The sequence below is a fragment of the Dipodomys merriami genome, unplaced genomic scaffold (genome assembly GCF_024711535.1).
Source record: "Dipodomys merriami isolate MVZ:Mamm:240054 unplaced genomic scaffold, mDipMer1.0.p SCAF_45, whole genome shotgun sequence".
Classification (NCBI taxonomy): domain Eukaryota; kingdom Metazoa; phylum Chordata; class Mammalia; order Rodentia; family Heteromyidae; genus Dipodomys; species Dipodomys merriami.
The window spans coordinates 1,253,539-1,318,100 of record NW_027206013.1 but is presented as its reverse complement, the minus strand read 5'-3'; the positions used below and the strand labels follow the sequence as shown (position 1 = coordinate 1,318,100).

Genomic DNA, 64,562 nt, shown 5'->3' with positions numbered 1-64,562 from the left:
TTTGTGCCCGAATTGTTATTAATACTTAAAAGAGTTGAAAGCTAGCCGGGCGCTGGTGGCTTACACCTGTGATCCTAGCTACTCAGGAGGCTGAGATCTAAGGATCGTGGCTCAAAAAACAGCCCTGACAGGAAAGTCCATGAGACTCTTATCCTCAGTAAACCACTAGAAAACAGAAGTGGGGCTGTGGCTCAAGTGGTAGAGCGCTTGCCTCCCTGAGCTCTTCAGTTCAGGCCCAGAGTTCAAGCCCCACAACCAAAAAAAAAAGGAAAGCTACAGATGTGTGTGCACAGTGAAAAGAATGATGTGTTACATATATCTGGAGGATGAATATACTTCCTTTTTTGTTAGCTAACTAAAAACAATACTGACTGGATTAAGGTGGCATAATTCTGTAAGTTTTGTTAATGCAAAATTCTGTAAATTTTGTTAGTGCTTTTTTTTTAAGTCAAAGCCATTAATAAGGTTCTTCTCCTTTGATTTAGAACTATGTTGGATTCATGGATAAATTCAAGTATATCTGTTATTTTCTAGCTCTTTTTTGAAAAAGAGATTTTGGATAGTTTTAGCATCACTTCCAGTTTTCTGGTGGTTAATTGGAGATAAAGAGTCTCATGGCCTTTTCTGCCTGGGCTGGCTTTGAACCGTGATCCTCAGATCTTGGCCTCCTGAGTAGCTAGGATCACAGGTGTGAGCCACCAGCGCCCAGCTCTTCTTTTGATTTCATAGGCTCACAGCTGGAGAGGAGTTTAGATAGGAATGTAATCATACCTTGGGATGAACCCAATCTGATTCAGATGAAATTTTGGATTTTTTGGGAGAAGTTGATATCAGACTAAGATATATGAAATTATTGGGATGGAATGAATGTATTTTGTATTGAAGGCATGGGCCAGGAGTGGGAAGCTATGGTTTGAATGTGTTTCACAAATTCATGTGTTAGAACATTTATCCCCATTGGGTAGCTAAATAGAAGGTAGCTGGGCCCATGAAGATGGAGCTCTCTTAAGCAATTGCTATTATGGGAATGGACTAGTTCTCAAGCTGGGGTTGGAGCAGCCTATTCTCATACCTGGCCTCTCCCACTATCTTTTTCTTTCTGTTTTATCTTTCATCATATTATGACAAAGCTAATGTACCAGATGCTGGTTTATTCTCTTTGGACTTCCAGTCCTTCAAGCACTGTGAGCCCAGTAAACTTTTTGACTTATTCGTTGCCAGGTATTTTGTTCTAGCAATAGTGAGTGCATACATTTTCAATTGCTATTTACAAAACACTTGAGGCTGGGTAACTTATAAAGAAGAGAGGTTTAGTTAGCTTACAGTTTTAGAGACTGAATGCCTGAAAGTATGGGATTGGCTTTGGTAAACATCTTTCTCTCTATCATGTCCTATCATGGTGGGTGGCGATATGGCAGGGGCACATGCAAAAGGGAGATATCATATATTGAGACAAGAAGTCAGATAGTAAGGAAAGCCAGTCTTGCTGTTTTCGTTTGTGTGCCAGTTCTGAGACTTGTACCCAGGGGCTGAGTGTTGTCCCTGAACTTTATTTTGCTCAAGGCTAGCACTCTACAACTTGATCCATAGCTCTATTTCAGCTTTCTGGTGGTTAATTGGAGATAAGAGCTTTGCAGACTTTCCTACCCAGGGCAGTTTTGAACCATGATCCTCAGATCTCAGCATTCTGAGTAGTGAGGATTGTAAGTATGAGCCACTGATGTCTGGTAGTGTTGCTGTTTTTAAACAACTCATTTTTGCTGAGGGTAGTGGCTCATGCTGTAATTCCAGCTACTCCCAGGTGAAGCTTGGGAAGATTGCAGTGTGGAGCTGACTTCATGTCAGCCAATAGCTGACATGATGGCATACATATGTCATCCAAGCTATGCAGAAGACATAAATAGGAGGATTGTGGTCCAGGCTAATTCAATCAAAAAAAATGTGAGATCTAACTGAAAAGCAACTAGAGAAAAAAAGGCATGGATTATGATTTGTGTGGTAGACTTCCTGTCTAGCATGTTCCAACCCTCAGTACTTCCCTTCTACAAAGTATAATGAGGTTTACAAGTAAACCTCATTTACAGATATTAGATATTAATATCTAAAAGGAAAGAACTAATAAATTCACAGTGAAAGATTTTTTTTGGTGTTTGTGCCCATCCTGGGGATTGAATTCAAGGTCTGGGATCTGTCTCTTAGCACTTTCAACTCACGGCTGGCATTCTACCCCTTGAGCCACATCCCTACTTTAGTTGTTTGGTGGTCTATTAAAATATGAGTCTTATGAAATTTTTTCTAGAGCTGGCTTCAAACCTTGATATTCAGATATCAGGCTCTTGAGTAGCTAGGAGTACAGGCATGAGCCACCATTTGCTTGTCTGAGAAATAACAAAACTTAAGGACAGAAATGACAATAAAGATGAGCCTTGGTTAATTATGGTTTTAAATATGGAAACTTTTTTTGATGTTACTGGGATTTGAACCTAGGGCTGTACCACTCTACTACTGAGCCACGCCCCCAGCTCTGTGTGTGTGTGTGTGTGTGTGTGTGTGTGTGTGTGTGTGTGTGTGTGAGAGAGAGAGAGAGAGAGAGAGAGAGAGAGAGAGAGAGAGAGAGAGAGAGAGAGAGTGTGATTTTATAATTTTGTCTTTGTGTGTGTGTTGGTTATTTTTAAAGATAGGGTTTAATTTATGCCAGACTGGCCTGGATTGTGATCATCCTATTTGTGCTTCCCAACATTGCTGGTATGATTGGGTATACCACAGTACAGAACCTAGCCATTGTTTGAAATGGAGTCTAGTGAACATTTTTTTTTGCCCCATGCTGGATCTGAACCCTGATACTCCCATCTTTACTCCCAAGTATTTAGGCTTGCACTGCCACTCCCAGCTTGCTTTGTTTTGTGATGGAGCCTTACTCTTTTTTTTGGCGGGGGGGGGGGGTGGTCTGGTCGTGGGGCCTGAACTCTGGGCCTGGGTGCTGTCCCTCAGCTCTTCAGCTCAAGGCTAGCACTCTACCACTTGAGCCACTTCCGGCTTTTTCTTTTTGTTTATGTTGTGCTGAGGAATCGAACCCAGGGCCTCAGGCATGCAAGGCAAGCACCATACCACTGAGCCACCTTCCCAGCACTTGTGATGGAGTCTTGATATGTTGCTTGAACTCATGGATTCAAGTGATCCTTCCACCTTAGCCTCTTCAGCTAGGACTAGGAATGTACCAGTATGTCCTAATGATGAAGAAAATAGTTTGAATAAATGTTAAATAAAAATATACTGAGAAGCCGGGCACTGGTGGCTCCCGCCTGTAATCCTAGCTACTCAGGAGGCTGAGATCTGAAGATTGCAGTTCAAAGCCAGCCCTGGCAGGAAAGACCATGAGACTCCTATCTCCAATAAAACAAAACAAACAAACAAAAAAAACCACCAGAAAACCGGAAGTAGCTCAAGTGGTAGAGCACTCGCCTTGAGCTGAAGAGCTGAGGGATAGCGCCCAGGCCTGAAGTTCAAGTCCCACGACCAACAAAAACAAACCCTCCCCCCCCCAAAAAAAAACAAAAAACTGAGAACAGTAAGTTCAAGCCCAAACTGTATTTTATTTATCTAGGAGCCATATAAAAACAGGTATATAGCTGGGTGCTGGTGGCTCATGCTTGTACTTCTAGCTATTCAGGAGGCTGGGATCTGAGGATCTTGGTTCAAAGCTGCTGCAGTCCAGCTGCAGCACAAGCAGGGCTCCGAGGGACAAGGGGATGAAGAAGGAGATGGAAAGATGGCTGATGGCACAACTCTCTTTATTCCAGCAAAAGCCTTAGCTATATACACTTTCTACATTTGTCAAATGCTTGCATTTGACATACTGTTCTAGGACCCACTGTACCAACAAGTGCAAACACCAGCCATCCTTCCCCATTCTATTTTAATCAATCCTTGTCCACCATACTCCTTTCAGTTAAAGGACATAAGCCCCCAGGCCCAGAAGCTAAAAGGAACATTTCCTCAAAACAAAAAAGGGCTAGCACGTGCAGCCCTGAGTGTTGGAGTGTGGAGCCTTTGCTCACACCTTGCCAGCTCCTGGCACCCCTGGGTTTGTATCTTCCCCTATTTTATTTTTTAATTGAGCAAGTGTGTATCAGCCTGGACCTGGACAAAGGAGCAGATTATACATCTCAGGAGAAAAGGCAGAGAAAGGAACACCAAAATGATGAACAGCAGAATGCCTGAGAAATACCAAAAGGAGTGTTGTAACATGTTTCCTGTATTCAATCCCTGCAGGTAATGGAGAACTAACATAGCTAAGTCCTTGGGGTCTGCTACCTTCAGGGTGGAGTGGCCAATATCATAGATCTACTCCTGAAGCTGTACGATGTCAAAGCTCAAATTATCATGGGACCAGATTTCTTGGATATGCCGCTGGATATTGGTCCAAGTCACATTTCCATCATATTTAAGAGGGGTCACACAAAGGTACTGATAATTAGCATGGCATATGGTTGTGGGGCTTAAACTCTGGGCCTGCGCACTGTCCCTGAGCTCTTCAGCTCAAGGTGAGCACTCTACCACTCTACCATTTGAGCCACTTCTGGTTTTCTGGTGGTTAATTGGAGATAAGAGTCTCATGGACTTTCATGCCCTGGTTGGCTTTGAACCGCCATCCTCATATCTCAGCCTCTTAATAAGTAGGATTACAGGTGTGAGCCACAGGTGCCCGGCTGGCACGTCAATTTTAACTAGGTCTTCAGTAGTTCTACCTGACTACTGACATACAGCATGGTTGTTTCCAAAGCCTTCATATATTCCAGAATCTTTTCTTCTACTCGTACCAGTATTAACATGTTGTGCTGTATATATGGTATGGATTAGGGCCATGGCGGAAGCAGTAATACTAGCAATAAGAGTTATGGTAGCAATAATGCTGGCAACCAAAATTCCCAAAAATCTGCAGGAGCAGCTAAGAACCCTCTGGTTCTCAATAACAAACAGAAGCCCAAAGTCACCATACTATGGTTCCATCAACTTAGCAGGCAACATAAGATAAGGGGGTTGTACGGTAACAAACACTGTATGTACTCCAGGATGTCCAGGATTACTTATGCTGTTAGTGAGAACACAATTATTTCTACAAGAGTCATGAAGTGCCTCCCCTTCCTTGACAACTGTACCTGGCCCAACTACCAGCATGTATGGATGCATAGCACAAGCTTGCACAATAGCTGACACAAATCCATGGGATGGGATAGGTTTCTGGAACAGAGATACTGGAAGGTGAGAGGTATTAGTCCAAATAAGCCTCAAGGCAGCAGCCAGTCTCCAGATGTTGGGGTAGCTTATCCATGTGGGCTAAGATGGTGGCTGGCAAGGTACATTAATCACATCACTCCTCTGAGACCAGTCCTGCAGTGCATAGTGGGGAACTTCTACCATCGGAACAGTGGACAAGATGTTGAATCCACAGGCCCTCCACAGTGATTGATTATTAGCAGCCATGGGGACCTTTGGGCATTAATGAAATCTAAGTGGGGTTCATGGCATCTCCTTCCAAAGCAACTCTAGAAGTGTTAATGTATAAGTTCCATCTTTTTCCATCTATACACCTTTCCCAGAGTCAGAGCCATAATCTATCCCTGAATACTTTACAATATGCATACATTCTACCATACTAACACATCAGTGCATGCTGTCTATGGATGTGCAAGTAGGCGGGTTAGTAGACAGCCTGGTCTATTTTATTGGCCTAGAATATGGCTTCAGAAATCCAGTACTCTCTCCCCCAAAGAACCCTGTGGCATTAGTATACACTCTCATAGATGGCTCCTCCCATGACAATGGACGAAGGAGGGGCAGGCAAGTAGGCCCAGTGTACTTCCGCTGAAACTTGGGCACAGGTTATTAAGGCTGGTGTAGCCACAAACAGGGTTTCAGGCATGAGGGTCTTTCCTGCCCCTTCAACTATCTCTTGACCTTTGGTGGTTAGGACCTTTATTTGCCCCCATATCAAGGATGGGACCCTCTGGATGCAGGTCCAAGACACATGCTCCTTCTCCAGAACAACCTATGGAGTTTCAGCATGGTGGATGAGCTGGCGTGGAATCTACCTTGGCACTTCTGCATCCTGTGGAAAAACACAAGCATATCCTTGAGCTAATCGAGTAAGAGGGTATCAGGTAATAGGGATCATTCCAGACTCCCATCAAATGATCTTTCCATCACAGCATTGCCTGAGGAAAGGCCTCTCTCTCCCACTGGTGCCGCACAGCAGTGAAGCCATCCCCTGAGACATTAAAAAAATTTAAAACAAAAATGGATAGAAAGATAATTTCCTCTTTTTATTTTTTGAATTTGATTTTTAAAAGTAGTATGGGCTCCCTCTACAGTGACCTGTCCTATGGATTATGGGGTAAGAGTAATATGTAGTTGTGAGCAAAATGTTTTAAAGGCTTGAGGTTCTGCATGTAAAGCTGCTGTTATCAGGGGCCCTGTGAAAAACCCAAGCCCTGTCTGTTTGGGTTTGCAACAGGCAGGTCAGAGTCTAACCTTCCTTTCCCTTGTGGTCCCAGACCTGACATCCGATCATACCCTTGATTAAGCATTTGTTGAGTAACACCTGGGCTGGGCCTGTAAATATAAGCACCCATCTGAGCTAGCACATCACAGATTTACTGGAAGATTGGGCAAGAGAAAGGGTGAAAGATGCCCAAATGACCATCCTTGGTTAACCACTGCAGCATGGCAGGAATTTTGAGAGTAACTTTTGATATGCTATACCCTGCAGCAGGGTGAGGCTATTCTCTTTTGGCCAAAACGGGGGTGGGAGGGGGGGTTGGGGGGGGAGGTGGGCAGTGTCGGCCAGATAGAACAGAAACATCAGCTCCACTGTCAATTAAGCTTGTAAAAAGCTTCCCGTCTATGTATAGTTCTAACTCTGGTTGTTCTTGTCCAGTTCTCTGAAGCCAAAAGGCCTTATCTGCAGAGTCAAAGTCTCTATTTCCTTGGTTAGGTTAAAGAGACTCATTAGGATGGTGAATGAAAGGAAGTAAAATCAACTAGCAATGGGAGTATGAGCAGGGACAAGCAAAGTTCCTTTCTCCAGCCCAGCCATGATTTTAATCTCTCCTGTGTAATTATTATCAATGACACCCAGGTAGGCAATCAGTCCTTTCATGGTCCAGCTGGACCTGCTCAACACTAACCCTACTGTCCCAGGTGTCAAATGCCCCCCCAGACCCCCGTGGGGACGGCGACTGGAGGAAGATTGCCCTCCAGATAGGTCCTCTTTGCTGTTTTCAAATCTAGACCAGCGCTCCCAACCACCCCCTTCTTGAGCGAGCTGACTCAGCACAGGTTGGCCGTGTTGGCAAGGACTCCCTGTAAGGAAGGGGATACCCCAGGGTTCTCTTGTGGGGGGCCCATGAGGGGCTGGTCCCTCATCCTGTTTCCCTGCAGAGGCTTGCCATCCTGGTCCGTTCTAGAGCGACATTCATTTGCCAAATGTTACCCCCTCTGGCACCAGGGACAGATACCTGGGGGGTTGGCCTTATGGCCTTTTGGCTGCATTTTGAAGGCGTGCCTTTGCAAAGTGCTCTCTTTGGCCACATCGGAAGCACCCCTTTTAGCAGGGCCATTCCCTATTCCCTTTCCAGTCCAGATCTGCTTATGATCCAGATGGTGAGGTGGGACTCCTGCAGTGCCCCATATCGAGCGGTGGAAGTCTTGATTTCTTTCAATTCCTTAAAATTTAAAATATCATACTGCCAGTTGCCTCCTTCTTGTAAGACAGGACAAAGTTGGAAATCCCCAGTATCCTGCCCCTGTTCCTTAGCAGTCAATATAGCCATTTGGACTGCATGCATAAGTGGAGGAGTCTGAATTAAGAGAAGGTGGTAATTGCCTTCCTCCTTTATCACAGGGAAGATGGCTCTCAGAGGGCTGGGCATGGGGCTGGGTAAGGGGGAGGCAGTGGTGCGGGAGGACCTTTGTTTTCTTTAAAGAGAGTGTTGAAAAACTGACACAGACTTTCAGTGCCGACACTCCCACACTTGAATGGACCACCCTCTACCTCCTCATCTGATACATAGAGGAGGGTCTCAGACAGGGATTTATAGAAACAATTTCAATCCAGTGATTGGGATCAAGACTCTCTTGAATCATGTTCCAAACAGAAAATGTTTTTTTTTTGGGGGGGGGAACAGCATGTTTTCCACTCAAGCTTCCTGCTAGAAGGGGATAGGGGAAAGATTTAGAGGAAGGGGCCAGTGCCCACCACCACAAGGGATGATCATTCTAGTAACTTAGAAAAGACCAAACTGCAAAATTCAAAGTATGGCTTCTACTGGATGCATACTGCTTTTGTTATTATGTAAAGTACAAACAACTCCCCAAATCATAAGTTAAATCCTCCTAGGTTTGGGGTGGGGGGTTATATATAGTTAAGTGCAGTTAAGAATTGGAGAAGTATTTGAATTTTCAACACAGCAAGGAACAGTATGTTAACCTCCTGGTCTCTTGTTTGTATATTATGCTTCCTTTGTCAGGAGTGTTAGTTTGCCCAGGATCAGGCATTCAAGCATCTGCACAAACTCCTATAAAGACTTTCTTTTAAATGGAAATATTGACCAGCAGAATAGTGCAGTGGAAGCATGCTGGCCCATAAGCAAAAATATTCATTTTATTAACTTTGAATACAGTAGTACAAAGAGGTTGCGAATAAACATGTCAATTTTTTGTTGGATGCTTGATCAGAAAAACTCCTTTTTTCCCACCTGCATCACCAGTGGCGGCCCTCTCCTGGCCTCTGGCCCTGCCCCAGTCTGAAACCATGCCATTTACTTTCCAGTCAAGGGCAGGGGCTTGTCAGTTTTAGCTCTAACTGTGACCTTTACAAAAGTACTTGTCAGAGTTAGGGATGTAGTTCAGGGATAGAATGCTTGCTTAGTATGTGCAATATACAAACAAAACAACCCTAAACTCAACTAATGTATTTGTTACCTAGCAGGCACTTAGCAAGTTCTTGTAACAACAACAACTAAAAAAAGGATAATGTGACAAACACTAAACTTGCATGCTTCGGAGGTAACTGTGCCTCTGTGTGTGACACACAGAAGACAGGAATACCATATTGCCATGGTTATGTCCCAAGCAGAATCTCCTCTAGCATTGTGTAGGAATGCTGGGAGAAAGCTAGTGGGGCATTATGAAATCCTGGAGCCAGGAATCTAGAGGAGGTGAGCCGGCTATAAGACAGCCCTTGAAAGCAGGAGAGCTCCTAGCCTTGGCAGAGTGACTTCCTGACCATCTTTGCTTTGGGCATGGGTGGGTGCAGAATGCTGAACGACCCAATGAGGACAGGAAATGAAGGGTAATAAGTAGGCTAGCAAGACAGACTGATAATCCATTCCTCTGCACCTTATTTTTGGGAATAGCTGTACAACCCACCTGCTTGGTAAACCTCTTGCATGGAGTGGCCATTACCTGCCTCTCTCTGGTCCTGCAGGTTCATTTCATCTAGACATTTCTGCACAACTACTGCATGATATCTCAGTCACTCATCATTTCTCCTGTCTCTCCCTTGTGCCATCATCTTAATCTACCCATCTGGTGCTAGGGATCTGGACCATGAGCCTCCAACCACATGTTGTGAATCTGCCTCTCAGACCTCTGACTCAGGCTTAGGCCACAGCTTGGCCACTATGCTTGCCCACCTTTATCAGGGATCCTGAATCCATGTATCTTCAACAGAAGCTCATCCCTGATGTCCCCTATCCAGAGACACAGTCTCTGATTGCTTAATCACCCTTGGTCCTTTCTCTGATGATTGCCCTGTTGCAGGGTTCCCCTTAATGTTTGTATGAGCAAGCTGGGATTCCTGTATGCTATGTCTGAGGACATCAGACTCTTGTCACCCACACTCCGTGATGGCCCAGTTAACTGGTGATGTGATTGGTGCCAAGTGCTGGGTGTAGCTTTTTCCAGTGTCCCAGCAGCTCAGATTTTTCTATACACAGGCGATGGCCTACTATTAGGAAATCCAGCTAAAGCTCCACTTCATTCTATCCAGAAGTGAAAGCTAGAAAAGAGAAATGGAGTGAGCGGTCATTCCAGAAGAATGGACCTGAATTCAGGGAGTGCCCAGGGATGGAGGGCAAAGAGTCCGACAGTTTAGTCTCAACAGTCAATACTAGAGCAACTTTGATAACATGTCTGAACTGGAAGAACGCTTGAAAGGGAGACTTTGGGCTGAGGAAGAGGAATGAGGTAGAAAAGAGGAAGAAAACACTGGGAGTTCTGGTGGGAGGTTCTTTTATGTTCCCTGCAAACCACATGCTCCAGACAGGATGGTCTGTGGCCATGGGTGTTTTCAGCTTCCCTCTGTAACTACAATCTCCAGATCCTATTCTTGCCCCCCTCAGTCCAGCTGCACCAGCCTCACAGGCAAGGGTGAGGGCAGTGGGGGGTTCCACTGCATGTCTGCCCGCTGCACAGTCTGTAGTAGCTTCTGCATCTCAGCCTGAACCTGGCACAGCTTGCCTTTGTTGACAGGGCCCCATGAGAGGCCATGGAGGTACACACAGCATTCAATGGGGATAGGGTAGAGAACCCGCTTCAGCTCCATCAGCCCTGCTGTATGCTCGAGCAGGCTCAGAAGGCCGGCTTTAGAAATGGGGTTGTCAGATAGGCCTAGGGAGCTGAGCTGGGAGCAGCAGCACAGGGCTGGAAGAATGGCACTGAGGTGTGTGTCCTTTAGCCGGCAGTGATTCAAGTCCAGGTGCTGCAGGGTGCCTGAGATCTTCCCCAGCAGGGTGTCTAAGGGCCCAGGGACCATGTAGGACAGATTGTTGCCACTCAGATCCAGCTTCTTCAGGGAGGTGGCATGAAGGCTCTGGGACAAGTAGTTGATGTCAGTGTCCAGAAGCGTGCAAGAGCGAATCTCCAGGGCATGCAGCGGGGCCTGTAGGCAGCTGAGAAGAAAAGTTGCACTGATTCAGGGGAAGGCCAGGCCCTTCACTGTGGACATTTGATTTGCCTATGGAGGAATCTAGTCTTAATGCTGCTTTCTCATCTACAGAGACATTTATCAGCAAGTTGATGGCTTATGGCCTAGCTCTGCCTCAACATACCCACTGAGTCCTCTATCAACACCACTGCTGTGATTTGGATCTTAAATGTCTCTCAGAAGCCCATCTATGAGAGACCTGTACCAGTTTGTGGTACTACTGGGAGGTGGTGTAACTATGAGGGGGTGTGGCCTAGTGTCAGGAAGTTTGGTCTTTGGGGATGGCCTCTTAAAGGAGACCTTGGATGCTGGCTCATTCCTCAGTCTCTGCTTCCTGAATGTCATGAAGTAATATTTCTACTCCCACACTACAGTTCTAAAAGCAATAGGCCAACAACCATAGACTGAACCTCTGAAACTGTGAGCTCAAATTAATCTTTCTTCCTTTGATTATCTCAAGTATTTTGTCATAGTGATGGAAAACCTAACATACTCTCCAATTCTATATTTCTCTTTGGTGAATGGGACACCCACATTGTATACATTCAAGATGACTGCTCAGGGGAGCCATTTGGAAAGAACTTGCTTGATAATATGGAATCTATAGGATGAAGCTACTAATACTCAGGCTTGGCTTTGGAGAAGCTGCCATTCAGGCTTGCATTTAATCAGCCTCAATTTCCCAAATGCCCCACCAGGAAGTTTCTAGGAAATAAGACATTGTGTGAGAGGCATGTCTTACGTGTACTCTGCACAGCCTCTTCACTTGCCTGTGTAGAAGCAGGCACTCTAATAGGATAGCTCTGACTTGTCTTTCTCAAGGCCTAGCACAGCATAGAGACATACCTAAAGACAACTGTGCAGTAGGTAAACGTATTCCTGAACAAAACCCACAGGAGGTTATTATTGTTTTGGTTTAAACCCTTGTCCTAGGCTCCAGGTAGGCACAACCAATACAGAATGGAGTTGCTGGTGCTAAGTGCCACATAATTGAGTTGAATTTTGAAATGGGTCAGTTTCTTTTTAATGGATTCACAGCAGTTAATCAGAAGGGACTCAGATTTTCCTGAACATGTGCAATAAAGAAGGCCCCCTCCTCTTCTCCCTTTGTCTGTCTCTTTTGGTCATTCATGGGGCTTCAACTCAGGGCCTGGGCACTGTCCTTGAGATTGTTTTGCTTAGGTCTAGAGCTCTACCACTTTGAGCCATGGCTCTACTTCTGGTTTTCTGGTGGTTAATTGGAGATGAGAGTCTCACAGCCTTTTCTGCTCAAGCTGACTTTAAACCTTAAATCTTGGCCTCCTGGGTAGCTAGGATTAAAGAAGCCCTCTCTTAAGGGGGAAAAAAACCCTAAAGACCAGCAATCTGAATGGATATGGGAGGGCATAACTATAATTCTAACATTCAGGAGGTTGAGGCAAGAGGATAAAGAGCTGGAGGAGGCCAGCCTGCTACATAGTGAGACCTGGTCTCAACAACAGCATCCTCACCAACAACCTCAAATTCCTAATCCTTTTTTGTTTTCTTCTTTCTCCTTTCTTTAGCTTTTTTTTTTTTTTTTTTAATCGGTCATGGGGCCTAAACTCTGGGCCTGGGCACTGTCCCTCAGCTCTTCAGCTCAAGGTTAGTGCTCTACTACTTGAGCCATAGCACCACTTCTGGCCTTTCCTGTTTGTGGTGCTGAGGAATTGAACCCAGGGCCTCATGCATGAGAGGCAAGCACTCTACCATTGAGCCACCTTCCCAGCCCTCTTTAGCACTTTTGTGCTTGTTCAACTTATTGGAAATCTTGTTCTAGTTTACAGATTTCTATTTAAACAATTTGTGAATCAATTACAATTTAAGCTAAATTTTGTTGTATTTTTTTTAACAATATGAATCTTTCCCACCCAGTCACCAGCCGCATCCAACCATATATAGGTTTTCAGGCTGCACCCTGGAAGTCCATGAGAATGGACTCACTTCCTGTTATGCTCCCTGCCCTGACTTGACTTGGGGGCTATCCTGGGAACATGGATATCTAGAGGCTTCTGCCCACCTGAGTACTTGCTGTAAGTTGCCTGAAAGATAGGAATAAGACAAGTGGAGCTTCCGGAGGTGGCTCAGCTTGCTGAGCTGGGAGAGGAAGTAGCTGGAGGAGCCCTCACCATCTGGAGAAAAGGACCAGTGGTAATAGGCCAGCTTGAGGCTGTGCAGGGTGCAGATCCTCCCCAGCTGTGTGGCAAATAGTCTCTGCTCAGATAGTGCCCGGAACCAGTCGAATACCTCCAGCTCCTGGATGAAGTTCAGCTCCAGCGCCTTGAGGATCCCTATCAGGCTGTTGAAAGGCATTTCCTCAATATGCAGCTTCCTACAGCAGAGGCGCAGAAACCCACCACTCTGTTCCACTTTTGTTAGGAGGCTTGAAAGAAATGTGTCTAATTTGAAGGGTCCTCGTAAGAAAAGATCAATGTGTAGTTCCACTGGTTCCCATGGCTGCTTTGGTCCTTTTCTTACATCTTCTCCTGGCTTGCGCCTGGCCATGGCCTGGGGTATCTGTGCCTTGACTGTTGATGGTAACCAAAATGGAAACTTGGCTAAGGCCTCAGAAACCCCTTTTCTCTGGACCTGTTCAAAGTCCAGAGTCAAATCCAGCACCCTCAGTTCCGACCTCCTGTGGTGGGGTGGGGGAAAGGGATGTGATGAGATGCTGACATTTTGGGAAGCCAGCTTAGCCCCTATTCCTCCCTAAACCTGTACCATGATCCTTAGAAGATGAGAAGCCTACTCTTCAATGCCTTTTAGCTGCAACATCAAACACTTAACCCAGAAACTCACAGATTGTGTGTGTGTGTGTGTGTGTGTGTGTGTGTGTGTGTGTGTGCACGCGCGTGTGCGTGCGCGTGTGCGTGCTCGTCCTGGGACTTGAACTCAGGGTCTGAATGCTGTCCTTGAGCTTTTGTGCTCAAGGCTAGAGCTTTACCACTTTGAGTCACAGCTCAATTTCTGGCTTTTTTTGGTAGTTACTTGGAGATAAAGTCACGCAGATTTTCTTGCCTGGGCTGACTTTGAACCACAATCTTCAGATCTCAGCCTCTTGGGTAGCTAGGATTATAGGCGTGAGCCATTTGTGCTTGGCACACACACACACACACACAACACAACACACACACACACACACCCATTAACCCATAGATTTTAACATTCCATTCCCCATAACCAGCTATCACTATCAGTTTACCTTTCTCTAACTCTGTGCCCCTTACCTGAGACAGGTCCTGTGGGTAGGGAAGGCCTCCAGCCCATCCAGCACAGCCTGCACACTTTCTTGGTTGGGCCACTGCACTATCAGAGAGCCTAGCCGGAGAAAGGGGAAGGGCCAGGCTTGTACCAAGGCCGTCAGAGCCTTTTTGTGCCCCTTGGCAAAAGCGGCAGTGAATAGTGGTGGGAAGAGGTCCACTGTGAACTCTTCCAGTGAAGGTATAGCTGAGGCTTCATTGCTTAGTAGGCTGTGGGCTGCAAGCTCCAAAAGCTTGGGTATAGCTTGGTTGCTCATCTCCATGAACCTAGTGTAGAAAGGATACAGAGTCTCAGAAGACCTATTTCTCAGCACCCATCGCAGGCCAGCACAGAAGACACAAGACTTTCATATGCATCACAGGGAAGTGTAGTCCCATCCCATCCCTCTCTCTAGTCGACCCAGGCTGAAGAGCTGGGCTTGGTGTACTGAGGGGGTGTTCTAGATCTGTCCAATGTGGGAGCCACTACCCACATATGGTTATTAAGCACTTGAAATGTGGCTAGGATGACTAAGGGATTAATTTTACATTTTATTTAACTTCAGTTAATTTAAATAGCTGCATGTGGCTAGATGCAGTCTAGAATCTATGGAAGTCTGAAATAAGAAATATTCACATTCTCACAAATGATGTAATCTATTCTTAGGGTGTTATAGCCTTGGCAACTATACTAGGCAAGAACAATACAAGGAATAACAATCATTAGGCCATCTAATTTTCAAGGCTAGATGCCAAATGTCTAAATAGTGAAATACTGGCAAATTAAAGCAATAAATATAATAAAAAGACTAAAAATCTGTGTGTCAGTGGCTCAAGAGGCTACTACTTAGGAGACTGAGATCTGAGGATTGTTGTTTGAAGCTAGCCTGGTGAGCAATGGCCATGAGACTCTTATCTCTAACTACAAAAAGCCAGAAGTGAAGCTGTGGCTCAAGAGATAAGAGTGCTATCCTTGAACACAATAGCTCAGGGACAGTGCCCAGAGTTCAAGCCCTAGGACTGGCAAAAAAAAAAAAAAGTAATTAAATGCAACTGACAACATGAATGCAAGGATGGTTAATTTTAGAATACCTTCTCTGCAGTAGATTTTAAGATCCTCATGTGAAAGATAACTTTTCTATACCTGAGGAAAAGAATACCCTTATTCATGAAGATACAAGATTGTCAAGTAGACCTGAACACACAGTCCTGGCTGTTTCCCTCAGTTCAATACACTTAGTTTATACTCCTCTTTTGTCTTATTGTCTCTCTCAAGATTATCAAACCTCTTCATCAAACCTAGCATAAAAGTATTCAAGTTTAATCACTTCTTTGTATTTTTTTTGGTTATTGTTGATGGGGCTTGTTTCTCTAGACCTGGGCACTGTCCCTGAGCTTTTTCACTCAAGACTAGCACTCTACCCCTTTGAACCACAGCTCCACTTCCAGTTTTCTGGTGGTTAATTGACAACAAGAGTCTCACAGACTTTTCCTGCCGGGGCTGGCTTCAAACAACGATCCTCATATCTCAGCCTCTTGAGTGGCTAAGATTATAGACATGAGCCACAAGCACCTGGCTATTTCTTTGGATTTTTATTTCTTTAAAAGGCTCCTCTTTCAGGAGCTGGGAAGGTGGCTTAGTGGTAGAGTGCTTGCCTTGCATGCATGAGGCCCTGGGTTCGATTCCTCAGCACCACATAAGCAAAAAGAAAAAAGCCGGAAGTGGCACTGTGGCTCAAGTGGTAGAGCGCTAGCCTTGAGCTGAAGAGCTGAGGGACAGCGCCCAGGCCCAGAGTTCAGGCCCCAGGACCGGACCAAATAAATAAATAAATAAATAAAAGGCTCCTCTGTCATGTAATATTTATGTTAATTTTTTGTTAGAGAGGTCTTAATGACTCTAAGATGTTTTTCCCCCTACAACTTAGACTAACATAAATGTTGTTGTTGCTACTGTTCAATAAACTGTCCTGTCTTACAAAAAGAAAGCTCAAGCACTGGATTAGAAAAAAAGATCAAATACTGGAAAAGAAAACAAAACTGCCAACAGGTGCAGATCATATGATACTTTAATAGAAAATGAAAGACAACCATAGAAAATCTTAAAGAAAAATAAGAGTTTATCAAAGTTATTGGATATAAAAGTAATATACACCCACATTCATGATGTTCCTATATTAATGTGACAATAACTTGAAAAAATGTAATTATCATCATCATAAGGTTCCAATCATAAGTACACCCCAAACTTGCTCCATAGTAAGACCCTGCCTCAAAAACCCAAGAAGGGGGAGATGTAGCTAAGTGCAAGAGTGCTTGCCAGCCAGGTACCAGTGGCGCACCCCTGTAATCCTAGCTACTCAAGAGGCTGAGATCTGAGGATTGCTGTTCAAAGCCAGCCTGTGCAGGAAAATCTGTGAGACTCTTATCTCAATTAACCACCAGAAAACCAGAAGTGGCACTGTGGCTCAAAGTGGTAGAATACTAGTTTTGAGTGAAAGAGTTTAGGGAAAGTGAATAGGCCCTGAGTTCAAGCCCTATGACAGACTAAGAGAAAAAAAAGAGTGCTTGCCTATCATGTTCAAGGCCCAGGGTTCAATCCCCAGTACTGCAGAAAAAAAGGGGGCTCTGATATGGCTCAAGCAGAAGAATGCTTGCCTAAAAAGCATGAGCACAAGCCCTAGTACTGTAACAATAAAAAAGAATAGGAGGGTTGAGAGAGAAAAAAAGCTGGGAGAAAATGAGGGAGGAGGTGACTGTTCAAAAAGAAATGTATTCATTATCTGACGTATGTAACTGTAAACCCTCTGTACATCACCTTTATAATAAAAAAGAATATCAAAATTTAAACATAATAGAATAAAATAAAAAGAAACACATCTAAATAGGTTGAAAGGGTGGATATTGAAAAGATACAAATATTACTATAGTCAGGACATTTTGGATAATCTATCTAAACAATTATAGCTTTAGCTATACAATTTAAAAAATTTTTTTAAAAAAAAGAACAACCAAAAGAAGAATACTCAGGAGATATTAATCTTACCAGATACGTTACACAAATTGATATAATTTCCCCTCTCCTCCCCTAAGAGCTCTGCTATGAACTTGCAGCAGCAATTCTTCAGCTCTGTCTCCTCCTGACAAATGTCAGATAGATGGTTATGGGAAAGATGGGTCTGTCAGATGCACCACCTAGGAAAGAAAACAAAACAGAGCAAAGACAAAGACAAAAGATATTGAAAAAGCTGACATCCATGAAGGTAAGGCCCATACTGACTTCTGAGATGTTAACTGCTGACATAGCTATAGACTTACAAGTGAGACTAGTTGGTGCTAAAGGTGGACTATTGTGTTTTAGGCTAGGGGAATGGCTCCAGTTATAGAGTGCCTACCTAGCAAATGGGAGGTCCTGAGTTTAAAACCAAGTACTACCAAAAAGGGAAAGAAAAAGATGATCTTATGGTCAACAGATAAATGCAAAGATGCCTCATAGAACTCTTAGAGAGATACAAATCAAGACCACGAGACACCACTGTGCAACTCATTAGAATTAGTATTATTAAAAAAAATCAGAAGCCTGGCGCTGGTGGCTCATGCCTGTAATCCTAGCTACTCAGGAATCTGAGATCTGAGGATCACGGTTCAAAGCCAGTCTGGGCAGGAAAGTCCGTGACACTCTTACCTCCAAGAAACCACTAGAAAACCGGAAGTGGCGCTGTGGCTCAAGTGGTAGAGCGCTAGCCTTGAGCTGAAGAGTGCAGGGACAGCACCCAATCCCAGAGTTCAAGCCTCACGACAGACAAAAAATAAAAATTAAAAAAATCAGAAAAGGTATTGGTGAAGATATGGAATAACTGGAATTTCTCCACAGGCAAAGTAAAATGATGGTACTGCCATGAAAAATGGTGGGATGTTTTCTCAAAAGATTACAAATAGAGCCAGGTGCTCTAAAAAAGCCACAAGTGGCTCAAATGAGTTCTAGCCTTGAGCAAAAAAAAAAGCTTAGGGACAGTACCCAGGCCCTTAGTTAAAGCCCCACTACTGGTATACACACATACATACAAAAGTAAGTACTACTTCAATAGTTTATGAATAATTGCTGTACCCAGGTGCTGCTGGCTTATAATCATAGCTACTTAGGGGTCTGGGATCTGAGGATGGCGGCTTCAAGCCAACCCAGACTGCAAAGTCTGTGGGACTCTTAGCTCCAAATAACCACTAAAAAGCCAGAAGTGGATTTGTGGCTCAAGTGGTAGAATACTAGCCTTGGGCCATGAGTTCAAGCCTTAAGATCAGCACACACACACACACACACACACACACACACACACACACCACACACACACACACACACACACACACACACACACACACACACAGAGTAATACTAGCTATCATTTAGTGATGAGTTACTATACATCAGACACTGGACTGAGGAAAGAGACATGACTCAGTACATTGAATTTTCAGAGCAGCTCTCTGAGTTTAGTACTTTTCACAAGGGAAAACCAATGTACAGTGTTAACAATTTGGTAACTCTCATTTCTACCTGCATGACTCAGCAAATGATTCCTCACTTGTAAATGGGGCTAAGATACTAAAAATACTACAGACCTTGTAAATTATGTGTGCAAGAAACTGGAGGCATGGTAGCACACCAGCCATGAGCAGAAAAGCAAAGTGAGAAGTGAGGCCCTGAGTGCAAGCCCCAGTACTGGCAACACCAAAAAATGATATGTGAAGATTAAATAAAAGAGCAGCAAACTGATACTGTCTTCAATTCCATTTTTTCTTTTTTTTGTCTTGTCACATTTTCTGTGATCTTCACTGTGTCTGGAAAGCTTCTGACTTGCCTACGTACAATTTTTCAAAAACAAAAACAAAAAAAACAGAAAAGGGGCCCCATGTCTTCCCACAGTCTGTCCAGACCCCTAAGGCCAAATGGAGATATAAACTAGCCAGTTGAAAGGAACCTATGAGCACGAATAAATGTGCTGCTGTATGGTGGATCGTGAAAAGCTCAAAAATGTTTTACAGGCCTCTCTCTTTCCCTCCCTCTCCCTCCCTACACCTCTCTTTCCTTCCCTCCCTTTTCCTCCCTCTCCCTTCCTACTCCCTCCCTCTCCTCTTTCCCTCCCTCCCACCCCCTCTCTCCCCCGTCTCTTTCTCCCTCTCCCTCTCCTTCTCCTCCCCCCTCTCTCTCAGCCACTCTCCCTCCCCCTCTTTTGGTCTTGGGGCTTGAACTCAGAGCCTGGGTGCTGTCCCTGAGCTTTTGTTCTCAGGGCTAGTACTCTACCATTTGAGTCACAGATCCAGTTCTAGTTTTCTGATGATTAATTGGAGATAAGAGTCTCACAGACTTTCCTGCATGTTCTGGCTTGTGATCTTCATAGCTCAGTCTCCTTAGTAACTAGGACTATAGGCATGAACCACCAGTGCCCCTGGCCTCCCAGAGCTTTTTTTTTTTGCTCAAGGCTAACACTCTACCACTTGAGCCACTTCTGTAATTTTTTTTTTGTCAGCTGTGGGGCTTGAACTCTGGCCCTGGGCACTGTCCCTCAGCTCTTCAGCTCAAGGTTAGTGCTCTACCAGTTGAGCCATAGTGCTACTTCCAGTTTTCTGAGTTGTTTATTGGAGATAAGGGTCTCATGGATGTTCCTGCCTGGGCTGACTTTGAACCGTGATCTTCAGATCTCAGCCAACTAGGATTACAGGCATGAGCCACCAGTGCCCATCTGTAATTTTTTTTGTAGTGGTTAATTGCAGATAAGAATTTCATAAGCCAAGCACCGGTGGCTCACGCCTATAATCCTAGCTACTCAGGAGGCTGAGATCTGAGGATCATGGTTCAAAGCCAGACTGGGCAGGAAAGTCTGAGACTCTTATCTCCAATGAACTGCCAGAAAATGGGAAGTGGCACTGTGGCTCAAATGGTAGAACACTCGCCTTGAGCTAAAGAGTATAGGGACAGCGCCCAGGCCCAGAGTTCAAGCCCCATGACCCACCAAAAAAAAAAAATTTCATAGGTGTTCCTGCCCAGGCTGGCTTCAAACAGCAATCCTCAGATCTCAGCTTCCTCAGTAGCTAAGATTACAGGTGTGAACCACTGGAACCCAGTGTTTTACATTTTTGTTTTTACATTTGTTTGGAATGGCACATATTAATACATATGTTATAAGTGTCAGTATTTGGAATCTAGCTTTCAACAGTTGTTGTTTAAAAATTAGGTTCAGTCAATAGACAAAGAATTATTTGGAGAATAAAGGAAAGAGTGACATTGTTCAAAAGGCTCATTACCTGAATCATGTCATGGTAACCCCTCTGTATATACCTTTACAATAAAAAAAGAATTATTTGGGCCCTTGGAGATTATTAAAATGAATCAAGGTAAACAAAACCATCAATTTTTAAATAGTACTGTAAATTATGTATGTGTAGAGATATTCTATGTTAAATTATTCTGTCTTAAATAACATGAGATAATCAATCTTTAAAAATAAAAGCTTTGAGTAGTTGATGCAATCCACAATTGCTATTCCCCCAAAGAAGTTATTATTATTGTTATTATTATTATTTACAATTTTGGAGGTTCCAGTTCCTAATAATTGCCCATATTACTTTTGGGCCAATGGCAAGGCAGGAGCACATGAAAGAGCAATATTGCTTACCTTATCATGAACCAGGGAGCCAAAAAGAGTAAGAAAGTCACTGGGGCTTTATAATCCCCTTCAAGGGCATAACCCCCTACCCCAATAACCTAAAGATATCCCATTAGGCCCCATCTTTTAAAGGTTCTTCTACTGCTAAATCATGTTATTTTGGGGATAAATCTTTTTTTTGTTGTTGTTGTTGTTGTTGGTCATGGGGCTTGAACTCTGGGCCTGAGCACTGTCCCTCAGCTCTTCAGCTCAAGGCTAGTGCTCTGCTACTTGAGCCACAGCGCCACTTCTGGTTTTCTAGTGATTAATTGGAGATAAGAGTATCCTGGCCTTTCCTGCCTGGGCTGGCTTTGAACTGCAATCCTCAGATCTCAGCCTCCTGAGTAGCTAGGATTACAGGTGTGAGCCACTGGCTCCTGGCGTGGGGATAAATCTTTTAAATATATGGGGAACTTATAGTTTTTGGGGGGCCAGTTTTGGGGCTTGAACTCAGGGCTTGGTGGCTGTCCCTGAACTCTTTTAGCTCAAGGCTAGTGCTCTACCACTTTGAGCCACAGCTCTACTTCTGGTTTTTGAATAGTTAATTGGAGATAAGAGTCTCACAGACTTTCCTGCCTGGGCTGGTTTCGAACCAAGGTCCTCAGATCTCAGCCTCCTGAGTAGCTAGGATTACAGGCATAAAGCCACCCACACCTGGCTAAGTGTTTTTTTTTCACCTATTTCTTGTTGTATTTTTCTTGTCTCAATATCACTGTGTTCCTGTTTCTACTTATTTCTTCATAGCATACAACCAACTTAATTATATTGAACTCGATTTACTTAAAATGTTATTTTTAATCAGCAGAGAGAGAAATATTTAGCGAGTCGGGGGGAGAGATCTGGTGCCGAGGACTTAATCTTAAGCCTTGCTAAGCACATTCTATACCACTGGGCTATATTATCAGCCAAATTATAAGTAAATAAAGCATAGTCACACTTCTAAAGTGAAAACAAAATGTAGACACCCATACCTTAAAAATGGAGGCAGATCAGACCCAGATGTTATATTCTACCATAGGGTTTTGGCTAAATGGGTGAGAATTTTGGAACAAACATAGTTTCACATTTGAATTAGTTATACTACTTACTGGATGGATGACAGTGCATATTTTACCTCATCTATAAAATGAAGGCATTAATAGAAGCTACCTCGGGGTTAGGTTTTTTTGTTTTTTTGTTGTTGTTGCTGGGCCTGAACTCTGGGCCTGGACATTATCCCTTAGATCTTTAGCTCAAGGCTAGCGCTATACCACTTGAGCCACAGTGACACTTCCAGCGTTTTCTGCTTATGTGGTGCTGAGGAATCAAACCCAGGGTCTCATGCATGCAACGTAAGCACTCTACCACTGAGCCACCTTCTCAGCCCCAGGTTTTTTTTTTTTTTTTGGTGCTAAGGCTTGAACTCAGGAATTGGGTGCTGTTCCTGAGCTTTTTGCTGATGCCTAGTGCTCTACCACTTTGAGCCACAGCTCCACTGCAGTTTTTCAGATGGTTAATTGGAGATAAGCGTCTCAAATAGCTGGGCGCTAGTGGCTCATGCCTGTAATACTAGCTACACAGGAGGCTGAGATCTGAGAATTTCGGTTCAAAGCCAGCCCTGGCAGGAAAGTCTATGTATGAGACTCTTATCTCCAATTAGCCACCAGAGAACCAGAAGTGGCACTGTGGCTCAAAGTGTTAGAGTATTAACCTTGAGCAAAGGGACAGTGCCCAAGCCTTAAGTCCAAGCTCCAGGACTGGCACAAATGAAAAAGAAAAAGTAAAAGGTTAAGGAAAACTCTAAGAGGTCTCTGGCCTACATGTGCACATGACTTTCATCTTAGCAGTTTTTAATGAGGTTTAGGAGAATAATAGCAAAATTATAAATATTGTCTAAAGTAATATAGACATGTGTGTAAATCTTGGCTGGGTCTCTTGTTATTTGTGTGATTTTGTTTAAATTACTCAAGTTCTTCATTCTTCATGTTTTTAAGCACTTAAATGCAGTAAATAATTGTATTTGTTTTTTAGATTTACTGTAACAAAATTTGTACAAAACAGTTTTGTGCACAATATTTGGTTCATACATGTTCTTGTAACATTCTATAAATTAATGAGAATTCCAGTCTTATTTGCTTAATTTTGTTCCAGTGGCCTAGTGTCTTGAAAACTATTTTTGGAAAGTATAAATAAGTTGATATACATTGTCTCTTATATGGTAAAATAAAAATTTAAGGTAGATTGTTGATGTAGTTTAAGGACTTTAGGAAGTATAACAACATGGAAGAAAGCCTTTGAGATGAGTAGGAGTATATCAGATTCAGGGGACAGAAGCTAGTTCTGCCTGAACTGAAATACTTACAAAGAAATGGCTAAAAAGCAAAGCAAAGTCTTCTTTCCTCTTTTTGGTGGTACTGGGGTTTGAACTTGGCACTCTACCACTTGATCCATGTTCCCAATTTCAAATTATCCTTCTTGATCATGTATTTATAATGTATGAATCAGATTAATAAATATATTTTGGGATAGGAACAATAAAGAAGTAGAAAATTACATTTACAGCTATGTCGTATGGTAACAGAGACCAACTTTCCATAGAATGCCAAGTGAAATTGCAACTCAGTTCATATATGACATGACACGAAGGAATTTCCTGCTTTAAGTTGTTGATTCCCTTGGAGAACATCCTTGAGTTATCTGTAAAGGAAGCTAGTTTCTAGTTGCTATCACTAATTCAGCCTCATTCAGCAATAATTCTGAGACATATATTCCATAGACAGCTTTGGAGAATAGGGGAGTGAACATAATATACAATTTTGCTACAATGAGAAAAGATGTCATCTTCAGGGATTGGGAGCAACTGAGATTTTCAAAATATAAGAAAGAAAACTACCAAAACTGCCAAAGAAAAATAGTGGTTATATGTTGAGGCTCTGCACAGAGGTAAATTGCTTGAGTTTGCAAACTTACTCCCCAACTAATTTATTTGACATTGAGTAAACTCTTTGATTTCTCTGACCTTTAATTGTCTCATTTGTAAGATGAAAACTACTATTTTGCTATGACATAGAAATAAGTAAAATACTTCGTATACATCTCTATTTTAGTGCCTCATTCATTGAGTAAAGCCTCAATAAATCTTATTCACTATGATTATTAGTATTTTGCATCTTCACATTTTAAAAAGCATATGTTCAGCTGGGTGCCGGTGGCTCATGACTGTAATTCTAGCAACTCAGGAGGCTGAGATCTGAGGATTGCGGTTCAAATCTAGAGTGGGCAGAAAAGTCCCAGAGACTCTTATCTCCAATTAATCACTAGAAAACTGGAAGTGGTGCTGAGGCTCAAGTGGTAGAGCTCTAGCCTTAAGCTGAATGAAGAACTGAGGGACACCGCCCAGGCCCAGAGTTCAAGCCCCATGACTGACAAAAAAACAAACAAAACAAAAAGCATATGATCATTTGATGTTCGCATCTTTGCTGAAATTGCTAAAGTTGTAGCATCAGAAACCAATGCATCATAAACTTACCTGGCATTAAAATTTCTAGTTTGTTCATTTGCTTCTTGGAGATACTTTTTTTTAAAGCTTATTTTTATAGAAACATAAAAGTAGAAAAAATAGTGCAATTCATCCCAGAAGTAGTTAATGTGGCATTTCCTCAAAACTCAAACAAATTCAAAATATGTATGATCTGGCAATTCCACTTCTGGGTATATTCTGAGAAGAATTAGAAATAGGGTCTTGAAGAGCTATTTGTACCTTGATGCTAATAGCATTATTTACAATAGACAAAAAATAGAAACAATGTGAGCATCCATCCACAAATGCATATATGAACAAAATATGGCATACATTCAACATATAAAAGTCAGAAATTCTTATATATGTACCACATAGATAAACCTTAAGGATACTATGTTAAGTGAAATAAGATAGTCATAAAAATAGAAATATTATGTGATCCTCCTATGTAAGAAAATATTATAGTCTAGGTGCTGATGGCTCACACTTATAATCCTTGCTACTCAGGAGGCTGAGATTTGAGGATTGGAGTTTGAATCTAGCACAGACTGGAAAGTCCTTGATACTCTTATCTCCAATTAATCACCCAAATGGTAGAAGTAGAGCTGTGGCTCAAGTGCTAAAGTGCTAGCCTTGAGCCAACAAAGCTTAGGGACTAGGCCCAAGCCCTGAGTTTAAGCCTCAGGAACTGTACACACAGAGAGAAAAAGAAAGAAGGAAAGGAAAGAAGGAAGGAAGGACAGAAGGAAAGAAGAAAGGAAGGAAGAAAGAAAAAGGACTGGGGAAAGAGAATAGAGAATTATTGTGTAATAGGCAGTTTAAGTTTTCCAAACTAAAAAGAAGATAGAGGGTTGGGAAGGTGGCTCAGTGGTAGAGTGCTTGACTTGCATGCATGAGACTCTGGGTTCGATCCCTCAGCATCATATAAGCAGAAAAAACTGGAGCACTAGCCTTGAGCTGAAGAGCTGAGGAACAGTGTCCAGGCCCAGAGTTCAGGCCCCATGACAGACAAAAAAAGATAGAAATTACTAAAACTGGAAATGAAATGAACATTACTGACTCTAAATAAATAAAAAGGGTTATTACAAAAACTACATATCAATACATTAGACACCTAGAAAAATAAGCAATTTAAACACATGAAACTTATCATGAGTGAATCACAAATAGAAAACCTAAATGGATTTGTGAGATTGAAACAATGGTATAAAAGCTTCAAACAAAATAAGCCCAAGAGCAAATAGCTTTTCTTGTATATTGTACCAAACATTTAGTGGTAAATTCTACTGAAGATTTAAAGAATTAGGGAAAATCTTCAAGAAGATTAAGGAGGTTGAGTGCTGGTAGCTCACACATATAATACTAGCTACTCAGGAGGCTGAGATCTGAGGATTGTGGTTTAAAGCCAGCCCAAGCAGGAAAGGTCATGAGACTCTTATTTCTAGTTAACTACCAGAAAACTGGCAGTGGAACTATGGCTCAAAATGGTAGAGTGCTAGCTTTGAGCAAAAGAACTCAGGGGTAGTGTCTAGGCCTTGAATTCAAGCACCATGACCAGAAAAAAAAAGAAAGATTGAGGAGGGAACCCTTACTTATTCTGTAAAGTCAGGATTACATCGATACCAAAAGACAAAGACACCAGAGGAAAGAAAAGTACAGGACAATATCCTTCAAGAATATCAAAGTCAAAAATCATCAAAAGAATACTAGCAAATATAATTTAAAAAAACCTTTAGGATGATTGAACATTATGATCCAATGGCATCAATTCCTAGAGTGCAAGGATGATTCAACATATAAAAATCAATGAATATAATAAACCATATTAACAGATAGAAGGAAAAATATTCACATGGCTGTACACCTATTGGTGCAGAAACATCATTTGACAAAATCCAATACTCTTTATACAATTCCAACAAACTATGAATAGAAACAAATTTATTAATCTATTAAAATTTTTAAAGAAAGCTCCATAGGAATGTTATATTCAATAGTCAAAACTTCAAGACTTTTCTTAAAATCAGGATAACTATGCCTATTTGTTAATCACTGTGATCAATATAGCACTGAAAAGCCTAGCTAGTGTAGTTAGACAAATTAAAATAAAAGAGACATATATAATTAGAAAGGAAGAAGTACTATGATTTTAAACCATAGTAATACATAGTAGCCATAAATAATTCAGAAAACTAAGATAATAAATGGATTTAGCAAAACATTAGAACATAAATCAACATAAAATCAGTTGTATTTCTAGACACTACCAAATAATCATTCAAAAAGAATATTAAGATAAAATTGTTTACAATGGCATCAAAAAGAATGAAATGTGTAGGAAAAAATGTAAGCATCTATTAATTTTGGCACTGAAAACTACAAAACATAAAAAAGACAACAAAACCAAAAGATATTTTACATTCATAAGTTAGAATACCAATTATTAAGATGACACTAGTATTAGAAGTTGAATTATGCCCCCCGACCCACCAAAAAATATCTTCATTTTCTAACTTGCATTGATGATAGTGACATTATTTGGAGACACAATATTTGTAGATACATATTTACTATTCTTTGTCAAAAATCTTTAGAAAATTTTTTTGATTTGAGTGTTTTTAGGTTTTAGAATATACATTAGGCATCCCTAATCTAGAAAACTAAAATTCAAAATATGAAACTTTTTGAGTTTCATTGATTTAAAGGTTTCAGGTTTTGGGGCCTTGGAAGGTGGCTCAGTGATAGAGTGCTTGCCTTGTATGCATGAGCCCCTAGGTTCAATTCCTCAGCACCACATAAGCAGAAAAATCTGGAAGTGGCACTGTGGCTCAAGTGGTAGAGCACTAGCCTTGAGCTATGGATGGATACCACCCAGGCCCAGAGTTCAGGCCCCACGACTGACCCCAAAAAAAAAAGTTTCAGGTTTTGGTCTGGGAATGTGGCATAGTGGTAGAGTGCCTAGTATGAATGAAGTCCTGGGTTCAATTCCTCAATACCACATAAGCAGAAAAAGCCAAGTGGCTCAAGTGGTAGAGTGCTAGCCTTGAGCAAAAGAAGCTCAGGAACAGTGCCCAGGCCCTGAGTTCAGGCCCCAGGACTGGCAAAAAAAGCTTCAGAGTTTGAAGCATGTTGGATTTGGTGCTTTCAACTTTCAACTTATATAGTCCAGTTAAATTGAAGTCATACTTGATTAGAGCTGTTCTTGTAAGAAGAGTCAAATTGAGCCAAGTGCACATCATGAGACTAAGGAGGCTGACCTGGACTATGTGTCTTTTTTTGTTTTTGACGGTTGTGGGACTTGAACTCAGGGTCTGGGTGCTGTCCCTGAGCTCTTTTGCTCAAGGCTAGTACGCGGCCACTTTGAGCCACAACACCACTTCCAGTTTTCTGGTGGTTAACTGGAGATAAGAATCTCATGGACTTTCCTGCCCAGGCTGGTTTTGAATCACGATCCTCAGATCTCAGCCTCCTGAGTAGATAGGATTACAGGTGTGAGCCACCAGTGACCAGCTGGACTATGTGTCTTGTTATGATCTTGTCTCCCTATTCAACAAGAAGGAAGAAGGATGGAAGAAGAAGAAGAAGAAGTAGAAAATGTGATGAAGAAGAACAAGGAGGAATAGTCAGGTGAAGAGAAGAGGAAAAAGGAAAAGATATAAATACTAAAGTTAAATTTAGGATAGAAATAGGGCCTTAAACTTTGACTTCAAATTTGGCAGTGGATTTTTAGACATAATTCTAAAAGCACAAGCAACACAGAAAAAATAGATAAAAGGGGCTTCATCAAAATGTGTTTTTTTTTGCCTCACTAGACACTAACTCTCTAGAGAGTGAAAAACTAATCAACAGAAGGGGGAAATAATGACCCATGGCATGACAAAAAATTAATGTTCAGAATATATAAAGACTGCCTATGATTCAATAATGAAAGGCTAAGCATCTGATTATAATTTGGCCTAGGGGCTGGGAAGGTGGCTCAGTGGTAGAGCGCTTGCCTTGCATGCCTGAGGCCCTGGGTTCAATTCCCCAGCACCACATAAGCAAAAAAAAAAAAAAAAAAAAAAAAAGAAAAAAAAGAAAAAAGCCAGAAGTAGTGCTATGGCTCAAGTGGTAGAGTGCTTGCCTTGAGCTGAAGAGCTGAGGGACAGTGCCCAGGCCCAGAGTTCAGGCCTCACGACCGAACCCCCAAAAATATAATTTGGCCAAAAGACTCAGACATTTATTCAAAAGACAGAAATTCAAATGGTCAATAAGCTAATAAAAAGAGAGAAATGTAAATCAGAGCCATATGAAATATGAAACCACTTCTGTCAGAATGTCTAAAATACACCCATTAGAATAAACACAAATATGGAAATAAGATGTGTTGATATGTACTTGGGGACATGGCAGCACCAGCCATGAGTGAAAAAGCCAACCAAGAGCACAGGGCTTTGAGTTCAAGGCCCAGTATTGGTATATGCGCGCGCGTGTGCATGCACACACACACACACACACACACACACACACACACACACACACACGAAGTATTGATAAAGATGTTGAGAAGTTGTAATGCTCATTCATTGCTGGTGGGAATATGAAATGGGCAACTACTGTGGAACATTTGGTGGTTTCTGAAAACATAACATATGGAGAAACTATGTAATCCAGAAATTCTACTCCTAGGTATATGCCAAAGAATTAACAGCATGGACTCATTGAGATAATTGTATGCTCATGTTCGCCAGAATTATTCACCATGGCTAACAGGTCAAAACAATCTAAGTGACCATTCATAAATAAAAGGCAAATATGACACAGAAGACATATATGAAAAAGAACAAAGTGGATAAATAGCACAACATGGATGAGTGTTGAAAAACACAAAGTAAAAGAAGACAGAGCTGGGCACCAGTGGCTCACATCTGTAATCTTAGCTACTCAGGAGACTGAGATATGAGGGTCTTGGTTCAAAACCAGCCTGGGCAGGAAAGTCCATGAGACTCTTATCTCGAATTAACCACCAGAAAACTGGAAGTGGTGCTGTGGCTCAAGTGGTAGAGTGCTTGCCTTGAGTTGAAGAACTCAGGGATAACGCTCAGGCCCAGAGTTCAAGTCCCATGACCACCACCACCACCAACAACAACAACAAAAAGAAGACAGACACAAAGTCCACTGCATTTTAGTGTCTCAGGGCTTCTGTAAAAAGTACTAACTGGTTGTCTTACAGCAATACAGATTTATTGCCTCACAGTTTTGATGTCCAATATCTGATATCAAGATGTCAGCAGGGCCATGCTGTTTGAAGTTACCAGAGTAGGATATGTTCTAGGCCTATTACTTGGTTGTGGGTAACCTCAGGTGTCTTTTGGCTTGTTGATGGCAATCTTCTCCCAACACCTCTTCACACCATCTTACCTCTGTGAACAGCCATCTCTGGCCAAATTTCCTCTTATAATGACATCAGTCATAATGTGTTAGGGCCCACCCTAGTGACCTCACTTTAACTTGATTACTTCTCTGTTTCCAGCTAAGTTGCATTTTGATGTATATAATGAATGCTAGAGATGTGTCTATCTATTAAAGTGACAATTTTATCACAATTTAAAAATGGATTCATTTCCGTAGAAAGACTAGAGAAAGTTACCAAGAACACTGATGCAGGGAGTACTTGACTCAGTTTTATGGGGGCCAGATAAGCCCATTTGTAGAATATTTGCAGATAAAGGAACAAGCAAAAGTGGAACAAATGGAGACCCCCCACCCAGGACAGAATGTGCCATTCTGAAGGCAGAAGCATAGCTTACAAGGTCTTGGAGGAGACGATGTCAACTGTCACTCATTCTGGTCAAGCGCTGTCTTGGAGATGCCATGTGAGAAACCTAGAATGAGAAACAAGCAAAGAAAGCTTCTGTTATTGCAGATGATATCACTAACACAAGAAAATCCACAGACAAATTCTTAGAAGTGAAGGAAGGAAGAATAGCAAAGGTTTGTCTCTCAAGAAGTGGTGCAAGGTGTGGTGGGGGTAGAGAGAGGAAGAGACATATATTTAGGTGTCAGAACTGATTATGATGCAATAATCAGTAAAACAATTCCACTTAGTTACTCTGCTCTCCCCCACCCTCCCAACAGTTTTGTACCATTCCCTTGCTGCCGCTGCTTCTGCTTCTGCTTCTGCTTCTGCTTCTGCTTCTGCTTCTTCTTTCTTTCTTCTTCTTCTTCTTCTTCTTCTTCTTCTTCTTCTTCTTCTTCTTCTTCTTCTTCTTCTTCTTCTTCTTCTTCTTCTTCTTCTTCTTCTTCTTCTTCTTCTTCTTCTTCTTCTTCTTCTTCTTCTTCTTCTTCTTCTTCTTCTTCTTCTTCTTCTTCTTCTTCTTCTTCTTCTTCTTCTTCTTCTTCTTCTTCTTCTTCTTCTTCTTCTTCTTCTTCTTCTTCTTCTTCTTCTTCTTCTTCTTCTTCTTCTTCTTCTTCTTCTTCTTCTTCTTCTTCTTCTTCTTCTTCTTCTTCTTCTTCTTCTTCTTCTTCTTCTTCTTCTTCTTCTTCTTCTTCTTCTTCTTCTTCTTCTTCTTCTTCTTCTTCTTCTTCTTCTTCTTCTTCTTCTTCTTCTTCTTCTTCTTCTTCTTCTTCTTCTTCTTCTTCTTCTTCTTCTTCTTCTTCTTCTTCTTCTTCTTCCTCTTCCTCCTCCTCCTCCTCCTCCTCCTCCTCCTCCTCCTCCTTCTTCTTCTTCTTCTCCTCCTCCTCCTTTTCTTCTTCTTCCTCCTTCTTCTTCCTCTTCTTCTTCCTCCTCCCCCCTCTTCCTCCTCCTCCCACCACCTCCTCCCCCCTCCTCCTCCTTTTCCTCCTCCTCCTCTTCCTCTTCCTCCTGCTCCTCCTCCTCCTCCTGGTCCTCCTCTCTTCATTTCTTTATCTCAGCATTAGAACACCATTGAAATGGGCACTTTCTCCATCTGTGCCAGTCAATTAATTTTTTAAAAAAAATTGTTATTATAAAAGTGCTATACAGGGGGCTGGGAAGGTTGCTCAGTGGTAGAGTGCTTGCCTTGCATGCTTGAGGCCCTGGGTTTGATTCCTCAGCACCACATAAGCAAAAAGAAAAAAAGCCGGAAGTGGCGCTGTGGCTCAAGTGGTAGAGCACTAGCCTTGAGCTGAAGAGCTGAGGGACAGCGCCTAGGCCCAGAGTTCAGGCCCACGATCGGACCCCCCCCCAAAAAAAAGTGATATACAGAAGGGTTACAGTTACATAAGTCAGGTAAAGAGTAAATTTCTTTTTAGTATGTTACCCCTTCACTTGTACTCTTCACAGGAGGATTTAACCTTCAGCTTTCTCTGCCTAACCTTCACAATGAGTCCTATACAGATACTGTGGAGGAGGTCACATTGAAGGTGGTCTGGGTGGAATGAGAAAGTGAGTCAAGGTCAGGAAATGGGCCAGATGGAGCACAGATATAAAAAAAACACAATCAAACAAGGGCTCAAGCCATTCTCAACCTTGCAAAAATTAAACCAACATGCAAGAAAGAGACAGCTCATCAGCCAATCAATGGGTTCCACAAAACAGGGAACAGCCATGTTGGCTTAACCAAGACAGTCAAGGTCCTGTGTTCAAGTCCTAATGCTAGTGTTCACATGTGCGTTTGTGCGTGTGTGCTCCTGCCCACGCAGGCACGCGTGCACACATACACACACAGCCAACCAAACACAAAAGTCCGCTCCTGACCCTATCTGCACACTGCTGTGCCTTGCCTGTCAATTTTGTGAATAACAAAGCCTAAGTTTGATCCATAAATGGTGGTCACTATCAGAGGGCTCATTGAGGTTTTCCTTTTAGTTTTCTGTAGGAGGCACTATCTGTTCAGGGAACGTCATTGCCATGCTTTAAGATGCACTGCTGGTTCCCTTCCCCATGGGTCAATTGTGTTTTTCCTAAAATCTATAGAATCTTCTCCTAAAATCTGTAGGATTTTTTGCTACAAGCTACCTGACCTATATTATTTTGTAATAGCAACCCAAATGGAGGGAAACAATTCTGTATTAGTTTCTAGGGACCCAGAAACAGGTGCCATAGACTGGGTGGCTTAAAGAATGGAAATGAATCAACTCAAAGTGGTGGTGGCCAGAAGTCTAAAATCAAGTCATCAGCATCTAAAGGAATGGTTTGTTCCAGCTTCTCTCTTGGGTTGGAGATGATAGCTGTCCCTTTACATTACTTCTTTTTTCTGTACCTGTCTCTTTCTGAGCCGCAATTCCCACTAGGCCATATAACACTGGATCAAGACCCATAACCTCTCTAGTCTTATTACCTCCTTCAAGGCCCTGTCTCCAAATAGGGAGATCAGAGCATTGGTGATCAGAGGTTCTATATATGAATTTTGGTAGTGGTGATGATACAGTTTAGTCTACAATATGGTCAGTGTGGCTGCTTAGTGGACCCTAAGGGCTGGAAGAGATGGCTCTGATTCTTTAGTGCTTCTTTTTGTTATTGTTGGTTGTAGGGCTTGAACTCAGGACCCCTGGGTGCTGTTCCTGAGCTTTTTTTGCTCAAGGCTAGTGTTCTACCACTTTGAGCCACAGTACTACTACTTCTGGTTTTCTGGTGGTTCATCAGAGATAAGAGTCTCATGGACTTTCCTGCACAGATCTCAGCCTCCTGAGGAGCTAGGATTACAGGCATGACCCACCAAGTGCTTTGTTTTTTTTTGAAGCCCATTGCTCCAGTTTGCTCTAGGAGGGAAAGGAGGCTAGTTAAATGTGCTGCTGGAGTTTGGAGGGGGTAAACATATCACCCTCCTGAGAACCTCCCTCCCCAATTTTCTGTTGTACAAAGCAGGTGTTTTTATTATTCTGAGGGCATGTCCTATTCTCAGTTTGTCAACCACTTCAGTTTCAGAGTCCTTAGGGAGAAGTTGAGGTTACATTCCCTTGGGGACTCCAAGCCTACCAGTAAATTTCTTAGGCTCTGGCCAGTAAGCTTCCAACAGGTGCTTCCTCCCTGGACAAGGACACACACACACACACACACACACACACACACACACACACAGAGCTGCCACCAATCTGTTCCCTGCAACTGAGGCTGCAAACCCAAGGAACTGCAGGGTGCAGTGAGCAGGAACCAGGGCTGCATTGGTCCCTCCTCCCAGAGCAGGAAAGAGAATGCTACCCTTTCTCCAGGGCCACAGGAGCAGTGGCTGTGAAAGGAAGAGTGCTGCAGATCCCATACCATGTCCCTGACTCCCGTCCTACTCATGTTATTGACCCACTGCACAGGTAAGTGAGGGAACTTTTGGGGGGCCCAACATCTCATGCTTCTTTTCTTGCTTTGACTCTCTCTCTCAAGGACCTTGCTTTGGTGTTTCTAGGTGTTGATCCTCAGCTCATGCTGCATCAGCCACCATTTGCCTCTTCTTCCCTTGGAACCACAATCCATCTCACCTGCACCCTGAGCAGCGACTATAACATTGGTGTTTACAGAATATACTGGTACCAGCAGAGGCCAGGACACCCACCACGGTTCTTGCTGCAATATTTCTCACACTCAGACAAGTTCCAGGGCCCTCAAACTCCATCTCGTTTCTCTGGATCCAAAGATGTGTCTAGGAACCGAGCTTATCTGAGCATCTCTGAGCTACAGCCTGAGGACGAGGCTATGTATTATTGTGCTATTGGGACCAAGAGCTTGAAGAGGCAGAATGATATTGAGAGAGAGAGAAGGGATGAAAAGGAGGAGTATGCTGGTTCAGGGTTCCAGACAGCCCAGGATATGCATAGCTTAAACTAAAGGCTGTGGGTCACTCAGAGGCTGATGTGGAGAGAAGGGTGGAACTTAGAGTTGCACAGAGCAGAGGAGATAGGGGCATTCAGCTTCTTGTCATACAGTGTTGTTGTAAAGTGTTGGAATCTGGATTATGGAATTAAAGCTGTTTGTGCCTTCAGAAGATTTTGTTTTTGTTTTTGTCTGTCGTGTGGCTTGAATTTGGGGCCTGGGCACTGTCCCAGAGTTCTTTTGGTCCAGGCTAGCACTTTACCAGTTGGAGTCACTTCCCAGTTTTCTCATTAATTGGAGATGAGTGTCACAGACTTTACTACTTGGGCTGGTCTTGAACTGTGATCCTAGGACCTCAGACTCCTGAGAAGCCAGGATTACAGGCGTGAGCCATCAGTGCCTGGCTTTTTTTTTTTCTTTCTTTTTTCTGAGTTTGGTCTGCCTGGTGTACTATCTCATGGGACGAATCTAAAACACAGGAGAGGCAAACCAGAAATGGTGTGGCTGAGCTTCTACAGACAGCATAGAAAAGTCTTCATTGGTCCTCTAGGAACATGTGTCACATGATAAGCAAAAGGCAGATTGCCTTTGTTGGTACTAGTGACATTGTGGGCTGGATAACTCTTTTTTTTTTTTTTTTTGGGTCTGGTCGTGGGGCCCGAACTCTGGGCCTGGGCGCTGTCCCTCAGCTCTTCAGCTCAAGGCTAGCGCTCTACCACTTGAGCCACAGCGCCACTTCCGGCTTTTTTCTTTTTTCTTATGTGGTGTTGAGGAATTGAACCCAGGGCCTCTGGCATGCAAGGCATGTACTCTACCACTGAGCCACCTTTCCAGCCCCTGGATAACTCTTTGTTGTAGGGCTGTCTGTGTTTTGTAGCATGTGGAACAGAATTCCTGACTTTTGCCCAGCAGAAGTCTGAACACAACAAATGCTTCCCCCATTTGTGATAACCCCAAATGTCTCTAGATATTGTCAAATGTCCCCCACAGTGGTAAAGTCAGTTCTCATAATATATTTTTTGTGTCTTAATAATTCTATTGTTTAATTCATATTTATTTTTGTTTGTATGTATCATAGTCTGATAGTGGGTATAATATATAACTATAACTAATTTTCACGTAATTTTGATTGTGTGTGTGTGTGTGTACACCCAGTTGGGGGCTTGGACTCAGAGTCTGGGCATTGTCTCTTAGCTTTTTTTGTTCAAGGTTAACACCCTAGTACCTGAGCCACAACTCCACTTTTGGCTTTTTGCTGGTTTATGGGAGATAAGAGTCTCTCACAGACTTTCCTGCCTACGCAGGCTTTGAACTTTGATCCTCACATCTCAGCTTCCTGATTAGCTAGAATTACAGGTGTGAGCCAACAACACTAAGCTTGCATCTCAGTTTCCCATCTGGCTTCCTATCTGAACTAACTGCAGATTTAACCTCTATTGATTGCAACCTTATTTTTCCTGGACCCAGCCTTGCCTATACTCTTCCTCTCTCAGTCTTGACTCTCTTCCCTGTTATAAGGCATGTGGGTAAGCTACATCTGTAGTTTCCAATCTTCCAGTGGCTATATTAGAAAAAAATCCAGATATGGTGGCATGTGCCTATAGTACCAGCTAACTTGGGAGGCTGAGGAGGGAGGATTGCTTGAGTCCTTAAGTGAGATCCCTATCTAAAAAATAAAGTATGAATAGGTGAAATAATTTCTCTCTCTTCTTTAACTCTTTTTTTTGTTGTTGTTCACGGGGCTTGAACTCAGGGCCTAGGTGCTGTCCATGAGCTTTTTTGCTCAAGGCTAGCATTCTGCCACTTTGGGCCACAGCACCACTTCTGGTTTCCTGGTAGTTAATTGGAGATAAGAGCCTTATGGATTTTCTAGCCTGGGATGGCTTCAAACCTTGATCCTCAGATCCCAGCTTCCTGAGTAGCTAGGATTACTGGCATGAGACACTGGCACCTGGCAGGCGAAATGATTTGTAATGTTGTATTTTTATCACTAGAATGATAGGATAATTTCTGTGATAAATCAATATAAAAAGGTATGAGGTTGTTTACACCTTATTTTTGGTAGTCTTTGAAATCCAGTATATATTTTATGTTTGTAACTCATCTCAGTTCAGACTAGCTGCACCAAGTAAGCAAAAGTTCCCTATGGCTTGTGAAAATGCAGCACAGACTGAAGGAATAAAATTGAGATTTCTTCTCACTGCAAATCCCTTAGAAGCTGGCTCAGATTCTGTCTTATTTTTTGTATATCCCTTCATGTCCATTTTGCATATCCCTCCATGGCCTTTGTGGCCACAGTAAGCCAATATTACAATGGGTCAAGCACTTGATTTGCTACGTTGTTTCAAAGTTTTGTTCATGCTCAGGGCTCCACAATGATGACAATTCTCCCTCCTTGAGCAAAACTTTCCTGTCCTTTTCATGTAGTTATTCATTTTCTCCACTATACAGTCTGTTTTCCTAGCTAGATTTAGTACCTATCTACTTATCACACAGCTCCATTTTATTTAGTAAGACTGCAAACTTCCAATGGGCAGGATGTGTTTTGTGTATTTGAAATACTAGGTAGTAAGAAGGTTGATTGGATAAATAAGTAAATGGCTCATTGAGTGACTTCTTCAGTTCCAAAGGATCTGCTATCCTGGGATCCAAATAGATGGTGAGGGTTGTTATGATTCCCTAAAGCAGGAGAGAAGGAATCCAGACACATTTATGGCTGGCCACATTCTTTCATTTTGTCTTCGTCTCTCTGTCTTTGCCTGCTTGACTATCCCTTTCACAAACACACACCTTCTGATGCTTGCTAGTGATTAGGGTCAGCAACTAAGAGGGGACATGGAAAAGGCAAGCTTGAAGTAGGCTATTGCAGGGAAGATTTAGGGAAATTCCTGAACTTTAAACATATGGAAGCGATGGAAGAGAAGGTGTCATTCTAGATCATAGGACCTCTGACAAAAACGCAGAACCTAGGTGCTGGTGACTCATGCCTGTAATCCTAGCTACTTGGGAGGCTGAGATCTGAGGATAGAGGTTTGAAGGCAGCATGGGCTGAAAAGTTCCTGTCAGATGCTTATCTCCAATTAACCTTGCAGAAACCAGAAGTAGCGTTGTGGCTCTAAGTGGTAGAGTGTTAGCCTTGAGTAGAAAAGCTTAGGACAAAGCCAAGGCCTTGAGTTCAAGCCCCATGACTGACAAAAAAAAAAAAGAAAAGAAAAAGAAAATTCCCACTCATCCATGCCTGTAATCCCAGCACTGAGGCTGAGGCAGCGGAATGAAGAGTTTGAGGCCAGCCTGGGCTACACAGTGAGCTCAAACAACAACAATAACTCCTCACCCACAGGGACTAGTTGAATAATGAATGCAGAATAACTATTTGATTTCTCCCTCTTATTGACCAACTAGCATAGTAAGGGAATCAATATGTCAACATCATTTAAGTTTAGTTTGCAGGATTATAAGCTCATAAGTATTTAAATTCATTCCAATTATTTTTCATTTTTTTGGACTAGGACAAGACTATTCAAATGTGTGTGTGTGTGTGTGTGTGTGTGTGTGTGTGTGTGTGTGTGTGTATGTGTGTATGTGTGTGTGTGTGTGTGTGCCAGTACTGGAATTTGAATTCAGGACCTTGTCCTCTTTCTTGGCTTTATTGCTCAAGGCTGGCACTCTATCATTGAATTAGACTTCAGCTTCTGGATTTTTGTTGGTCAACTGGATATAAGAATCTTGTGGATTTGTCTGCCAGGGCTAACATTTTTCTTCTTTGGTACCAGTCTTGGTGCTTGAACTCAGAGCCTGGACACTGTCATTGAGCTTTTGTGTTAAAGACTAGCCTTCTGTGACTTGAACCACAGCTCCACTTTTGGCTTGTTGGTAGTTTATTGGCACTAAGAGTGTCACAGACTTTTCTGCCTGGGCTGACTTTGAACCATGATTCTCAGACCTCAACCTCCTGAGCAGTTAGGATTTTACAAGTGTGAGATACCAGTGCTCAGCTTCAAGGCAGGCTTTTATAGCCATAGTCTTTCCCTTTTTCCTCCCATTTCCAACTCCTAGAAGAACTAATTTATTTTCCATGTTTATATTTTTATCACTTCAAGATGTCTTATAAATAAAACCACATAGTATGAGACCTTTTCTGCTCAACATAATTCCTTTTAAGTTGTCACAGTTGTCACCTGTATCAAGCTTCCGTTTCTTTTTATTGCTGCATTTTATTCTATGGTATGCATTATCACAGTTTATTCAACCATTTACTCATTAAAAGACATTTTTAGGGCCAGGCATGGTGGCTCACATTTGTAAATCAGGTACTTGGGAGGCTGAGTCGGAAAGAATCATGGTTTGAGACTATCGAGGCAAAAAATTCATCAGACCCTTATTTCCACCATCAGCTGGCAGGGTGGTATACAGCTACATGGGAAGCATAAATAGGATGATGTGGTCCATTCCTGTTCAGTTAAAAATATGAGATCTAAAATATAACTAAAGCAAAAAAAGACTGGGATATGTGTGGCTCAGCAAGCAAAAGGTCCAGAGTCTCAATTCTAGTATCACTCAAATCTGTCTCTGATGGTTATCAACACTGTACAAAGGAAAGTAATATACATTTAAATATTAAATATAAAGCTGGACTCTGGTGGCTCATGCCTGTTACCTTAGCTACTAAGGAGGCTGAGATCTGATGATTGTGGTTCAAAACCAGCTCAGGCAGAGAAGTCTTTGTGAGAGTCTTATTTCCAATTAACAACTAGAAAACAGGAAGTGGAGCTGTGGCTCAATGGTAAAGCACTGGCCTTGAAATAAAGAGCTCAGAGATAAGCACTGAAGGCCTGAGTTCAAGCCGATGAGTGACTACTGCTACTACTACTACTACTACTACTACTACTATATCTATATATAAAGGAAAAATATGCTTTTAAATAAAGCATAACAGGAAGATGTTTCAAATTAGGATACTTCATAGAAGATACTGTTTAATCTAGGATTTCAAGAAAGATGGCTGAGGATATAATCGGAAAGAAAAAGAGTAGTTGCAAAAACAAATTAGAAATACATGAATCTAGCTTCATTAGGAACTAGGTGTTTATAAACTGAAAAATTACAAATTTGACCTCTGGTCTTGTTTAATCTTCTTTTTTTTTTTTTTTGGTGGTTCTAGGATTTGACCTCTGTAGCTGTGCTTACTCCATTTTCTTGCTCAGCAGGTATCCTACCTCTTGAACAAAGCTTCCATCCTGCCTTTTGCTGGTTAATTTGGAGATGGAGTTTCTCTGACTTTTCTGCCCATCCTGATTTAAAACTATGGTCCTCTACACCTCAGCCTCCTGAGTAGCTAGGGTTGCAGGTCAGAGCCTGAAAGGGCTTCTTTTAGCTTAACTGTATAATATTCTATTTGGAACTTAATATAGCTGTGCTTTAAAGGGCAGTTAGTGTCACTTTATAAACTCCCTTTAATCTATTCTTGGGTCTCAGTTGAAATGTCATTTCCCCAGAGAGGCTTTTTCCAGTCACTTAATGTGAAACACATGCCTTGTTGTTTTCCATTTTGGTGTTTCCTTCACAGCCCTTGTAACAATTTATTATTCTTTTTCTTATGCCAGTTCTGGGATTTGAACTTAGGGCCTGGGCTAGCTTTTCTGCTCAACGTTGGCACTCTACCACATGAGCCACAGCTCTACTTCCTCTACTTGGTGATTCATTGGCAATAAGAGTCAGCATGAACTTTCCTCCTCAGGCTGGCTTTGAACTGCAATCGTCAAATCTCAGTTTCCTGAGTAGCTAGGATTACAGGAGTGAGCTACTGGCACCTATACCTTTTCACAATTTTTTTCTTTTGTCGGTCATGGAGCTTGAACTCTGGGCCTGGGCACTGTCCCTCAGCTCTTCAGCTCAAGGCTAGTGCTCTACCACTGGAGCCACAGCGCCACATCTGGCCTTTTCTGAGGAATTGAACCCAGGGCCTCATGAATCAAGGCAAGTACTCTACCACTGAGCCACCTTCCTAGCCTCCCTTTTCACAATTTTTAAAAGGCGTATTTGTGACCTTTCACTTATCTTTCTTAGATTATTAGCTGTCTATAGTCAGAATATTTTTTTCTGACTTAAACATTGAACACTGTACAAATTAAGAATATTTTTATCTTTTAAAAATATTACTGTGGGAAGTGGTGCTGTAGCTCAAGTGGTAGAGCGCTCGCCTTGAGCTATAGAGCTGAGGGACAGCACCCAGGCCCAGAGTTCAAGCCCCACAACCGACAAAAAAAAAAAAAAGAAAAGAAAAGAAAAGTTAAAACTGTTGAATGTTTAGAATTGTTGTCTTTAAGGAGTACTGAGAGGGAAGGGGAATCAAAGGAGGAGGCAACAATGCTTGATAAGAAATGTACTCATTACCCTGTCCATGTAATTGTAACCCCTCTGTACGGTATTTTCACAACAACAACAACAAAAAAATATTACTGTGCTCATCAAAGTGACTGGCATTCAGTGTGTATCTGTTGGAAAGGAATTAAACACTATTCCTTTTTGATAAAGGGGTACTGTCCTTGACTTTGCAGACACTGTCCCTGACCTTTTTTTGCTCAAGACTGGCACAGTTTTTGAGCTACAGTTCCACTTCTGGTTTTCTGATGGTTAAATAAAGATAAGTATCTCACAGACTGTCCTGCCTGGGCTGGCTTTCAACTATGATCCTTGGATTTCAGCCCCCTGAACAGCTAGGATTACAGGTATGAGCCACTTGTGCTTGGTGGAAGACGGTTTTTCGTATCCAAGTGTGCTAGTGGCTCTGTTCTCTTGTGGTGGCCTCTGAGCAGGCAGTTCTACTGAAGACACACCTAAATCAGAACCTTCCATCTCTATATCTATATCTTTCAAATGAATCTATGAGTTTCCAGAGTTTATAATCCCAGGCAGAAGCACGGGGGACCTGTGTGATTGTTCTATGAGGAACTGGACTGATGGAAGTGGAGAGGGGAGAAAAGAGAGATGAGGCTGAAGGGCACAGAAGTTATTGTAAGGCTTTTGCTTTGTTCTAAGTGCATGGAGAGATTGCCTCAAAGTCTTGTTTTTGCTCCTGATGCTCTCATGCCATTTATTTTATTTTATACTTTTTGGAACTGCTGAAGTTTGAACACAAGGCCTCTTATATACTAGGCAAGCTGCCTACCACTGAGCTACATTCCAAGACTTTTTTTTTGTGCTGGCTATTTTTGAGCACAGAACTCACTTCATGCCCAAACATATGCCAGGACTGCAAACACCTGTTTTAGGCTCCTGTCTTAGCTGGGACGACAGGCATACACTACAATGTCAGCTTCTTCCTTTGAGATGGATTCTTGTAGATTCTTCTGCCAAGTAAGGCCTGGAACTATGATACTGCCCATCTCAGCCTCCCACATAGCTTGGGATAATAAGCACTGTGCTCAGCTATCAATTGAGAAGGTCTTTCATGAATTTCCCTGCTAGAGCTGGCCTTAAGCCACGATCCTCCATTCATAGCCTCCAGAGAGCCAGGATTATAAACATGAGCCACCATGTCCAGTTTATTCATATTACCTTTAAAATTAAGATTGAGTTCTGGTTGAAAGCAATATCTGTGAACCTGGGAGAGAATTTCCTAGAGTACAGTGTCAGTTTGTTTTCTGTTGCTAGAATAATATGCCAGAGGCTAAGAACATTAAAAAAAAAAAGAGCTTTATTTGGAGCACGATTCTGGTGATTGGAAAGTCCAAATAACATGGTTCTGGCATCCTGGTCATAGCATGGCAAAGAAACAGAAAGGACACGCAAATAGGGCCAAGTAACTAAACTAGAGACCAAGCTTCTAGTATCTGAACCTTTGGGAAACAAACTACATACACATGCTAGGAAGTGGGCAACAAGGAGAAATACACACACACACACACACACACTCACACACACACACACATACACACACAGCTGAACCCCCTCCCACCTGTGCATGTATGCAACATCTATGTGTGTCACAGAGGTTTCTGAGATCTCTCTCTCTCTGTACACACACACAGACACACACAGACACACACAGACACAGACACACACAGACACAGACACACACACACACACACACACACACACACACACACACACACACACACACACACACACACACACACACACACACACACACACACACACACACACCCCTAGGCCTGAACTCAGAGCCTACATGTTATCTTGCTTTTTTTTTTTGGCTCAAGACTGGCACTCTATCACTTAAGCTACAGCTCCATTTCTGGTTTTTTAGTGATTATTGGAGATAAGATTATCTTGGAGCCAGGTGCTGGTGGCTCAAGCCTGTAATCCTAGCTACTCAGGAGGCTGAGATCTGAGGATCGCGGTTCAAAGCCAGCCCGGGCAGGAGAGACCGTGAGACTCCTATCTCCAATGAACCACCAGAAAACCGGAAGTGGCGCTGTAGCTCAAGTGGTACAGTGCTCGCCTTGAGCTGAAGAGCTGAAGGACAGTGCCCAGGCCCAGAGTTCAAGCCCCACGACCGACAAAAAAAAAAAAAAGATTATCATGGACTTTTCTGCTCAGGCTGGCTTTGAATCACAGTCTTGAGCCACTGGTGCCCTGCCCTAACATTAACTCTTTTTAAGATCTCTGAGTCTTGGGGATAGTCTTCTTTAGCACATGTAACACAGGTGTCTCTTCATAGGCTTTCTTTTAGGTGTTGTGCTTTTATTCTTCCCAAGCTAAATTCTGTTTTTACTGTGGTCAGTCACTGCCAAGTGGGCCATGGTTTGTGTTTCTCTTCTTCTTAGTGATGTTGACAGGGTAGAGATGTTGAAAGGGTAGGTGGAGAGAGCTGGTCAGCTAGGAGTCTGGTCCCACTGACTATCTGCCTAGATCACTGTGGGTCCTGTGGAGCTACCCCTATGGGCCCACTTGCTCTCTGCTGTGTGTGTGTGTGTGTGTGTGTGTGTGTGTGTGTGTGTGTGTGTATCCTGCATGAAATATTTCAGAGAATGTAAACCCTTTATTGTTTGTAGCCTTGCCCATTTCCCCTGTACCATGAGTTTGACCAGAATATAATGTCTGGTCCTCAGTTCCTCAGTCAGTGTGGCACACAGGAATCCTAGCAGAGCTGCATCAGGCTGTGGGGTGTGAGCTCATCATGAATGGCCCCTGTGATCTTCCTGGATAACAAGAAGTCTATTTCAGTATCTTGTGATCATGGTTAAAGAGCACACAAAGGGATGTCTGGGATAGCCTGTGAATCTATACGCCACTTGGGAGAAAATTACTGGCCTCTGGATAAGAACTGTGAAGAGCACTGGAGCTCTGTGGTGTAGTATGGAGCCTCTAGTTGATTATGTGTACCTGAAAACTGCTAAGGCAATGGACCTTAAATATTCTCACTCCAGAAAAAAAAACAACAACCAGAAACATAGGTCCCATGGTTTCCCTTATTTGCAATATCTAGTATATGTCTGAGTCAAGCAGAAAAGGTCAGATAAGGTGATGTTAGGGAAATGAACCCTAAGATATGTATTCAAATGTTTTTTTTCTTTCATGTGATTGTTTCTAACACATTTATAAGATTATTTCTTTGTTGCTTTGTATGTCCCTCCCCTACAGTATAACCCCTGCTTTCACTGTATTTGATATCGGTATAATTTGTGGAGGGGAAGGGGAAAAGCAAATCATTTAAATAGGGATACAGGTGGACCCATTGCAACAATGAGACGTACAAGTCGTTATGTCGAAAACGAACTTTACAACTTTGGTGCGGGGGGGGGGGGAAGAGGGGAGGATTGGGTGGGGGGGTTGGGGGAGGATGGGAAGGGATGGGAAGGGGAAACAAAGGAGGAGGCTACAATGCTTGATAAGAAATGTACTCATGGGCTGGGATGTAGCTCAGTGGCAAAGCGCTTGCCTAGCAAGTGCAACGTCCTGGGTTTGATCCCCAGTACCAAAAAAGAAAAGACAAAAAAAATACAGTTAAAAAAATGTACTCACTATCTTGCCCATGTAATTGTAACCCCTCTGTACAGTATTTTCACAATAAAAAAAACAACAACCAGGTGAGATGGAAAATATAGTATTTGCTCAGATCATTTCACAATGTTCACACAGTGCCAACAGAAAAATATTATGTTGTATAGCATGAATGATTTTTTTTTATCTTATTTACTTTTTTTTTTTTTGTCAACTGTGGGGATTGAACACAGGGTCTGGGTGCTGTCCCTGAGCTCTTTTGCTCAAGGCTAGTGCTCTACCACTTTGAGTCACAGTGCCACTTCCAGTTTGCTAGTAGTTAATTGGAGATGAGTCTCACAGACTTTCTGGCCTGGCCTGGCTTTGGACTGTGATCCTCAGATCTCAGACTCCTGAGTAGCTAGGATTACAGGTGCGAGCCACCAGCGCCCTTTGTGTGTGTGTGTGTGTGTGTGTGTGTGTGTGTGTGTGTGTGTGTGTGTGTGTGTGTGTGTTGGGGTCTCAATCTGGCCTGAAATTCACGGTCTTGCTACCTTTGTTTCCTGCACGTTGGGGTGACAGAGATATGCCACCACACATAGATAATGTTTGCCAATTATACCTTTGGGAGATGTGTGTCTGTGTATGGGATCTGAGATCAGTGAGATGGATGATGAATGTGGGGCATTGAACACCATTTTTTTGTTATTTTATCCTTTCTGCTTTCCTTCTTGCTAAAGTTCCTCCCTTTCTTCCTTGTGCCCTTCCCCCAGCTCAAGCCCTCAGAGACTCCTGTTCCAGGACCCAGAGATATGCTTCACAGATCCAAGGTATCGTTTGGGAACCAGGCCTGAGAGTGAGTCAGGTGTGGCCCCCTCACGCCCCAGGGGTAGGGACCAGGCATGCAGCTGTTGAATCAGACAGTTGAACTCAGCTCTGACCACAGCCGGGCAGTTGGCAAATGCCCCTCTGGGAGAGATGGCTATGCATCATAGAGATCACAGAGGGGCAGGGCTTGGGGGCAGGGATCAAACATGATCCACACAGCCTCATTTGCATTGGAAAAGCTGCTGCCTGCACAAAGAGTAGGGTCCTTCTCTCCAGGAAGCCATCACAAGTGAGGCTCAAGAAACCTTTGATCTTAAGGGAAGATGAAATCTGGGACGGGCCATATTTCTCATGGCCCAGGCCCTGCTTCCTGGCAGTGTGGGGTTGTTCTGGGTCTGTTGCTTCTGGCTCTGGCCCTGGGCACCCAGGGTCTGCTATTTCCAAGAGCAGCACCCCAGAATAGGGCCGTGGATCTTAGTGTCCGGGCAAGAAGCAGCTGGTCCAGACTTTGGAGCCTGTGGGGCAGGTAAAGGACTGGCTTGTGGGAAGATTTGGGTGGGTGGGTGGGTGGGACCCGGGCTAAAGGCAGGAACTAGTGACTGAAGGGAAAGGTAGTAATGATGGTGAGAGGTGAGAAGGAGCAATTTGAGAGGAAAAGTCTAGGAAAGTGCTGGCTTACAGTACTTCTATTTTTTTTTTTGTTCTTAGTATATATTTTTTATTGTAAAGATACTGTACAGAAGGGTTACAATTACATGAGCAAGGTAATGAGCCTATTTCCTATCGAGCCTTGTTACACCCTCCTTTATTTTTCCTCTACCATCTCTTTCCTCCCCACCTCCCCAACTCTTCCCCCACCTCTGTAAAGTTGTAAAGTTCATTGTCAACATAGTGTCTTGTACATCTCATTGTTACAATGGGTCATCCTGTATCCTTATTCTAGTATTTTGTTATTTCCCTTCCCCTCCCCAAATTAGAAAAATGAATATACAAGATGCAGGACACTGGAATCAAATACAGTGACAACAGGGGTTGTAACATGGGGGAAGAACATACAAAGAAACAAAAATCACATAGTACATTATAAATACAATAACAAGAACAGCAACAAAATAAAACCTCTTGTGTCCCTATCTTGGGATTCATTTCAGTGCTTCTATTTTGATTATTATGGACGTTTGCATTACTATTATTGTTATTAATATTAATATTGGGATTGGGACCTAAACTCAGGGCCTTATGCTCTGTCTTTCTAAATCATGGCTGGTGCTCTACCATTTGAGCCATGTCTATCTTTTTGCTGGTTAATTGGAGTTGGAATTTTGTGGGCTTTTCTGCCCAGACTGGCTTCAGACTTAATGTTCTATATTTCAGCCTGCTGAGTAGCTAGGATTATAGATGTGAGCCACTATTTCCCACATGCATTACAACAACAACTACTACTACTACTATTTTTTTTGTCAGTCTCTACCACTTTGAGCTAAAGCTGCACTTCTGATTTTCTGGTGGTTAATTGTAGCTCATGGACTTTCCTTCCCAGGCTGGCTGCCATCCTCAGGTCTGAGCCTCCTGAGTAGCTAGGATTACAGGTGTGTGCCTGTTGTATTGAAATATTGTATACCTTGATTCACAAATTTTCTGGCTCCCCTTAAATTAGCTAAAAATCTAGCTTAAAGCCAGTGATGCACAAACCTCCTGTTAGTCCCTGGGTAGTACAGAAATGGAGGCCCTGGAAGAGAGCTTTCAGGCAGTGGATAGTCGTTGCTGTCCAGACAAGCTGCTTTATGGATGGTGGGAGTGTAATTTCCTCTTCTCTGTATGCAGTGGAGAGTCCAAAGACAAAGCCCTGAAAATCTGCTACAGGTGCACAGGTAGACTCTTCCTCTTACTGGTCACACAAGGCAGACCCTACGGCCATCTGGTTTACAGACTGGAATAATAACGCTAAGGCCACCTAGCCCATGGATCCAGCCCTCAAGGCCCAAGTTTCATGTTCTCCAGTTCTCCCCATATCCCTCATCTCCAAAGTAGAGTGGACAAGTCCACTACTTTGAGGCATTCTGCTTAGTAAGGGCCTTTGCCTCCTGGCAACCACCTGGGGATTGTTGGGGTGACCATAGTAAGGCCCCAGATTCTACTGTAGGGGCAGCTCCACCATGGAGGCTGAGTCAGCACCTCTGCTTGTTGGGTTGCTGGGCTAGGAGTTTCTACCAGAATGAGAGTGTCTAGGGAGTCCAATTCCCAAAGACACAAGACTTACACCAAATCAACACCTCAGGAAGAGAAGATAGGCCGAGCTGACGGTCACATTCAGTGTAAAATTTGTGAAATTTGTCCAGAAAGAGGTTCTGCAGGTCCAGAACTCTCAGGAAGGTTTGGTGGTTAGGGCTGGAGACAGTGGGCCCTGGGATCAAGATGTGGTAAGAGATGCTGCAGCCAAGAAGGTCAAATTTCACCTGTGTATTCTTGGGGAAAGAAGATAGGACTTAACTTGAATAGGTGGGGAGGGACAAGAATCTAGAGCTAGGGAGACTCTAGGGGTGTGTTGGGGTGACTCAGGCAGATATGGGGATAAACTTGGGGAGGAGGGCAATAGGAGAGGGAGGAGCAAGGACCAGCCTTGACTTTTTTCTTTCTTTTTTCTTTTTTCTGGTTGTTCTGGGTTGGAAATCAGGGCCTGTGCTTGCGAGGTAGGTGCTCTACCACTGACCCATGCTTCTAGCCTTTTCTGTACTGGTTATTTTTGAGATAAGTTCTCACTTCCTGTCCAGGCATGTACCTGGACTGAGATCTACCTACTTTAGGCATTCTGTAGTAGCTAGAATGAAAGGTGCATGCTACCATAACCAGCAATGTGTTCAGAAGGGGTCTAAGAGCTGGGCACTAGTGCCTAATGCCTAGCTATCTGAGATGTTGAGATAGAGAAGATTGTACTTTAAAGCCACACATCAAGTTTTGTGAGATCCCTTTTCAATGCAGAGCAGAGCTGCACACAATGGCAGGTAGCTATTTTCCTACCTATAACCTGAGGCCTAATATATATAGACAGACTGTGGCCCAGACCTATGCTTAAGGCAAAAAGTCTAAAAAATAACTAGTGCAGGAAAGGGCTGGGAGAGGTATGTCTCCACAGTAGAGTGCCTGTCTTGCAAGCCTGAAGTCCTGAGTTCAGATCCTGACATCTAAAAAAAAAAAAGAAGGGAGAAGGAGTCTTGTGAGCTTTCTTGCTCAAGGCTAGCCTTGAATTGTGATTCTCTCTCTCTATCAGCCTTCCAGGTGTCTATGATTATAAATGTGAGCCACTGGTGCCCAGGTTGGCCCTGGCTTTTTTGATGAACATTTAAGAAAAGGCTATAATTGTATCAGTGGGGTTTATATTTTAAGCAAAATTATTCTGGAAAGAAGGGTTAGGTTCCTCAAAGATGTACTTTACTGATTTGTTTATTAACATCTTACTGAGATTAGGCCTGGATATGATGAGAGGGTGGGCCTGACTAGTTGTGGGAATAACCCTGTGGCTCATTGGAGAAACAATAGACAGAGAAGCCCAGTAGTGGTGGCTCACACCTGAGGATCATGGTTTGAAGCCGGTCTGGGCAGGAAAGTCTGTGAGACTCTTATCTCCAATTAACCACCAAAAGCCAGAAGTAGGGGTATGGATCAACTGGTAGAGAGCCAGACTTGAGTGATAAAGCTAAGGGTTGTTGAATGCCCAGGCCCTGAGTTCAAGTCCTAGTACCAGAAAAAGAAAAAGAAAGTAAAAGAAAAAGACAAAAGCTAGAGACCAAAAGAGAGATGGGATGTTTTCTCTGGTGTTCTGGCTTTTGCCCTGAGGTTGTCCTGAAGATTTGTTTATTAATTTAAAAATATTTTGGTTGGGCTTATTATTTTTATAGTTATTATTTTTATATTCATTTCTCCACATTTTTGACCATACTGGCGACTTTCAGAATTGGATTTTATGTTTTGGAGAAATTAGTGCCACCAATCTTTGAGGTCAGATTTGAAGGCCAGGTGGAAAAGGTAGGAACATCCAGAAATGTAAAACAATAGGAGGAAAACAAACTCTAGTATGTCCCTGGTGTGTCACTGCAGTGAAATAAAGATTTAAAAAATAAATTCTAATATATCTTAATAAGCATTTTTCTTTTTTTAATTTTTAATTTTAATTTTAATTTTTTTGTGAACATACTGTACAGAGGGGTTACAATTACATGGGCAAGATAATGAGTACATTTTCTTAATAAGCATTTTTCTATTGCTGTTTTACTCCATATGAGCTCTACTTTTTGCTATTATAAAGAAAAGTAGTATATACTACTGCAGTAAAATTATTAAATATAGATGATTTTCTATAGTCAGCTACCCTAGTCTTGGCATTTGCCTTTATGGTTTCTTTACGACTTTCTACTGTGTGTGTGTGTGTGTGTGTGTGTGTGTGTGTGTGTGTGTGTGTGTGTGTGTATGTGTGTGCTGGTACTGGGGCTTGAACCCAGAGTCTAGGCACTATCCGTTAGCTTCTCTCAAAAGTGGCACTCGACCAATGCGTGATCTCTGGGGATTGGCTTTTAAATTTTTATTATTTTTATTTTTGTCAGCTGTGGGGCTTGAACACAGGGCCTGGGCTCTGACCCTGAGCACTTTTGCTCAAGATTAGTGCTCTACCACTTTGAGCCACAGCTCCACAGCTGGTTTTAACGTGATTAACTGGAGATAAGAGTCTCATGGGGATTTTTCTGCCCAGGCTGGTTTTGAACTGATCCTCAGATCTCAGCCCCCAGTTAGGATTACAGGTGTGAGCCACTGGCACCTGGCTTAGCATTTCATTTATGAGTTTTGTCATTCATTTGGCCATTCCTCAGCTGAGGAATAGTTGAGTTGTTTCTAGTTTGGGGTAAAGATGAATAAAGCTTTTATAAACATTTTCATACAAACTTTTGTTTGAACTTCAGTTTTCATTCCCATTGGATAAGGACTTAGGGGTAGAATTTACTTTATATATTCTTTTTTCTCATTAAAAATTGTCTTTAGCCATGCGTGTCCATGGCTCACTCCTGTAATCCTAGCTACTCAGGAGGCTGAGATCTGAGGATCATGGTTCAAAGCAAGCCCAGGCAAGAATGTCCATGAGACTCTTATCTCCAATAAACTACCAGCAAACCAGAAGTGGCACTGTGGCTCAAGTGGTAGAGTGCTAGCCTTGAGCTGAAGAGCTAAGGGACAGCACCCAGTCTAGAGTTCAAGCCCCATGACAGCCCCCCACCCAAAAAAATCTTTAAATAGTTGCACAAAGGGTTTTCAACCCAACAAATCAGTTTATAAATCCAATGCATCTTGATCAACATCAATGGTTATTTAGATGCAGACTGCAATGACAGAGATGTGGTTCCAGTGTGGGAGGGGCAATGACTAAAGTCTACAATGACTCCATGTTTCCAGCTTGAAAGTGAGCAAGAACACTCATGGCCATTGTTGTGATGAAGACAGAGCTGAGTTGGAGGCAAGGCATCTGGATATGTTAAATTTAAATTTCCTATTGGACATCCGGCTGTTGATGGTCAAGAGGCAATTTCGGTGGAGCTGAGGAGGTGCTTTTCAGTGGTGATAGATTGGTGCCTTATTATACAGTCAAGTTATGGAAATGAATGTTGTGGGAAGATGATAAGGAAGGAGGATCTAGAGATGGTCTGGGGACCATCAGCCAGGCATGGGCCAAGGAGTAAAAGAGGAGTGTGAGTGCTCTGAGATACCTTGGAGAAGAGAACCACTGGGAAAAAGGGTGAACTTAACATTACATCAAGTACAGAAACAGCAAGTGCAACAAGAACTGAGGAAGGAGCTTGGACTGACCATGGTGAGGGGTTTGTGCACTTTGATCTGAGAGGAGTTAGAGGGATATAAAGATAAGAACCAAAGGGACTCTGAACTGTCCTAACCATGAGAAAGAAAGCCTTGTGAAAACAAGATGGACAGGTGGATGAAAGGGCAGATGAATAGATGAATGGCAAATGGACAGAGGATGGACAAATGGATACAGATGGGTAGACAGATGAATGAATGATGGGTAGGTGGATGGGTGAATAGCTGGATGAAGAAATGGTACTTATAAGGATGGAGGGTCAAACAGATGGAGAGACAGATGAATGGTGGATAGATGGAGTTATGCATAGTGGTCTGAAAGATCAGAGAAGGTCTCATGAGTATCATGGGACTGAGCTGCACCTCCTTGAACAGAAACAAATATAGAGGAGTCTCCATCTAGGAGCACCTTAAGTCTGAAATACCCCAGTGTTCCTGGGGCCATGGAGGAAACCAGTCTGTCTAGACCACGGAAAACTTTGAGAAGGACATTCAGAAGCCCTAAAATGAGCCAGCTCAGGACTCCCTGCCACCTCACAGCCACCTGAGAAGACACTCAGAGATTTTCTGAGCATCAGATGGCACAAGTGGGGAGGGAGAGGCATGGTGGGGGGGCTTGCCTGCTACCAAGGGACAGATTTCCGAGAGGCTCTCTGCCCACTTACCATTCACTCAGGACACAGTATACCCACCACAGCTTTGTGCCTGTGTTCAACAGGTTCCCACTCCATCCTAGCCCCCCAGGGGCAGGCACCAGGTGCTGGACCGATGGATTTTGGTCTTCGCCTCAGTCACCAGAGCCTGTTTTTGGCAGTGGAACCCAGCTTACTGTCCTAGGTAAGTGTCTCTCATGACCTTTTCCAGCCTGTCCCTCCCACTTGTTATCTGTTTTTCTCTCTTTTATTTTTGTTAGTGATGGGGCTTGAACTTGGGGTCTTGGAACTCTCCCTGAGCTGTTTTTGCTCAAGGCTAGCTACCATTCTACCACCTTGAGCCATAGTACTACTTCTGGTTTTCTGATAGTCAATTGCAGATAAGAGTCTCATGGACTTTCCTGCATGATCCTTGGATCTCAGCCTCCTGAGTAGCTAGGATTCATGCCCAGCCAATTTTTCTCTTTTTTGGGGGGGGGCGGGGGAGCTTATTTTCCTTTGTTAGCCTTTAGGACTGACTCTTTTCTTTCTTTTAGTCTGAAGGAGGTGGGTGGTCTTCTGTAATCTACAGGAAGGTCCTTATCAGCATGAAGATCTACCTGCAGATTCCTGTGCCTATACCTGACCTTGTCCCAGAGCCCAAGCTGAAGGTTGGCCAAGGATCAAAGCTTCTTCCCTTATGAGATAGAATGGGGACCAGGAGCTGTCTGATGAGTAGGACTGAGCCTTAGAGATAGTCCATAAGCCACAGAATCTGGACTTAGGGATCAGAAGTCCATCCAGGCTAGGAAGGCCACAAATGAGGCACAGAGGACACTGATGAAGCTGTGACTTCCACCTCAGGAGATTAAAAAATTCATCCCAAGTAGAGATCAACAGAGGCAGAGAGAAGGATCTGGCTCATTCTAGGCTACAACTTTCAGATAATCTCTTGGGCCCTGAGGACACAGGAATACAGATAACTCAAACTGGGCAAAGTGATCAGAGTCTGGCCTTCTGAGGATGGTCACTCTTTTGTCTCTGAATCATGGGGCTCTGTGGCACTTGTCTGTTCATGAGCTTCCCACTTCCTCCTAGGGCACATTAGATTTAGGAATGGAGGAATGAGACTGCAAATGGAGGTGGTATTCAGAGGCTTCCATGTAAAATCAGAAATCAGAAATCAGCAACAGCCAGGCCCTAGTGGCTCATGCCTGCAATCCTAGCTACTTATGAGACTGAGACCTGAGAACTGAGGTTCAAAGTTAGCCTGGGCAGGAAAGTCTGTGAGACTCTTATCTCCAATTAACCACCAGCACTATGGCTCAAAGTGGTAGAACATTCGTGTTGAACAGAAGAGCTCAGAGATAGTGCCCACGCCTTGAGTTGAAGCCCCTCAGCCTCAAACAAACAAACAAACAAACAAACCAGCAATAATCAGGATCTACTGAGGTAAGCAGAGGGCTGCCTTTCCCTGCAGCCCCAAGAACATAGCCAAGGCAGAATCTTATGATCAGACCAATGGGACTAGGGGAACAGAAGAACATTGAAGGGGTCCTTCCTTGTCTGGGGAGAACTCATGACCAGGAGAGCTAAGAAGATGGGTGGAATTTCCTGTACCCTGGGCACAGATTCAAGGTATTCCCACATCCACCAGGATCTTCCTACCAGGCTGAGAAGAAAACCTTAATTAGCAGAGAAGACTCTGAACACCGGAAGAATAAACTTAGACTTACATTTATGCTCAGAAGGTTAGGGCCAGATTCTAAACTCAGACTTCAGAGATCAGGGAGGAAGAAGCATTAGTAGCCCTAGTGATATTGGGGAAACTGAGGCTGCAAGGGGTGAGACTAGACTAGGTTTCTGGGGTGAGCTTAGGGAAAGATTCTAGGATGGTCTAGAATTGTCTCGCATGGTGGGAAAAGAGGGTCTTTAGATGGACAAGGTGGCTACAATGAATGTTCACAATGAGTTTAGATGGAGGCTGGTCTTCCACCTCCTGGCTCTCTTTCTCCCTTTTGCTTTTTTTTTGTTAGTCATGGGACTTGAGCTCAGGGCCTGGGTGATGTCCCAGAGCTCTTTTGCTCAAAGGCTAGCACTCTATTCCTTTGAGCCACAGCACCACTTCTGGTTTTCTGGTGGTTAATTGGAGATAAGAGCCACATAGGCTTTCTTGCCCAGGCCAGCTTTGAACCATGATCCTCATATCTCAGTCTCCTGAGGAGCTAGGATTTCAGGTGTGAGCCACTGGCACCAGGATCCTGGCTCTCTCTTTTTTTTTTTTTGGGTCCAGTCGTGGGGCCTGAACTCTGGGCCTGAGTGCTGTCCCTCAGCTCTTCAGCTCAAGGCTAGCACTCTACCACTTGAGCCACAGCGCCACTTCCGGCTTTTTTCTTTTTGCTTATGTGGTGCTGAGGAATCGAACTCAGGGCCTCAGGCATGCAAGGCAAGCGCTCTACCACTGAGCCACCTTCCCAGCCCCAGGATCCTGGCTCTCTTATGACAACTCTTGGCCTCTCCTCTTTCCATATAGGTCAGCCCAAGGCTTCCCCCTTGGTCACACTGTTCCCACCATCCCCTGTGGAGCTACAGGCCAACAAGGCTACCCTAGCCTGTCTGATGAATGACTTCTACCCACGCACTGTGATGGTGGCTTGGAAGGAAGATGATATCATCATCACTGAGGGTGTAGAGACCACCCAATCCTCCAAACAAAGCAACAACAAGTACATGGCCAGTAGCTACCTGATGCTGACACCTGACAAGTGGAAATCTGGGAGCAGGTATACTTGCCATGTCACACATGAAGGGAGAACTATAGAGAAGAGTGTGTCCCATGTAGAATGTTCCTAAGTTGAAGAATCTCATGCCCTTGAAGGGCTGAAGCTGAAGGATTCAGCATGATCCTTTTTGTCTTCTAGTCCTACTTGTACCCAATAAATCATTTTTTAAAAGAAAGATCCTACTCTATCTCATTGTTTTTGTTGGTGGTTGTGGGGCTTGAACTCAGGGCCTGGGCACTATTCCTGAACCCTTTTGATCAAGGCTAGTGCTCTACCACTTTGAGCCACAGTGCCACTTCTGGTTTTCTAGTGGTTAATTGGAGATAAGAATCTCAAACTTTCCTGTCTGGGCTGGCTTTGAATTGTGTTCCTCAGATCTCAACCTCCTTAGGAGCTGGGATTATATGTGAGACACCAGCACCTGGCTCTCATTGGTTTATTAACTTCAAGTTTCATTTACAATTCCTAGTGGTTTCAGGGTGGGGTGGGATAATCCTGGTGGGTGTAAGCCTGGTGGAAAAGTAGCCCAGGAGAGAAGCTCACAGTCTGGGTGTAGGCTGGGAAATAGTCTAGTAACCTGGACATCAACTTCCTTTCTCTCCTTCCTCTTCTTCCTCCTTCCAGCACAGGGTTTCTTACTTCCTGCCTCCTTTCTAGATGCGCTGTTGAGAACTGTGGCTTTCTGAGACACTTCTTCTGCCCACTTTGGTCTGAGGGGACAAGGCATAGAGATAGTAAGAAATGGCCCACTCTCTCCAGGATTAGAACCATAAATCCATTATTACCATAAACCCAACTCTTGGGTTCATTCTTAATATAGTTTCCAGGTACCAAAGTTCTGTGCTTCTCATGATTTGGATTTATTTTTCCACTCAGATGTCCATCTGTTCAGCCTCCTAAGAACCTACCATCATGTATCCACCAATCCACCCACTTATCACCCCACCATCTCCCTATCTATTGCTCGTCTACCATCTATTGCTCAGCTACCAACTTACCTATCATCCATCACCTATAATTCCCTAAGTGACCCATCTTTCCCCCATCAATTTATCTACCCAACTACCCAAACTACCTAACCACCTAACTACCACACTACCGAATCCATCCATCCATCATCTGCCATCAATCTTTTTTTTTTTGGGTCCGGTCATGGGGCCTGAACTCTGGGCCTGGGCGCTGTCCCTCAGTTCTTCAGCTCAAGGCTAGCGCTCTACCACTTGGGCCACAGCGCCACTTCTGGCTTTTTCTGCTTATGTGGTGCTGAGGAATTGAACCCAGGGCCTCAGGCATGCAAGGCAAGCGCTCTACCACTGAGCCACCTTCCCAGCCCCTGCCATCAATCTTTTTAATCATCTGTATATCCATTAGAACCTTCCTCTTCTCCCTCTCTCTCTCCCTTCTTTCCTCCCTCCTTCATTCTCCTCTCTCTCCTCTCTCCCTTTCTCTTTCCCTCCCTCCCTCAGTGGCTTATTGGGAGGATTGTACATAGCAGGTACTGGACAAGTGAAAAATGAGATGAAGAATTGGAAGACTTGGGAAGGGGATGTACTTTTTGGGTTTAATAGATTTCCATTGGACTACATGAATACTCAAAGGAGTGAATAAAATACTGCCATGTCAGGCACTCCAGGGTTCTAGGATCCAGGATGGGACTCAGGGTGTGGGAGGCAGCTTGGGGCAGAATCAGCCCTGGGGCTGAGAGGGAACAAGGGTATAAAGGGAGGGTTTTATGCCACCAACTGTAAGCTTCACAGACATCAGCTACAGTTCTGCAGTCACCTGTCTCAGTGATGTTTGTGGGTGCTACACTTTGATGTCTTTTTCTGTACTTTTTTGGGAAGGGGTGGGAGTGGGAAGGAAGGCAGTACCAGGCTTGAATACAGGTTCTTGTACTTGCCTGTTTTTCTTGTTCAGCTGGCACATGCCCCTGGCCCAACTTTTTGCTGATTGTTTTGGAGATGGAATCTCATGGATTTTTTTTTTTCTGCCTGGGATGACTTTGAACCTCAGGTCTCCAGACCTCAGCCACTGACTAGCTATGATTATAGGTGTGAGCCATTGCTGCCGGCTGCAGGCTTGGTTTCTTTTCTCCTAATGTTTCTTCTCCCTGTCATCCTCAGTTCTGGTTTAGGTCAGAGTTCAGATAAAAACTTTAACCTGGAGAGTTCTTGGGTTGGGTGGCTAGCTGTAGTCAGAGCCACCAGAATTGGGAGATGTGACTTGTTTCAGCCCCTCTCTCCTTCTCCTGGCTTGATCTACTACTCTCCTCCTACCTCAGTACTCCTTGCCTCTCTGGGTTTCACTGGCTAATCCTTTCATCCAGAAATTCTGTGTTTTCCAAGATGGCTGGCTCACTCTTGGAGGGTGGAGATTACTTGCTCTAAATCACACATCATGTTAGAGGTATGCCTGGGAAAGTGCATAGGAGACATGACAGCAGTGACTAGTGTTGGTGAGAGCCAGCCCCCATTGGGCAAGCACACTGTGGGCATTGTCATAAGTAATCCCTAAACTCACCAAGGAGGGAAACTGAGACACACAAAGATATGAAGTGAATTGTCCATGAAATAAAGATACTGGATCTAAGTAACATGCCTTGTCCTTACAGCCATCCTAGCGCCCTTGCTGGGTGGTGGGGCCTTTTCACCCAGCTCTGAAAGGCCTAGAGGTGAGATAGGCCATTCCTTAAATTGCAGATGTTTAGCCCCAGGAGAGCTTTGATATGGAGAATTTTTGTCTCTGAGTATTTCTTTAGATGGCTTGCTTTGCTCTCCTGAGTATTTTCCTATATGGTCTGCTTTTATTGGATTTGGTCTCCCACCCCAAACATGTGGATTTTGCTTTAAAAACTTTGTACAAGTGGTATTATGGGCTGCAGGTCTTTGAGACAGAAGTCCACCTGCAGTTGCTGGCTTTGTAATAAGGACTCCCAAATTGATATCTCAAGATGTGGCTTCTCTGTGTCTTGCGAATGAATTTCTGTATAACACCCAGAGTTAAGGGCAGATGAAGACTGAGCTGAGTGTGGTTCATACCTATCTGTCCACCACAGAATCTCTTCTGGGAAACCATGAGACTTACGTTTCTTTGGGTCTGGCTTACTTCACTTAGTATAATTTTTTCCAATTCCTTCCATTTCCTAACAAATGGTGTGGTGTCATTCTTTCTGATGGAGGCATAGAATTCCATTGTATATATATATAGACACCACATTTTCTTGATCCATTCATCTACTGAGGGGCATCTGGGTTGGTTCCATATTTTAGCTATGGAAAATAAGGCAGCGACAAACATAGTTGTGCTGGTAGCTTTAGTATGGCCTTGTTTGTGATTGTTTGGGTAAGTGTCCAAAAGTGGGATTGCTAGATCGTAGGGGAGCTCTCTATGTGTAGTCTTTTTTTTTTTTGCCAGTCATGGGGCCTGAGCTCTGGGCCTGGGTGCTGTCCCTCAGCTCTTCAGCTCAAGGCTAGCACTCTACCACTTGAGCCACAGTGCCACTTCTGGCTTTTTCTGCTTATGTGGTACTGAGGAATTGAACCCAGGGCCTCTTGCATGCAAGGCAAGCACTCTACCACTGAGCCACCTTCCCAGCCCTCTATGTGTAGTCTTTTGAGGAACCACCATACTGTTTTCCAAAGTGGTTGAACAAGTTTACACTCCCACCAACAATGCAGTAGGGTTTCCTTTTGGCCACATCCCCTCCAGCATCTGTTGTTACTAGATTTCTTGATTATAGCCGTTCTAACTGAGGTAAGGTGGTATCTCAATGTTGTTTTGATTTGCATTTCTTTTATGGCTAGAGAAGTTGAGCATTTCTTCATGTGTCTATTGGCCATTCTTACTTCCTCTTCAGAGAAGCTCTCTTTAAGATAGTAGCCCACTCATTAATGGGCGGTTGTTTCTTTGAAGATTTGTTTATGGAGGATTTAAACTTTTGAGTTCTAAGTATATTTTACATATGAGGCCCCTTGTCTGTTGTATGGCTACTGAAGATCATCTCCCAATCTGTGGGTTTTCTATTGATCTTGCTAGCTATGTCCTTCATTATGCAGAAGCTCTGCAGTTTAATGCAATCCCATTTATTCAACCTTTCTTTGATTTGTTGTGTTTCTGGGTCTTTCTTAAGAAAATTACAGCCTGTGCCAAAGAGCCCTAGAATTTCTTTTTTTTTTTTTTTTTTTTTTAAATTGTATTTTATTTTATTTGAGAACATACTGTACAGAGGGGCTACAATTACATGGGCAGAATAATGCATACATTTCTTACCAAGCATTGCAGCCTCCTCCTTTGTTTACCCTTCACTTCCCTTCCCTGCCTCCCCCCTCCCCCCACCCAATTTTACCCCCCTCCCCCCACCCAATTATACCCCCCTCCCCCCCCACACCGAAATTGTAAAGCTGGTTTTGACATGACATTTTGTACTTCTCATTGTTGCAACAGGTCCACCTGAATCCTTAAACGATTTGTTTGTCCCCATCTCCTCCACATGATACTCTGATATCAAATATAGTGAAAGCGGGGGTTACACTGTGGGGGAGGGACATACAAAGCAATAAAGGAATAATCTTATAAATGCATTAGAAATACATGCATGAAAGAAACGAAAACATTAAAATACATATTTAAGGGTTCATTTTCCTAACATCACATTATCTGGCCTTTTCCGCTTGACTCATACCTATACTAGATATTGCAAATAAGGGAAACCATGGGACCTATGCTTCTTTGGGCCTGGCTTACTTCACTTAATATAATTTTTTCCAAACCTTTCCATTTCCTAACAAATGGGGAAATGTCATTCTTTCTGATGGAGGCATAGAATTCCATTGTGTATATATACCACATTTTCTTGATCCATTCATCTACTGAGGGGCATCTGGGTTGGTTCCATATCTTAGCTATGGTAAATAATGCTGCAATAAACATAGTTGTGCTGGTAGCTTTAGTGTGGTCTTGTTTGTAAACATTTGGGTAAATGCCCAAAAGTGGGATTGCTGGATCATAGGGGAGATCTATGTGAAGTCTTTTGAGGAACCTCCATACTGCTTTCCAAAGTGGTTGAACAAGTTTACATTCCCACCAACAATGAAGTAAGGTTCCTTTCTGTCCACATCCCCTCCAGCATCTGTTGTTATTAGAGTTCTTGATTTTTGCTGTTCTAACTGGAGTGAGGTGATATCTCAATGTTGTTTTGATTTGCATTTCTTTTATGGCTAGGGATGTTGAACATTTCTTCATGTGTCTATTGGCCATCCTTCTTTCTTCTTCAGAGAAGCTTCTCTTTAAGTCTTTCGCCCACTTATTTATTGGGCAGTTGTTTCTTTGAGGATTTGTTGTTGGGTGGTTTAATTTTTTGAGTTCCAAGTATATTTTTGATATGAGACCTTTGTCCGTTGTATGGCTAGTAAAGATCTTCTCCCAATCGGTGGGCTTTCTATTGATCTTGCCAGCTATGTCATTTGCCCTGCAGAAGCTCTGCAATCTTATGCAATCCCATTTGTCCAACCTTTCTTTGATTTGTTGTGCTTCCGGGTCTCTATTCAGAAAATTTCGACCTGAGCCAAGGAGACCTAGGGTTTCTCCTATTCCATCCTGTAATGTTTTCAGAGTGTCTGCTTTGAGTTCAAGGTCTTTGATCCATTTGGAGTTGATTCTGGTGCAGGGTGATATATAAGGATCTAGCTTTAGTTTTCTACATGTAGTTAACCAATTTTGCCAGCACCATTTACTGAAGAGGCTGTCTTTCTTCCATTCTATTGTTTTAGCTTCCTTATCGAAGATTAGATGGCTATAGGTCTGTAGGTTCATTTCTGGGTTTTCAATTCTATTCCATTGGGCTAGAATTTCTTCTATTCCTTCCTGCAATGTTTTCAGGCTGTCTGTTTTTACTTGGAAGTCTTTGATCCATTTGATCCATTTGAAATTGATTCTGGTACAGGGTGATATATGAAGATCTAGCTTTAGTTTTCAACAGGAGTTTAACCAATTTTGCCAGCACCATTTACTGAAAAGGCTGTCTTTCTTCCATCCTACTTTTTGGCCCCCTTACCAAAGATTAGGTGGCTATAGGTCTGTGGGTTCATTTCTGGGTCTTCAGTTCTATTCCATTGGCCCTCAGGTCTGTTCTTGTGCCAGTACCAAACTGTTTTGATTACTATGGCTTTGAAGTAGAGTTTGAAATTTGGTATTGATATTCCTCCAGCACTGTTCTTTCTGCTAAGGATCATTTTTGCTATTCAGGATCTTTTATTGTTCCATATGAATTTTTGGATTGTTTCTTCTATTTCATTGAAGAATGAGGTTAGGATATTGATGGGTATCACATTGAATATGACTCCTTACTTCACTCCAGATGTGGGGTCAGGTTTTGGAAAAATGAATAATGCATGTCAATCTAGACCTGCCCAAAGGTTATGCTCATGATGCTGTTGAAATATATATACTGGGTCTAACTGAGGTCATCTTAGCATCTTGTTGGATGACAGGGACTTTCTGAAAACTCCAGAGATGATGTAGGACATTCTTTGAGTTATTAAGCTCCAAGGAAATCTTACTCCAGAGAATTCTTGCCAATGGTTGTCCTTGATTACTCCCCCTAGATAATTGGCCCTTGATTGCCCCTAGATGATTTGCTTTACTTATAAACTTTTATTAGGTTTAGTTCCTCACCTGGCTTGTGTTATATCCAGCACTTGTGTTGGGTATAATTCCTCACACCATTTGGGTTTGGCCTACATCAGCTCTGTGCTAGTTGTATTCGAGGCTGCAAGTTCTTTGGGATGTGAGTCCACTTACAGACATCAGCATTTTAATAAAGACTCTCAATTTGACCTCATAAAGTATTTGTTTCTCTGTATCTCCCTGAGCAAATTCCCGTATAACAAGGTCAGCCAGAAGGAGTCAAGGAGACCACTGTTCTTATTTCTTCTTTGACATATAATCCAGCACTGTTTGCTGAACTATCATTATTTGAGTGAGATCTGCATGCATATTCTGGCTGTGTGTGCATGAAGGGAGAGACTCCCCAATGCTGCTTCTGCGTGTGTTCTGTTGGAAGTAGTAAGGTACCATTGTCCTTGAAGAAGGTTATTATTTTGTAACTGAAAAATTATATAGAGGGGCTGGGAATGTGGCTTAGTGGTAGCGTGCTAGCCTACATGCATTAGGCCTAGGGTTCAATTCCTCAGTATCACATAAATAAAATAAAAATTAAAATATAAAATTCATATATTTTTAAAGAAGATAATATAGAAGTAGATACTACCAAAATGTATTAGAAATAATTGAGCAATATCATAATATAGAAAACCAGGAGGTAGAGTCTGAAGGAATATGATTCCTCCAGAGTGACATCCTCAGAGACCACACCTTTTATTTCTTTATATGCTGTTAATGTGGGGACTTACATTGAAAGAATATACTTGTCAATTTGCTCAAATAATACAAATGTGGCATGCAAAGTTGATAGGTCATTTTTTCAGTGGAAGATATTTGAAATATTTTGGAGTCTCCATTTCTAAAATACCAGACAGTGTTTTACTCTGTAGTACAATTGGGCAATTCTCCTTCGACTTGGGGGCAAATTCCCATTCCTGTGTCCATAGGATTTCAGGGTTGGATTCCACAGCACTCTTTCTGTATAGTCTAATTTTTTTTCCTGTCAGTCATGGGGCTTGAACTCAGGGCCTGGGTGCTGTCCTTGAGCTTTTTTGTTCAAGGCTAGCATTTTGCCACTTTGAGCACAGTGCCACTTCCAGTTTCTGAGGGTTAATTGGAGATAAGATTCTCACGGACTTTCTTTCCCTAGCTGGCTTCAAATTGCAATCCTTAGATCTCAGCCTCCTGAGTGGCTAGGATTATAAATGTGAGCTACTGGCACCTGGCTATAGTTTAATTTTTTGGTGCCAGTTCTGGAGCTTGAACTCAGGGCCTAGGCACTGAGCTTCTTTCTCTCAAGACTAACATCCTACCACTTGAGCCACAGCACCAATTCCAGCCTTTTCTATTTATGTGGTGCTGAGGAATCAAACCCAGGGTTTCATGCATGCTAGGCAAGCAATCTACCACTTGGCCACATTCCCATCCTCTATAGTCTAATTTTTCTTTCTTTTTTTTTTTGGGGGTCCGGTCGTGGGGCCTGAACTCTGGGCCTGGGCGCTGTCCCTCAGCTCTTCAGCTCAAGGCTAGCACTCTACCACTTGAGCCACAGCGCCACTTTCAGCTTTTTTCTTATGTGGTGCTGAGGAATCGAACCCAGGGCCTTGAGCATGCAAGGCAAGTTTACCACTGAGCCACCTTCCCAGCCTTATAATCTAATTTTTAAAGACACTTTTATATACATAAAGAAACTTCAGCCTTAAAATTTTCAAATAGGGATGTGAGGATTGATCCTTGAGTAGGTGAGTACTTGTTTTGGTTTTATTAGTTATTAATTGTATTTGTGCAAGGATTCTTTTGCCCCATGATGGTTGAATTTGTGGTTCTTATTTCTATCTTGTGTCTGATTATGGCAGGGGACAGGTACCTAGGATAGTTTCAGCTGAGAATGCTGACTCCTATAGTGTGGATCCTGAGTTTGTGTCTGGCAGAAAGCACCTTGAGCCAGGGATCAGTGGCTTAACCTATAATCCTTGCTACTCAGGAGCCTGAGATTTAAGAATTGCAATTTAAAGCCAGCTTAGGCGGGAAATCCAGCCAGGCAGGAAAGTCAGTGTGACTCTTATCTCCAATTAAACCCCCAAAAGCTGGAAGTAGAGCTGTGATTCAAATGGTAGAATGCTAGCCTTGAGCAAAAAAGCTCAGGAACAGCACCCAAGTCCTGAGTTCAAGCCCTTTTATGGGTATCAAAAAACAAATACCCCCTTCCCCACATACAAGCATCTAGATTATTTGGAGTGTTCTCAGCAATAACAATATCTCTGTTTCCAGATATAACAATACTAGGTACTGGCTTCTAAGCCAAGAGCATTCAGTCTGGTAGTTTCTGGGCAGGTTGTTTACCACTATCACTGTTGTACTTTTGGTATACAGAAATTTTTATCATGAGATACAGAGAAGCCATATTTTGAAACATTGATTTAGGGGTCTTTATTAGAAAGCCAGCAACTGGAAGCAGACACATATCCCCAGAAGTATTGCAGTTTCAGATATATTTCATTTGTTGGAAAACTGAGCCATGAGGGTAGTAAAGCAAAGAAAGAACAGAAAAACAATTTCAACAAACCAGATCAACTCTAATGGAGAGCTGAAGAGGGATGCCATGGTGACCTGAGGAGAGTCAGGAGACATGAGGTATGGTGCAAAATGGCCGCTGAGCTGAGGGTTATTGTCAGGGGCAGGGACACAGGGAGCTCAGTAGTCTTGTAAGTTCATGGTATAGGTTTGGCAGGTCCAGAAACCTATTGTTCAAGTCCCTGCCCCTGCCTCTAGGAATTCAGGCACACCCATCACCTGGGGGTGCGACTTCACTTTCATCCACCAAGAAGCCAAGATGGTATGTTAGACCCAATTTCCTATCATGCACCGTGTTGCCAAGATGGTACGATTAGACCCAGCACCCTTATTTTACCTTCTCTATTTATAGACATTGCTCTTTAAACTAATGTCTAAAATAATGTAGAATATGCATGTAGAATATTAAATGACAACCAAAAGCCTTTTCTTCAGATTGTCCTGTTCCAATTCTCCCAATCTTGTTGTGCAGTCACAATACATCTTATCCAAGTCTTGACCAGGCTGCCATCTCTTTTGTGACCGTAGAAATATCTCATAGAATGGGATCACTTGTTGCTAACTGTAACCTGAAGCATCATGACAGGATACTGGGCTGAAGAAAATTGGATGTAAATAAAAAAGGGGGAAGACCAGGCGTCCCAAGGCTCACCTGCATTTGGGGCCTGGGTTCTGACAAGAAAGTGTATTTACTTGAGTTCACACAAGGAGGGTTACCATGGATATGTGCAAAAAGTAAAGCGTCTATATTAATATTACAATCAGAGTCAAACAGAGTTTGTGAGAGACACTGGTTCCCTTATTCTTTTTGCACCCCAGAGAAAGTCCAGACACAGTGCTCACTTATCTAACCCAAAGTGGTTAAGGTCTTTTCATCCAGCCTACAAGGTCACCAGCATAGCTGCCAGTCTCTTTATCCTCTCTAGAGCTGTCTTTTTAACCCTTCCATGGCCAGTTCTCACGTTCTGAGTGCTGTCAAGGTGGTGTTCCAACCTCTCAAACCTTTTTCAGGTTTCACATCTCAGCCTCAGAGTTCTCTATAGTCACTAACATACCTCACTGACAATAGTCACAATAGGACTTTCAGTCCAT

The 64,562-nt window shown here is 42.9% G+C and overlaps 2 protein-coding genes across 6 annotated transcripts; one reads left to right on the top strand and one right to left on the bottom strand.

The window, feature by feature from the left end:
• Window positions 1-10,290: 10,290 nt before the first annotated feature.
• On the bottom strand, window positions 10,291-30,440 carry LOC138808260 (PRAME family member 20-like). 4 transcript variants are annotated; one of them, XM_069994238.1, is made up of 5 exons: window positions 30,234-30,440; window positions 17,288-17,436; window positions 14,233-14,532; window positions 13,026-13,640; window positions 10,291-10,952 (listed from the first exon to the last, which is right to left on the bottom strand). In XM_069994238.1, exons 3-5 carry the CDS (start codon window positions 14,526-14,528, stop codon window positions 10,400-10,402), a joined length of 1,464 nt encoding a protein of 487 aa, XP_069850339.1. In that variant the 5' UTR covers window positions 14,529-14,532; window positions 17,288-17,436; window positions 30,234-30,440; the 3' UTR covers window positions 10,291-10,399. The 4 variants fall into 4 exon arrangements, with proteins under 4 accessions (XP_069850339.1, XP_069850340.1, XP_069850342.1 ...); XM_069994239.1 differs by having other exon boundaries at window positions 17,350-17,436; XM_069994241.1 differs by lacking the exon at window positions 30,234-30,440 and adding an exon at window positions 29,739-29,853.
• A 1,357-nt stretch (window positions 30,441-31,797) lies between these two features.
• On the top strand, window positions 31,798-54,315 carry LOC138808261 (immunoglobulin iota chain-like). Of its 2 annotated transcripts, XM_069994243.1 has the most exons (6): window positions 31,798-31,831; window positions 33,598-33,693; window positions 33,786-33,906; window positions 44,908-44,964; window positions 51,540-51,658; window positions 53,987-54,315. In XM_069994243.1, the coding sequence occupies exons 2-6, from the start codon at window positions 33,648-33,650 to the stop codon at window positions 54,304-54,306; spliced, it is 663 nt and encodes a 220-aa protein (XP_069850344.1). In that variant the 5' UTR covers window positions 31,798-31,831; window positions 33,598-33,647; the 3' UTR covers window positions 54,307-54,315. The 2 variants fall into 2 exon arrangements, with proteins under 2 accessions (XP_069850344.1, XP_069850345.1); XM_069994244.1 differs by lacking the exons at window positions 44,908-44,964; window positions 51,540-51,658; window positions 53,987-54,315 and having other exon boundaries at window positions 33,786-34,283.
• Window positions 54,316-64,562: the final 10,247 nt, after the last annotated feature.

What these genes read in the sequence shown, in the direction of transcription:
- LOC138808260 (XM_069994238.1), bottom strand. Translation starts at nt 14,528, where the DNA reads ATGGAGATGAGCAACCAAGCTATACCCAAGCTTTTGGAGCTTGCAGCC. An exon ending in ACCCACAGGACCTGTCTCAG is followed by an intron (nt 13,641 to 14,232) that starts GTAAGGGGCACA and finishes ACCCCACCACAG; the next exon opens with GAGGTCGGAACTGAGGGTGC. An exon ending in AACTTACAGCAAGTACTCAG is followed by an intron (nt 10,953 to 13,025) that starts GTGGGCAGAAGC and finishes TTTTCTTCTCAG; the next exon opens with CTGCCTACAGGCCCCGCTGC.
- LOC138808261 (XM_069994243.1), top strand. Translation starts at nt 33,648, where the DNA reads ATGTCCCTGACTCCCGTCCTACTCATGTTATTGACCCACTGCACAG. An exon ending in GGTGTTTACAGAATATACTG is followed by an intron (nt 33,907 to 44,907) that starts GTACCAGCAGAG and finishes CCCTTCCCCCAG; the next exon opens with CTCAAGCCCTCAGAGACTCC. An exon ending in ATATGCTTCACAGATCCAAG is followed by an intron (nt 44,965 to 51,539) that starts GTATCGTTTGGG and finishes TGTGTTCAACAG; the next exon opens with GTTCCCACTCCATCCTAGCC.